At 36.1% G+C, this 72,089-nt stretch overlaps 1 protein-coding gene across 1 annotated transcript; it reads right to left on the reverse strand.

Moving 5' to 3' along the window:
- Positions 1-12,240: 12,240 nt before the first annotated feature.
- On the reverse strand, positions 12,241-48,178 carry rab11fip2 (RAB11 family interacting protein 2 (class I)). The gene is made up of 6 exons (XM_088915884.1): positions 47,037-48,178; positions 29,627-30,021; positions 26,840-27,230; positions 23,394-23,484; positions 18,293-18,513; positions 12,241-12,426 (listed from the first exon to the last, which is right to left on the reverse strand). Exons 1-6 carry the CDS (start codon positions 47,387-47,389, stop codon positions 12,378-12,380), a joined length of 1,500 nt encoding a protein of 499 aa, XP_088772010.1. The 5' UTR covers positions 47,390-48,178; the 3' UTR covers positions 12,241-12,377.
- Positions 48,179-72,089: the final 23,911 nt, after the last annotated feature.

A 72,089-nucleotide genomic window follows, 5' to 3' on the forward strand; every position in this document is an offset into this window, starting at 1 on the left:
TCTCAGAGTATAACAGCCAACAGTTGGCTATCTTCCTGTTCTCTCTGTCCTGGACTCCCTCACAATTAGGTTTCAAATATTCATTTTCATCTTATTTTATATTTGTCTTTTTGGCAAAGAGAAAATGGATGGTAAGTAGAATTGTCATACTCAGATGATAAAAATAACTCAGGGTTTGTACTCTTTGGGAATTATTCCAGTGATTCAGTTCCCTAAAATATACTAAGACAATACAGTATATCCAGATTAACCACTTGACTAATTTAAACTCAAATCTCTTTTAAATTAAGTATTTGCCGCTTTTAGTTTTTGTAGTTTTTGTAAAAAAATGTTTTTTTTTGCAATCTGCAGTAGTCTACTTTTTGAACATGACACTGGTAAATTAAAGAAGGATTTTGTTTTTCCATTCTTTTATTGATCTGTATTAGAAGAGCAAAATCTTCAGAGAATACAAGCTGAAGGCATTTATATTTTCCTCTACAATTTGCACTACCCTTACAAAAAATGTTCATGGCTGCCAAGGTGAAGTCATGGATTGCCTTCTCATGTTACATATGAAAATATCTACTGTAGTTTCAAGTGGATTATGAAAATGGAAATGGTCATTAAAACTCAATATTTGTTTCCCTTTAAAATATCTACAAATGCTGGTTAAAATCACAAATATGATAATAATTCACCTTGAAGTGTATTATCTGAGGTAATGTTGGCCTCTGCAAGATGTTTTAAAACAATCTGGAAATGGAATACTTTTATTAAGAAAAAATCTAGCTGCAACTTGCCCTGCACTTACATAGGATTCTTTGGCATTTTAGCTGATTAGTTGTGGTTATGATAGTGACACCTAATAGATCTTTCATTACGGGAAACTTGTTAAGACATGGCATGAAGCCACAGCACATTCCGGTTCATCATACTTCATCTCAGATTTCCACGACTTTTAACAATGTTTTGATATAAACACAATTAAATTTGTCAGCTGTGATATATGTCAGCCCTGCAGTAAGACAAGGTTTACAATCATTACTGAAACAAGAACTGAGGATTCAATGTTAAGCCCAAGAGCCTGAATGATGTGAATTTATAACGGTGTAATTCTGCTTGAAAAAAAGCAAATTTTACACCTGCATCCTAATAATAATTTGGTCAAATTCACTGAGACCTTAAAAGAAGTATGATTTATTAATTTAACAAATATATGGAAAGCAGAAAGTAGTGTTTCTTACACTTTTTGTTGTGAATAACACACATTGCAGAGAATATACAGTAATGTATTTTTTCACTGACATACAGTATAGATACTACTCTGAAACATTCATAAAACTTAAATATCAACTACAAAAACATTTAAAAACAACATATTTTTAACTTCAGACAACTGCAGCAAGTACAATCATTCAATGTTACATACGGTACCTTTCAATGGACTGCATATCATGACTATAGTTAAGAAAGGTAAATAAAAGCTACATCCTTCTAATCCGCATGTCTCATTTGGACTTAAAGCATCTCATAGTTATTCATATAGAGTTTATTTCTATTTATATTATTAGGATTATTAAGAGACTAGCACTTAAATTGACTCTTTTCTCAAAGTTGTAATTTATTTCTCATTTGCTAAAAGGTAATGCTTCTTGAAATTCTTAAAGCAGGCAATCACATCTTATCCATGACATTGATTACAAACAATGATACTTTGACTTGTGTTTAATGGTGTAAATTACAACAACCAGCAATAGCCAACACTTGTATTCAGCAGACCCAAGACTTCAGGAGCAAAACATGTTGGATGTCTTTTGAGCCACTGCTTCAATTCTGTGGAAGGGGGTTGATACAGTACTGTACATTAGTGATTTAATTATCATAATGTAGTCAAATAGCAATACAATTTATACTTTACAATACAAATTATGGGATATCTTCAGTTCAAATGTGAATGCCAGTGAAAAGCTCTGGAACGGAACCTCTAGAGGCTCAGATTAAAAGGTTTTTATATTGCAGGTATATTGCCATATTTGTGTGCAAGTTTTTGTACCTCTGCTTCTCATGCACAGATCCTAGTTGCCTTTCACTGTGGTTAGTAGCCTTTTAAGACTAAAACCACTAAATCAATTTAGTGAAACCAACTGATTAGTGAAAACCTGAAGACAACCAGCACTCTGGGCATATAAAATAGATACTGTACAAATTCCTCCAGCTTATCTCATTTTGCTGGGTGTTGCATTTACTCTTCACTGTTATTTTGAGACCTGTTCATCCATCCATCTTCTAACCACTTAATCCAATACAGGTTTGCGGAGGAGCAACAGGCGCAGGGCAGGATACACCCTAGGTGGCATGCCAGTCCACCAGAGAGTCCTCTTCAGTCAGGTTCAGGCAAAAGAGTTTATATCCAGTCTCCCTAACAACACCACCAAACACCAGATATAAGAGTTTGTTAATTCCTTTACTCCAATTATAACTGTAACTAATGCAATTTGCACCTATTCTTCATCACGAGACCAAACACTTGGGCAATAGGGCAATAAGAAAATATGGAGATAGTATCAAATAGTGTACGACCCACTTTCAGCAGAAAATTAGTTTTAGAACCTGTTGCTACTGGAATGGTTACCACTTCCTTATAATACAGTACATATTTGATGGATTGTATTTTGCAGGTGTCAATTTGATTATCACCTTAAGATAATGGACTACAAATTTCATGCATTTCTGACTGCTTTTACTGAGTGTTGATGGACCCTAAGTGAAATGCTCCTTGTCTCAAAATATATCCAGTTGCTATTCCCTGTGGAAACTCAGTGAGCTACTTACCTCACAGCATCATGTTAACTGTGTCTCTGTACATGCTGCAGAATATTACAAAAATATTTTGTGTTTCAATAATGAAGGTTTTTAACCTTTCTGGAGAGATTCTCTAAATGGAGCAGAGAATCAATTTTGCCTTAAGGGGCGTGTGTTTACCTTTTGCTCAGAGAAATCAGTTTGCAGATCTCAGCCGTGGCCCTCACTTATATAAACGCCACACGATCAAAATAAATTGGATTTCACTGAAGTGCATTTTGGAAGCACTGAGAGTTATCTCAAAATGTGGCTGCCGGTTCTGTACAAACTTTGCAGACATGAGCATAGTGCCTTATATCGGAAGCAAAGACAGAATAATTACACACACTAGGAAACATTGATAAACAGCTTAATGAAATTAGATATTCCCAGGCTTCATAGCGCATGCCTCACTAGAATGCAGCAAAAATAACTGGAGGCTGATGATTTAAATTACGTAACAATTATTCAGATAAACTTTTCAGCTACATATAAAAGTATACAGTTCACCGGAAGTGATATGTAATGATGAATGAGTAAATTATCACTAATGAAGGTTTATTTACTAATTCATTTTCCCACCCACATCACTGTATAAGAGCATGTAAGTGATATGAGGGTGGAATTCAAACTTTCTGACACCAAAAGGCTTTACCGTTTGTGCTTGGAGAGCCACTCATATTTCATAGCCTGCGAGGAACTAGCATTAGGCACGTGCCATGCAAGAGATACAATTAAACAGGTCATTCATTGATTAGATTAACTCATTTGTTTCTACACCCACAGTATGGCAGCCCAGCTCATTGCGAACTCAACCTGTTGCCAGACAATGTCAGCTACTACAATAGACACGCTGGAGACAGTCTTGCAACATCACCGAAAAAAATTGCGATTCCATTTTTTGTGTCTGTCTTTTCATGGGGTTCTTGTACAGGAAAGTAAAGCATCTGCTGCAATCTGAGAACATAAGGAAGGACTGAAAACAAAGCCGGTTTCACTTGTTTCCAAGGGTGAAGCTGTCGATATTTAACATTTAATGATATACTCTGCCACTACAAGGCACAGATTGCAAGCCATGAACAGAACCTGGATGCTTTCTACTTTTACTCATTTTAAGTCTTCCTTTTCAGCAAAGCCTGTTTTATTTTGCAATCTTGGTGTAAGATAGCTGTGTTACATGTGTGCTTGTACTGATTGCCTAATTTGGAAGCTGCTGTTTTGCCGTTTGTTTCCAACCCTGGTTGGTGACTTGGAATCTCTGTGGTCCACCCCGTCATACACTTCTTTTACCAATAATACATTTCTTTAAGTTTTGTCTTCACGTAAATGAAAAAAAAAATGCAATTGTCAGCTGAGCATGTGTCAAGGCTGGGAGACGAGTCAAACAAACATTTGGCCAACAAAGACTTCTCATGTTTCCCTGCGTGACATCTGGCCATTGTCCACCAGACCTGGGACGCGTGGCAGCAATAACTCGCAGACAATTGCAACAATAAAGTCAATTCAAAGCCCTCCCCTGTAAGTGCCGCATCTGACACCTGATTTGTTTAAGGCACTTTGCAATTGATTAGTTTACTGTCCAAAGAAAGAAATTACCTTCAGACAAGCTTGGGACAGGGAGTCAACTTGACATCTGGCTCACGTTCAGGTACTTTGTCCCTCACAGCTGCCCCATATATTTTTAAAGCACCTCATCCATCTGGTAAATTTCACTTCTTCAGAAGTTTCTTTTAATTGCTGCTAGCACTCTATAAATAGGCGCTCTGACATTGATCCTTTCCAAGTAGCTTGTTTTTTAATGTCACCAGTGAACTTTCTTCCACGACTCTGGCACACGTCTGTTTAAAGGGAAAAGTGTGCGTCCCACTGGGTATATTAAACAAGTGCTTATTGTTCTGTTTTTGTTATGAAACTGATGTGTCATATTTCACTGTAATCCCTTTGTAGCTCTTCATCACATTACGCGAGTATCTACTTCAAAAAATGCCTTTAAAAATGTAAAAACAATTGTAAAAGCTTTTTGAGGCCACGTGCCATACTGCATCTAAGATATCTCATCCATGGAGTGAGTCTGGACATTTCCTAATCATTCTTAATTATTAATCATCATGCTATGAAAGAGTTTCTGTCACTTACTATCTGAAAGAGAAGGCCCACCATTTACAGTAGTTACACATCTACCACCAGAATAATTAATATAATCGGGCTGGCACGACATGGCATTTTGAATTATATACAACCCTTTAAAGGTATCTGTTTTCAAGTTGTTTAATAATCCCCCTCTATGAATTGACTTCATTAGTCTGTTTTCCTCCCACTGATGTGTGGTGAGCATACTGACGCATCATCCAGTTGGAGGCTGCAAATTGCTGGTGGTGGAGAGGAGTCTTCATTACCTGTAAAGTGCTTTGAGTGGAGTGTCCAGAATATCACTATGTAAGTCTATATGAGTTTAAGGATATTATTATACTGTATGTTTTACCTCAAACATAAAGATTGAAGGGTAAAATCACTTGAAAAGGCATTGAATTATTTAAAGGGTGCAGTACAGGGAATTCATTATCCAATGCTACTGATGAATCAGGTATTATCTATTCTGATCAACTAAAAAATATTTTCTTAGTATATTTTACCTTGGTAATATAATATAATATATCAAGCACTGTGTATTATATCTAGAATAGGTATATTTTGGTTCAATGCTTCATTTTGGGGATAAGGGTTAATGTTGTGAGCCATTTGAAAATTATGATAAAGAATTATGACATCATCATGTCAATTGTTGAGATCTTAAAACAAGAAATGGCTGGTTATGAAAATAAGAAAATTGAATGGTTATTAATACTGTTGTAATAATTGTCATGCTTGTATCAGTGTGTAATTATAAGATAATGCTACACTTAAATTAATCAGAGGACAAATATATTTAAATTAATTCAAGGATAAATATATTTAAAATACACTAGGTGTCATCAATCCAAGTAAATCAAATGCAATTTATCAAATACAAGCGTTTAGAGTTCAAATTTAAAACGTAAAATAAAATGTCTCTCTAAATACAGTAAGCTGTAGTCAAAATTCTGCCAGCCCAGCTCAAAATGAAGGAAATGTTTCATCCGTCCGTTCCTTCTACTGCTCATTATATAGTGTAAGTGCTTTCTCTATGTGACAGTGACCTGAAAACCGCACAATATAAAATAATTCTCATCTAGATTGGGCAAGAGGAGACTGCATGTGTGCATGCTTTTGTTGTAACAATTCTGCTGGTGCTTCAAAAAAGAGCAACATACAAATTTGGCATAGGAAAAAAACTCAATGGAAAACGTTTATGATCTATGGTCAGTTCTGGTAACATCATATCAACAGTACTCCTCAGGAATCATCTTCTGTTTGTGAAAAGATATGTCCTCCCTCCCTGATAGATCTTCCCTTTTGAATTTAATATTAGTTTACTTTCTGGAGGATTGTCATCAAAACTTACAAAAGCTCAAGTAAGTATTTGCACATTATAAAAATAATTGCTGGAAGCACAACAGATTTAAAGAAGGATTTTCAAAGCTTTTTTGCTAAGGAGTAGAATTTCCTCTTAATTTGCTGAAAGTAATTACAAAAATGTTTAGATGTCAATTAAGCTGGTGACAAAATAGGTATGGTAAACAATAGCAGAATTGATTCAATTCGTTTAAACATAATTAAGGATTCTAAAATGGGATATATGTGATTGAGGAAATGGAATAGTGGAGCAAATTTCGCAATAGAGCAAAATGCTTTGATACATGTTGTCTTGAGTTTTTATTTGTTGCTTTGTTGACAGTTGCATAATTCATAAACCTTTCATGTGAATGGCTTTACATAATTTAGAAATTATTTAAATCCAATGGCTATTTAATTTCTTTAACAGGTAAAAATAATCAACAGAACTGTTTTTTTACATGTGTTTAGAGTCAAGAATGCTATTGCTTCTTTCATGTTTCAAAAAAGGTCGCTGCGAGGAAAATATATTCTACAGTGAACATCTCTGGAGCATTCATATGGTGATTTAAAAGCAAGGAAGTACAGTTTAACTGAAATAAAACCTCCCTGTTTTGACCATCTCATTTTGTGCTCTTTTAACTTAAATGCATCCATTTTTTAACATTCACATGGCATGCTGCCACATCCAGGGCACTGAGTATCGTCTCAGTTTTATTTTTGAGCCGGGCAGTTTGTAACGGAAAACTCCATCTGCATTTATAAAAAGAAGCAGTGCTCTGTACTCATACTTTCCACAAGATTAAAAGAGATGCTGGATTTACTGAATATATGATCATTCTCTTTTTCCAAAAGCTTAAATACAAACCCTCTGCCTTAGCAGTGGCTAAATAATAGCATCAGAAAGTGAAAAATGAATAGCCTGCTTCTTTGATGGAAGGATAGCAAGCAGCAAAGATGCAAAGCATTGTCAGAAGCAATTTGGATTCTCTCCACTCCAAATATTTCAGGCCATAGAGTTTACTGGGCCTGGTCATATGGTTTGATTTATCATGATCCAGGAAAGAAAGCACACTGAGTCATTAGTAAACTCTGGGTTAGCTAAGCTCTGTTCGATTTCATTGTGAGTAAAAGCGTTAGTATCTTTTCAAAATGACAGATACTTGAGTGATGAGCACCATTTAAGTTCTAGGTTCCTGGCCAACCAGGGGTCTTGTTTTAACCTGTTATTTCAAGAGGTATAATGATATCCCTCAACAAAGCCATGCAGTAGTAAACAACACGAGTACTGCTTGTCTCGAAAGATTTCACACGGGCTCCTTTTTAACATAAGCAAATTAGGGAGAATTTAACAAGCAACCTTGTCACCAGTAATTATCTGAAGATGCCTTTTTCTTTGCAAGCCAGGCATGGGAATTTCTTCCCAACAATTCCAAAAACAGCACCAGAAAAGAAGCATTCTCTGCTGTGAACAAGCATTGCTGGTTATAGCAGCATCGCTGATGATTGAAAAAAGCAAGGAAACAGTCTTTTTAAGTAAAAAGACTTGATTAGGAGATCTGGGCTTTATTTTAAAATGACCCCAAACACCCCCATCTTTTTCAGAAATCAATTAAATATTTATAGTAATTTATTTAAGAAAATTAAAATAATAAATCACAAAACATTTGGAGTTTACCATTTGATATTTAGTTTTTCTCCCTGACAATGGATTTTTTTTGTGTCATACAAAATTACTCAGCCCCTTCCAATGATATTCCATTTGGTTGAATTCCAAATACATTTTGATGTGGGTATTTTTAATCGGGCAGTTTTTTAATTCATTTTTAATTCAAACTGAACACTTTTCTCGGTGAAATAGGTTACATATGAGAAAAAAAATCCTAAACTAAAATATGTTCATGTTAGATGTACATTACCTTAGCTCTGGTAAAACTAAATTAGCTAAAGTGCACAGCATTGCTTTAACAACTCCCACCATCAGTTGAATGGCTCAGTTTCAGCCGAGTTTTGATTAAAAATCATATGCATAATCTGTAATTAGAAACCATTAGAAGGGGCTGAATAATTTTGTAAGGTACAAAAAAATTCCATTGCCCTGTAAAAAACAAAATCAGCTGGTAAACTCCAAATATTTTGTGACGTGAAGGGGGTGAATACTTTTACAAGGCTCTGAATATGCACTGTCTGTTGCAGTACTTGTGAGGGCTTCTAAAATTATTTGCTTTAGCGCATACATACATTACACATCCTATGACTTCTAATGGTATGTTTTTACATTGGGACCCTAGACACAAATAAAAGTGCTAACGACTAGAAAAGGAATATCTATGTTGTGCGTGTGGGAGGGGATATGCATTTCACTGCATTTTCATGTTCTCAATCAATTTTTAAATTGACTGCACACTGTATATTTGTTTTGACAGAGGAGTAAAACTGAGAACACTTCTGACCAAAGTCTGTTCATTTTCAGAGATTTCCTCCTCGTCTCAGTTTGGACAGTACATCTGTGCCAGTTTTTTCTATCTCCAATGTCCAAGATATTATAGCACCTTTTTAAAAATACAGATGCAAACTTTTAGTTTTACACAAATACTGCAGTAGGGTAACAAGATTAAGCAGTATAGTCAGCATCACTGTCAAGTACTGCAATTGACCTTTAATAAAAAAAATGAAAAATTCACAAGGATCAATTGCACTCATGTAGCACAATTACCTATACCAGGGTCTATGAATACTTACTGTAGTCTAGATCACTATAAAACTAGTATAGAACACTATAGAACTCCACTGCAGAACAAAATGCAACTCTTACAGCTTCACAAGAGTAGTTTTCTGCATTAATGTTTAGAAAAGGCATATCACTATCAAACCTATGGAGGAACTTGAAATGAAGACACGACAAGAGGAAGTACAATAAACAGGTCTTGAGTTCTGTGTTCTTCATTAAGTACAGTGTTTATTTTAAAGAGCAATACAATCATTTTTGTTGTGTATTACTATCATTATTGCATAAATCATACCTTTAACATTTCTTTATACTGTAGGTATCACCCATTCCTTAAATATTCTGTAAGTAAAGTTTCAATATCTCTGAGAATCTTCTTCAATTTTTTTCAATACTTCCATGCTGCATGCTAAGTATTTGACCGTACTGAATTTTGCATTTTGAAAACAAAAAAACAGACCCTTCAAAATCCCGTATGTTCCATTATGGAAAAAAAAACAATTGCATTTATTAATTGCTGAACTACTTTCTTTCAGTTCTCCAAAATAACTTTCAAGCAAATCTGGTGAAAAAGTTGGATGTACAGTAGCCGACTATCTGAGTGTCAGACAGCTGGTGATGCCATGAAAAAAACCCCATCAGGTCTTCTTTAGAAGACACTTTACACACCAACCATTTGTAACGAAGAATGTATTCCACTGAGAACTTTGTTCATTTGTTTTCTTGAAATAACAGATATTTATAGTATCATATGATATTTATTTATTTTCTTCTAATCCACAGTTGTTATAATAGTGTAAAATACTATGTTCAAAAGTCGTTCTTCATTCTCATAACATGGATACTGTACAGTTTTTATATCTTGATGATTTTTGCACACCAGTGAAGTTGGCAGCGATAACTGCAGCAAAAGAACGAATGACCAAAACTGTCTCTGGGTGACCACTCTTTTATGAAGTCAGTATTGTCATTCTTAAGAACATCAGAATCCCATAATATTTCCACTGCTTTATTTCTACTTATTTTATCCTTTGCACACTCCCAAAGACTTCACTTGGCATATCAACTTTTCTCACAATTTTGGTACGACAGAACGCCTGTCTGCTTTGGATAGCTGGAATTCTTCAGAGATAATGAAATGAGAAACACCTGAAGCAGAAAATGAAGCAAAAAATATCTTTGGAAAGAATCTTTAGTGACAAGATATGGACAAAGAACTACAGCATAGCTGCTAAATCAGGAGTTGTTGCTCCTAAACCCTCTGTGTAATACATGAAGCTGGAGAGCCTTTATGAACACATACTGTACATGCTTTGCAGACAAACACATGAGTATAGCAATACATTTGATCCTGTTTATTAAAACACTGGATTCCACTGGGAAGTTATATGGGAAGTGTGCCTGTATGGTGCCCTGTAGTTGTACAAAAGGAACAAAAGGAGCAGTTTACATCCCTTTTCTATTATTTTCTGTCAGCTTGGATAAGACATGAAATAAAGTAGTTTTAATTAATCATTTCCAAAGTCACTTTATTGTGACCTTTACTTTCCTACCCTTCACTGTGACCCTTCTACTTTACATCCCACGGCCCTTTTAAAATGTACTAATTTGTAGTTAATCGTGAGATCAAACTCAACTTTTTACCAGAAATCAACAGAGCATTCCAACTTTAATTAGTTGGGAGGTGATTTTTTCCATCTAAAAATACCTTTTTAGAACTATTTATTTATACTATTTTACAGTATTTCCATTATTTATTTCAGAAAGCAAGCATAGCATCAAAGAAACTACTGCTGATAAAATCTAAAACATGGAAGAGAGGTGGTAAGATGGCAAGTGATATTTCTGGAGTACAGCTACACAACTAATTTTACTTTACTTTGAGTTAGGAGTCTTGTGCATTCACATACACCAAACATATACCAACTCCCCATTATGAAAATGTTTTTACCCAGAGTAAGAAAATACTTCTCAGTCACAATCCACAACAGGACAAACCCTTCAGGACACTGTGTCAGAAATTCAGGAATACTGTACACGCTAGGCACTCCGCAAGGAGTAAGTTACAGATAAAACCAGTAACTGTTGTTAAGTTTGGGTGGTTATTTGGATCTATCTGTCAAACACTTAGCTGAATATCCGGTGTTTTATTTCTGAATGATTAGTCAGAACTTAACCATTGACTGTAGATGTAACCTGTGAGCAAATACTCTAGTTAAGGTGTGATATCATCATAGGCAATTGAAATGCATTTATAAAAATGCTACAGTATCAGTTAAATGTAAGAATATAGTTATAACTTTATTACTTTTTTTTTACTCTCATGCCCTAATATGTACAGCAGAAGCATTATCACCATGTAGCTAGATCTGATAAGATCTCACAAGCTAAGCAACTTTAGGCCTAGTTAGAGAGATCTTCTATGAAAGGAGGTGGCAACAGGTTGTTGCTGTAAGTAGTGTTGTTAAACCAGTAGGTGGTACCCCTCTCACTGTACTAGACTTCCTAAACCAATTTCTTTGTATGGTGACTGGGGACACTGTACTGTAGGAAGTCCTGTCACTTGGATGAGACATTAAGCTGTGATTATGTGGTTATGGAAGATTCTATGAGATTGCTTGTAACAGCAGAGGTGTCAGCCCTTATGTCCTGGCTAAATTCCACTCTGGGGTTGTGTAATATCACTTTCCTACAGTAACTCCCTTAATTAAATTAGTAAGGTTATTTCTAATTTCACCTGCCCTGCCTGCAGTGCGCAGTGGCTGTCGCATGTCAACCAAGTGGGTGCTGTACTTCAGTGGTGGATGAAGTATGTGGAAAATGCTCTGGGACTCTCTAGAATGAAAATCACCATACAAAAGCAAGGATTTATTAGATTATTAATTTGCACACTTCATACAGAAGGGTAAATACTTTTTTTTGACTACATAACTACAGAATGCTATGAAAAATATTTCAAACACAAGATATTAAAGTACCATTTCCAGTTGCATTAAGTGTGAAGCAGTTATACATTATATACCTGTAAGTGCAAGTGGAAAAAGTCCGACAGGGAACTACATGTCAGATGCCTCTGAGACTTCAATAGCAAAATCACTAACGGCTAACATCTTGGAACAAACAACTATAGATTTGCTCAAATTGTATGAAAAACATCCTAGGATGCAACCTACAGCACACACTAGACTTTACACAGAACTACTGATGTTACTTGAAGATGGGAAAATGAAGAAAGAAAGCGAGAGGTGGTACTGTACTCTACGTGATTACGGGCTGCTTTTATCTCATTAAATTAGGCAGTTGTGGACATACTTGCCCAAGCAATGTGATACAATCTGGTGTCATGTTTAACTTCTTATTCGTTTTTTCCCATTCTTCTCAGCCTGACCAGTCGGACAGCTTTTCTAAAAAAAAAAACAACAAGTCTGTTTTTATCTCCTTCAAAAGCTGAGGAAACATCTAGTAATGCCACACTCACTACTCACTACTGAACAGCAGTGGATCACAATTCTGCGACAGGAAGCAGATCATTCAACAAAAGAAAACAAATTGAATATATATAGTACATGTTAAAAAAAATGCATAGGTCTTGGAAATGCTAATAAGGAAAACTTGATTTTGTCAAGTAAAATGAAAGTCTACAAAATGACTTCAATCCAGTTATTTGAAAAACTGTAATCAAGTCAGTTGCACCTTTCTCACAATCTTCACTATCTTTAGGCCCAACTACAGTCTCATTTTCTTTTAGGTTTTGAATTTTCCCTAATACACAGTTAAATTGTAATGACAATAATCACAATTTATAGTTTGAGAAAGGCATATGTATCCTCTTACCAATCACCACAAAATAGTTACTTTAATTTGTGTGTACATACATCTTACTTTACCACACATTTACTGTGATAAGACAAAACATAGAAAAAATATATAGTAATATTGTTAAAGAACAAAAGAACTCAGATTTCAATCTAGGAATAGACAAAGTGTCAGAAATATATTACTATATACAGAGAAAGAAATATATGTACGAATGTTTATCTTGCTGTACCTAATATAAGAATCTCAGGAATTTAACAGTAGTATGTTATGACTGAATTCAGCCTCTCTTTTAGCCCAAAAGTATAAACTGCTTGAAGGATCTTTTAGTCCGCGTTTTCAAGAAGCAGGAAGTCAACAGCTTGCTTCACTGGCAAAGTCTGAGAGACTGCCTGCTTTATTTAATTGATATACAGTATAAGCATTTTCAACATGTTATGTCAACTTCACAGGTTAAAATTTATGACCGCAAAATGGAGACATGTTGCCGTTACATGCGATCCAATTAAACCTTCAAACCACCAATGTTTGCCAGTAGCACTTTTTGTGGTTACATTTTTTAAACCTATTTTCCAAGGACTTAAAAGAGCAAATAATTTCTTCTCTACTTTTTGGAAAGGAAGCATGACTAAAACAGCATTCTATTTCACTCTGACTTCACTACACTTCTTGAGAGATAAGTTTTTTAATTGCATGCGGAGATGCATTTCCTCTATTGCTTTTTCAGTAATAAGGAACTCTATAATTTGCTGTGTTTTGTGTAGTTTCAATAGATTAAAAGATACTAGTGATATATATTGGACAACCCATACTGGGCACCTTATCTGGAGTGAATTACAGATCCCCTTCAAATCAATTTTGCTAGTGTGTGAAGTCCAGATTCAAATTCTTATTTTCAAAATAGAAGATTTTACTTTTTGTTTAAATACAGCTGTTTTAACAATAGTTTTTTCCTTCTATTTGTAAAGCACCAAATGCTATACGGGGAAGAACTTTGTTGAAAGTAGTTAACAAAAAAGATGAGGAAATCAGTGCATGTTTTATTTTTATTTTCTAAGCACCAGGAAAGCTCGCTCAATCATGAGTGAATTGTCAAACATATAGACTCTGGTAATGTACAGTATGATGGGCCAGAAGAATAAAACAAACCTAGCAAGCAAATACTCAGTCTTGTAAAACAACTGTCTCATGGCAGATTAAACATGATATCAAAGGCCAATGTTGTTTTCAACAGACCTGCCTAATTTAATGGTAAATATTTCAAGACAAAACGCACTTCTTTCCCCACTTCTATTCCATAATAATGCAGACCTTGTCCACTGTAAATTATTGTAAATGTTTTAGTGATATGTACTTGTATTTTTTTTCTCTTTCTTTTTAATGTTTCAAATGGGAACTTTCTCTGTGCATCAGTAATGATATGCTTGTGTTTTAGATTTTGAGGGAGATTACATGCACCTGCACTTCAGACAGGAACAGAGAGATAATGCTATTATATACAATTAGTGTCACCCATAGGCCTTGCATTGTGTGGCCTGGGAAATGGACTCCACTGGGTTAAAACAGAAACAAACTCTGGGAATTCAAGTAACCTCTAGATATACAACGAGTGTCTTGTGAGAATGTTATGCTAATGAGAGATAATACATTGTTTTTTCAAGTAGCTCTACTGACAGTGTTATAAACTTTAATAAACATCTGTTTTTCCTGTTAACATCTGCTGTTTGTCAAGGTGTTTTTCATTCTGATGGCTTTGGTGAGAAAAAGTAAACCACAATATTTTTTAGTGTATTAAAAAACACATTCCACTATGTTGGCCAACAATATCTGTGCATAAAAGTATGAGTTAGAAATAGCAAGATAATACAATTTATGGTTTTAAGATATTAAAAATGTAAATGAAAAATAATAGATTATATAGTGCTGGAAGACTCAGATATGATTGAGTTTTCAAGTAAATACATGATATTTTCACAATAACCAAAGTGCATCAATGAAAAGATAGTCTCCTTAACCCTAAAAAAAGAAGAAAAATCCACTTTTCCTGTTGAGGAAAGCGGCTTGATAAAATTCTATTTCTAAGCTTAAAAAACTTCGAACTGTTGAAATATTCTGCATCAGTACACTTGCAAAGTAACTTTACCATTTACTGTACCTATACAGTTCCCAGCATTCAAGTTAAAATAAATTGTTACTTTATGTGGACACATCTGGGGGCGCTCCATTAAGTCACTTACAGTTAGTTACTGTAAGTAACATTTGTTTTCATTTATTTCTTGCCAACCCCCTCAATTTCCTATTCTCTCACCTGTACAAAAACCTCACTCGTCCCCTCTGTTCATCTCCCTTTCCTCTGCACTTTTCTGATGAAAATGAAAACCCACACTTCCACAGAACTTAACCACAGAACTCTCTACAACACAGAGACCAAGTGAAGATGGGTATGTGGGATATTGCAAGATCCCAAGACAGGATTTCAGCTCATCCAGTCACGGCTTTGTCTTGTCATTTGCTAATTGGAGGTTTCAGGTTTACTTGTAAGAAGAACTTTAGCAAATGTGCCCAAGACTTCGGAGCTTGCCGAAGACAGCTGAAGCACATACCCATGGGCAGAACGTGTGCACGTTAACCCACACACAGTTCACATTGCAAAGTTATTGGATCACAAAGATGTTAAATTTGGAACCTTCATCGAGCTTAATTTTAATATTGTAAAGCAAAATATAGTAAGTAAATGCAAAACACCGCACTAGATAAAATGTACACCTTGTTGTTACCTCATTTAAGACTTATACCTACCTACAGTACCTCTGTACCTTATGTAAGTATTTCTCAGGACGTAATATAAGATTAATTACTTCTTATTTGATAGATGTGAAGTTCCTAGAGCTCTGCTACTGATCAGCACTGGCTCTAATAAGAAACTAGCCATCAAGAATATTCAAGCGTAAATAAAGTAAGGATATATATTTAAAATTTTTTAATTCTTTGAACAAACATGTATTGGAAATATATTGTTTCTAAATTACACATCACTGAATGTCACCTTACAACATTGTGGGGTGTGATTAAAAGTAATACTTTAAACTTGCACTCTGTGGAAGGACATTAAGTCAACACTGCACCAGTGTAACACGCAATTTAAACCAGCCATCCTGCTTCAACACTGACATGAAACTAAAAAGGTTATCTACATTAGGCTAAAGCTTCAAAAGTAGTGGTGTACAGAGCTGTATGTCCTGCTTGGCAAGGTGCATAACATTTTTTAATTTCCCCACTTTTATGTAATAAGTATAAACCAAAACCTGTAACTACTGAATTACCCTCTATCAGTCTCATTTAATTTCTCAATTAAACATCAGTGAAATTATATGTTTTTCTTTCAAACTACTTAATTAAAAAATACTCTGCACTCTTAAAAACAAAACTTAATGATGTGTCAATTTTCCAGTACCTGCCACAATCCATTAACGTAATAGAGCTGGAGTACCTCAATAATGATTTAAGACAGTGTCACTGTCTCATGTAACAGATTTAACTCTTAAGCTCTTATTTCTAAAAGTACCACACAGTAAGGGCACATAATAGTTATATTAAAATACATTATAGTTTAAAACAGCTAATTTTAAGCAATTGTTGCCTAAAAAGTAATTTCAAGCAGCTTTTTTTTTTTCTTGCTTGGTATTTGCAATGGAAGGTGCAACATCAACACTTCAATTGAGAGCCCCATTGAAAAAGCCAGGTAGTGTCTTATCTCAACCAAAGGCTGAGAAGGGAGGTAGCTCAAACATTTCTCAATCTCAATCTGTTTCTTTACACTAACATGGAGTACTTTGGAACAAGTAAAGGTTTATTCCATGCTTAAAAGAAAAAGATGCAATGTTTTGGGTGTGGAGCCTTCTTCAGGTGTGAAGAAGCTAAAGAAGGCTCTATAGCCAAAACATTATCTCTTTTCTTTTTGGTATGGAATAAACTTTTACCTGTTCCTTTGCAGCCTACACACGCTGACATACAGTAGCTACCTACATGGAGTACTTATTTATACAGTCTTTTATTTTTACTTTCTCAATGTTCAGAAAGAGTGATATTAAGAAAAGTACCCTGTAAATGGGATTTCACCAGGTATGTTGTCTTTTCTGCTAATCAAGGCTTTTATTATATAAACACTTAATAGTACCCTTAGCCAATCGACAAAAGTAAACAAAAACTTTTCTGAATCCTGTTTGTAAACTGTAAACTGTTTCAAAAATACATTGGCTGTTTTCTAACCCTTTCTTCTGTTCCTCTTTTTGTTGGCTGTGAATGCAGATCACATAAAAAACCTTGTAGCAAAATGTAAGAATTCTGGTAAATTTATGTCAAAATGTGTAAGACTAAGCACAACATTCTAAAGTGTTAACTATGGGTATTAGTTAACACAACTAAAAGACATACACACTGACACATGGTCTCTGATTATTACTGCCTTGGCTTTTTAAAGGCTACTTAACACTGCAAACATTTTTAAATGATATATCAGTTTTAGTATAAACAGCATGTAAGTATACTGGTAGTGTTCAAAAGCCCTAGTTTTTTCAACACTGATTTATTTTAAAGTACAGAAAGTGGACTCTAAGAACCTACTCACGAAAATAATCTTTGTGACTTGCCTCTTTTGTGTGCTTATTTAAATTAAAAAAAATAAAGGAATGCATCAGTGGCTGAAACAAACAACGATATGGAGTTGCTCCACACCAGTCCTGGTTTTCCTATTAAACAGCAGATAAATTTTCATGGATATAAAAGCAAGATTATTTTTAACCATTTATAATTGTCGGAATTTTAAATCAGTGAAGCTATTTAAAAATCTCACAGTTTTAATTGCAAAAACTAATTCAAATCATTCATTGTTCACAATGAGAGGCGACACTGCCCTGCTCTGAAAAGTAATGTACGGTGATTAGTGACATCAGAATTCAGTCCTCTAATCTCCTTACAATGTATACTGTAAGTATAGATTTGAAATATATTGGCTGCTAATACTTTTCCGTACCATGGGAGAACAGACTGCTTTGTCAGCGATTACCACTTTAAACTGCTTGAGATCTCCAAAGGTCAGATTTCTAAGACTTCCTCTGGGTAACTATGATTTACAAAGAATTAAAGCTGTCATTTCACACACTCCTCACAGGAAACACTACTATCATCGACAGTGATGACAATGAAAGGACAGCAGTTAAAACCAACTGTATGTTAAGAAAAGATGCAATTGCCTGTTTCATGATGGTGATACTCATGGCTCCTAATGCAAGAGTTCCTTTATAAACCTTTTTGCCTTGTACATTGGTTTGCAAATGGCGTGACCACCAAGTAGATTGAACTTTTTTTTTTGTCTTGAATCAAACAAAAACTCATACAATGGTTCGGTATATTACACCCTTTGAAACCTAGCTTTTGTACTGCTGATTTCTTTACTTTTTGGAGAATTTCCCTGCTTTTTTGGTGGGCTCATAGGGCTTGCGCAGAATGCTGGGAGTTTCCTCCATGACCCTAACAAGCAGGTCATCGATATAGTCCTCCAGCTCCCGGATGTGGGCATCTTTTTTCTTCACTACTTCCTTCTGCTTGATTAGCTCCTGGACCACCTCCTCAAAAGACAGGTTTCTGTATGAGTGTACACTGGCTGGGGTTTCTTCCTGCAGTTTGAAGACAAAAACAGATGTATCTGTTAGATTCTTCAATAAGTGTTAAGATTCCTAAACACACTAATGGAGCACATCCTGTATTTGGCCCTATAGAAAGCAGATTATGGCAGATTTGTAAACAGGAAAAATATTCAAATCAATATCTTATACAAACAGTTGCAGATAATTATCTTGGTGAATTTAAGCAGTTACAGTATAAATTAGACTCTTACATTAGTAGAAAGTAATATGTCTCCCATAAGAAAAAGAATACCTATAACAATACAGTGATGCACACAACATCTTAAAAGTTGGACCAATATTGGACCATATGTAAGATATGACTTTCTGAAGTTCTCCCTGTGAAAGGTGGAAATCTGCACAGGTCAGGAATGTGACTACATTTTTTTTTCCAGTGTGTTCATGTTAAAGAGATGGTTCTCTTTATTTTCAAAACAGTATTCAAGCAGTCTGGCTCATGAAATCCTCTACCATTTAATTTGTCATTTAAATCTTAGAATACAATTGCACAAAACAGTACCACCCCATAAATGACCTGACCTTCAAGCAATGAACAGACACGTACTGCTATTAAGACTGTATACTTCAGATTTATTTTTTTCCCAAGGGAAAGGGATGATGAAGTTCTCACTCCCAAACTTACTGGACTGATAAAAAAATAAAATAAAGATCATTATTCTTTATTTAGAGGAACATCTGGGAGCAATATTCTGTACAAAAGAAACCTTTCAGAACTCATTAGGAAGGACAAGAGAGTTTAGAACTGCTTAAAACATTTTAATTAGATAGAGTTATCATTCCTGTTGAGAACATACTCCAGTTAACTTGCATTGTTACTTTATTTCAATCTGTAATACAACTATATGGCGTAAACAGATTATGCTCTAATACAAGGACATTAAAGCAATCACCTAAAACATAAACACAGAACAGCAGTAGCAACAACAAGTTAAATAACATAGAGCTTAAAAAGGTCAGACAAGCAGGACGGGAGAGGGAGATTTGGTGAGGGAATTTCTCATAACTATGGATATATTCCTTTGTCAGTTAAGAGGGGGACTATTATTCTAGCTATTGCCTAGACATATCTGTGCAGAAGGCTCAAAGAGATGGATGTGTTGACTAACTCCTGACACAAAAAGGTTCACAAAACCCAATTTACCTTGCCATCATCTTCACCAAGTTAGGGGATTTTTCAAAACAAAAACAAAAAGGAAGACAAGAATAATTCAAAGCCAATGGCACATCGGTGTTGTACATCTTAAAGTGCTAAAAGCTTTCTGCATGGAGAGCAATCAAAAGTTTTTTCTGTTATACATCCATTCAACGAGCTTTGGAAAATTACTTCCAGAAGCTTCTATGTAAATTTTGATAGCATGAATAATTTCAGATCTGCTTCGAGATGACAAACAACAGACTATATGATTCAAACATGCATCAAGTACCACAAAGGAAAACATATTTTGGATATTCTTTTCCACAAATGAAAAAAAACAATTGTCACATATAACATTCTGAGTTGCATAAGAGCTACTGAGCAAACATTCACCTGAATGAAAAGTGTAATGCATATGATATAGTTGAGGACAGAATAACAAAGTCATATTAAATAAATTGACAAAGAGGTTCCCAACGTATTTGCAAAAGTTGAACTAAATATTCGCCATACAGTAAAACATGCAATATTAACTGGTTTCTTATAAAAAGGATCTATGCAAAAGAGAGAAAAAGGAGAGGGAGAAGAAGAGATAAGGTGAACACTTGGCATTCTCCAGTTGTCTCATTATTGCTCTAATGAGGAACTTTGCTCTGGGAATATTAGACCAGCTACTTTCACATCTCCTGCCATCCTCCCTCCAGTGCTTAATTAGGCCTTTAAGCACTCAGGCTGCCTTTTCAGCTGGCCATTGCTTTGCACACTGTAACAGATGTTGGCACTGACTCACAGGAGGCCCTCAGAAGACCTGGAGATTATGACCTTTATCCAGACTAAAAGTCACTTCAGGGGCTAATAATGAGAAGATACAAGTAAAATTGTCTATATCATCTGCATCATTTACACTCTGTCAGGGGAGTTTTTCCCTTAGAAAAGAATACTAATGGTGTAAATAGCAATTATTTTGAAGTTTAAAAAACTAACACCTTTAGCATAACAATAATTGCCATTAAAGATACTTAGTGTTACAGACGCAATGAAGCACAAAAGCAATTTATTTTTTTTTCTTTCTCTTTTCCACTTTTAAATTCTTAAATAAGGCAATTTACACGTCACATTTCACCAACGAGCTCCAATTATGAAGAAGTGCGGGATAATAAATCCCATGACCTGGAGGAGTACAATAATAACTTTACACAGTCTGTAATTATGAGCAGATCAAAGACAATGGCCATTGTTTTCAACTGTTAATTAGATAATGGCGCACTTATAGCAGAATGTCAAAGATGATTCAGCTAGGGGATCCAGCAATCAATTTCTGATGTTTAACAAGCCAAAGAAAGTATCCAATTAAAAGTGAGCAGTGTTTTAAACAGCTGTTTTGCTTAAGTGATTAAAAAACATAATAATGTACTTTATCTGGCATCTGAAGCTCTTGTTTGTGGCTGTAAAAGGCATCTCACAACATCATTCTAGACAGCTTTAATTAGTCGTGGAAGATTTTCATTGCTTCCTACAAAAGAGGGCAATGAAAATTCTCTGATTTTATGCTCCGTTTTCTGCTGGAAACATGAGGCCTGGGAAAGTTGTTTTGATCAGATCCAAGTGCATCCAGCATAGGATTTGTCTGATGTTTTTCTCTGGATGTATCCTTTGTCAACTGCATTTTTTAAGAAGCATTCCAAATCCTTATAGCTTGAAACATAAATTAATTGTCTCTGACGATCAGTTTTCCAAATCCTCAGCTTCTTAAAATAGGTGCAGCTGCTTATTTTGCACGGCTGTAGGTTACTGTTACTGTAGGTTTTTAAAGGTGTATTGGTTTTAATTGCAAATTATCAGACTTTTTCCACACTTACAAATAAGAGGATAATTGCCTGATGCAAATGAAGGTCTGGGATTTTCACATTCTTTCTGTTCAGTGTAAAGTGCAAAGTCAAATTTAGTCAGGAATGAGTGGTCATGTACTGATGCTATTTTTTAGAAATGTTTGTGCCAAGAAAAGACTCAAAAAATATTTCTCGACAGTATGCATGTTATCAAAGAACTGATACTGAATTGATGCAAGAATTTAGTGTGAGCACTTTAAAAGGAAACTACAATACTATTTTTTATATTCTGGGGTTGGAAAGAGTTGGCATTGATGTGTGCATTTCAAATTACAACAAAAGTAAAATGTACACAGTAACGTGCAAAACCTCCAATTTACATCACAAAATAGACTAAATTTCCAGATTAGTGCAGCGCCATATTCTGCAATTCAGAACGAGGCAAAAAAACTTCTGGTGAAGCAGCCTCATTACATTGTAAACAAGCAGACTTATAAAAACATCTCTTTCAGTCCAATAGAAATACTTGCTAACAAATACTACTTACTAATTACTAACTCTGCATGAAGATCATGTTGGAACATTTTTCAAAATGCCTTCTGCACAACCTGCACTTATTCGCTCATACGTCACATTACATTAGTCATTACAGCGACTAGTGAGCAGGAATTTGTGCGAACTCTCACTCTTAATTATGGCGAGACCAGGGGTTTGCGACAACATGGTGACTTACAGACTTTCACAAAGTTCACGCTTTTGTGCTGAATTCGATATTTGTCATTTTCTTTCTATACTGTCGATTAATTTATTTTGTTACCAAGAATTAATAACAGGTCTGAGAACTAATTTCTCAGTTCCCTTTTAAATGATCCTTGCTAGGAAACCCTTCATTTATTGTGAAAACTGAAGCAAAACTATTTTTTTGAAAAAGACTGCAGCAATAGGAACTATTTTAAACCTCACCTTAAAAATGGCAAAAATATAACAACACTGTGCAGGATGTATAATGAACGTTAAGCACACAGAACTGTCAGATGATGACGTGCAAGGCCAAAAACCTGGTCATCTATAACCCTGGTACCTGATATCCTAGCCTGATACCCTGACATTTACTATTGTCCAATAAGAAGGCTTGATTTAGAAAAGAAAAGATAACCAGTTACTGTACATTATATCCAATTTACAGGGTTCCAAAGTGGCTCTTCTGAAGTCTAGGCTTGGAAAGTAGGATGGGCCCTGAAGCCTAGAGCTTACCAGTCCTTTTCCATATAAGCCTCAAGTAAATTGTGAAAAGGAGATAAAATAGTGGCAAAACAAACAAACAGAGGAGAGCTGGCTATGGGGTACTCACAGCTGGTAGACAAATGGTTTTCTGTTTTACTTTTATGCTAATCATTGTAAGGCATAATTAGAATTTAACAGTAACATTGGCTATTAAACTGTTTTTATGTTCTATTTACAGTAAATGGTCAGACTTGTTTCATGTCACCAGAAAGTGGGAGGAGACATGCCAAAAAGGTCATTTTTATACAGTTTTTCCACTGTTACTGTAGAATGCACACTGTGATTCTGGGCTGTATATGTTACATTTAAACAACTCTCACCCTTAACAGCACAGTATTCTAGAGCTGAGGCATTAAATGAACTACTAAACAAAACATCATATACAAAAATAGAAAGTTTGTTGAGTTTAAAGTAAAAACAAAAGTAAAGAAAAGTGTAATGTCCTTTTGGTGTGATACATTACATAGTTTACATCCTCAGGGTTATTTAGGGGCAAAAAATGGATGTAACTGCAGGACACAGCAATTCCAAAATAATTATTATCTTAATAAATCAGTTCATTTGTACCCATGAAATTACATGTACTCCATTTACTTTCTTACTTTTTTTTTGGCTTGATTTTCTTTCTTGTTCGGTGACGTGTGTTTGTTTGGACTGATGTCTTCACTGCTCATAGGCTTCTTTAAATTGGAGCTGCATAAAAAATAAATGAAATAAATTACACAGAATTTACAAACAAAACATGTTTGGGAATTTGTAAGATACATTTACGCATTCGCTCTTTATTGGCGAAAATCCTCAGCAGCTCTAATTGTGGTGCATCTATTGCTATACAGTATGTGGCATTGCATGATTAAGGGAAAAGAGATGCTTGTGAAAATCGAAAGTTACAACAACTTTCATAATGCTGAAATAATGCTGAACTTAGACAGTTTCACAGCTTCTTCTAGCTGCTGTGATGTCTCTCAGTCCCACATAGGTGGATATGCCAATCCAAGTTTCCCTTAATAGGAACAAACCAAAGAAATCTAATACCAAAATGATCTGGGGCACAGTTTTTCTTTACTCCTCCCTCTATTGATCTTGGTGCACTAATTCAGACTCATTAACATGAATTCAATTCATTTCAATTTCAATTTCATTCCTACTGCCTGAGAGGGAACATAAGTTTGGAACTTATTTCTCTTAATAACAATAACCCACTGTAGAAAGCGAGATATTATCATCACTATTTCTATTAGCAATGCTTAATTTTACTTCATTTAACTGTGGTGATTTCCTGCCGTTGCACTTAAACCCTCATATATCAGTGCTCTCTGGTTTTACTATTATAAAATAGGCCCTTTCATTCTTACATGCAAAGAAAAAACCTGATCCAGATTCTAGGTCAGCCTGTTCTTGGCAAGAAATCATTTAAACTGTGTTTCCCAGAGTGCTCTTTCTTTAGCTTTTTCTACAGTTTCACATGCATATATCATGAACACTCAAAATCCTTCCTCTCCACAGGTGAAAAGACATGCACCGTATAGGAATGGCCAAACTCAAGCCAGCTCATGAGCAAGCTCAAACGAAACAAGAGGGAGTTCGGGTTACAAGGAAGGTCACAGCTGCAGAAGCTAAAAGAGAAGGTGGTCCATGAAGCAGGTCCTGGCAAATTCTCATTATCCCAGGCGGTAACAATGATCTGAGAGGCAGTGGCCTACTCCCTGTAGAAGGCAGTTCAATGAGAGACCTCTTTCATCATGCATTGTGTGAACTCTGAAGACAGGAGACCTCCCTCTCAGTTCACCTCTTAATGTTTGCATTGATGTGTCAAAGATGTGACGGACTGCCTCATTCATGGGTCAAGCCTTTTCTTTTCTTTTATTCTATTTGATCTCCCGCAGAGGGAAAAAATGAGTTAAGTGAACTGGATCAAATTAGCTCTGGAGAAAACCGAGAACGTTTCCACTCAAGGAAGTGTGGCGACAATTTGTAATGTCTTTTCAATGGAAAAAGTGCCATTCCCATGTCAGACAAGCTATTGGATACACTTGTGTGACACAGAGCTTTCCGTGCTCATGAGAATATGAGGGCAGGTAGCTCATAGCTTGGGGGCAGGGAAAAAGATCCCATCTCATAACATCTTGGGTACCATACTATTTAAAGAAGTGATTAACAGCTAGTATGAATGTACACATGCTTGCTTTAAGATCACAACGTATACATTTATTTTGAAGATGTTTTACAATATTCTTTATCCTTTGGAATCAAATATGAAAAATACCCATAGTAAATTGTATGTTTACAAAAATGTTTGCAGCTCCGAGTAAGTCGGTCCAAATGACAGAATCGTGCAATAAATGGTGAGGAAAGTTGTTTCACTGTGTGTCCTGTAATCATTATAGTTAGCAAGTGTTAGAAACACTGATTTTCAATCTAGAACTTTAATCAGAAAAACAGCCCTGATTAAAAGCCAGCCACTTGCTTATTAATGGAATGCCATGACATTATGAAACACAAACATGTGTGAAGAGAAAGGGCAGTATCTGCCATTCTTATCTGAGCAAGAAAGATTAGTCATACACGGACATGCCGAGTTCTCTAGCTCAAGCTAATATTCCAATAAAACAGTAAAAAGACAATCTTCAGAAAAACCAGTAAAGCAGCCAAATTTCTTCTCAATAATTTAATTCAATAATTCCTTTTTATGGTTTTGCTATAACTTGAAGTTTCTTGTAGCTATACAGTACACGAGCTAAGTTAATTCCTTTAAAATGTACCAAATAGCAAATACAAGAGTAACCATGGAGTACATTTTCCTTATTCCGATTCAGTTTTGATTTAGGCATTATTTATAATTTATGCATGAAAAGATTAGTTCTAAAGTCAGTCCATGTAATCTCTGAAGGAAGGGTTCTTTATATGAGATACAGTCAGAACAGGCCAAAAAGCCAATGGTAGGTCTTTCACAATCAATAATTGTTACAGGAGGGAAAAACAGAAGGAAACCTACAGTACAGTTCATTGCCATAACTAATACTGTATATGTTTCTAATATCAGAGTGTTTTTACATACAAGTGTTAGTTTCTCACAGAACACAAAAAAATGTAAGCCTTCAGTCTAGTATTAAGCTTTTCCACAAATGGTATTCAACAGCACATTTGCTACCTTGCTTTTTAGTCAACCTCAGCATTAACCTATGTGGTTTCCAAATCATCTCCAACATCTATCTCCATGTCTGATGACATTGAGAAGAACTCATTAATTGACTGGCCTGTATCTCTGTGGATCTTGTTAATTACCTTACGTCTTCCTCAGAGGGCCTTGTTAATATGCCCAGTCTCTCCAAAGCGCTGCTAATGGCACCTTCATTCAGATAAACAGGGCTCTCCGGTAGCGCCTGTCAAGTACTGTAAATTGAGAAATTTTCACATGGTGCCATTGTTGAAATAAGGGCTTCAGTGACCTTTCCAAAGAGGAGAGGCCATCTGATTTACAGTGCATGATGTGGTTCATAAGCATGCGGAGGGGAAGTCTAAATTAGGGTCTTTCCACCTCTGCCCTACACTTCTAAAGATTTCCGGATTTCTTAATTCTGTCCTCCACATAAGATAACACACTGACTGGCAGGTCACACTATACTCTTTCTCTGTTACTGTAGTTTTTGGTTAATACAGTGCATATTTCGTTATATAAAAACAAGATTAAATATGCCAGAGTAAAATCTAAAAGTTGGCATATTCAGGGACATCTTTTGATGAATATAGTTATGATAAAAAAATCCTTTCCCTTTTTACATGCAAGATATTCAGTAACCTGTACAGGTTATCTACAAGAATGTTTTGATCTGATTTATCAGCTGCTCTACTTTGTTATTTAACTCTCTAAGGAATGCAGGATACAACTTACCAAATTAATTTGCTGTGTCTTCACAGTATAGTAATGCACACAACGTGTCGGCTACTTTCTTATATGTACAATAGCAGCATTCACACTGTGTCACTCAGAAAAAAATGGAAATGGGAGCAATAATGCCTTTTTCAGACAATAGTACACAAACAGTACCTTATCTTTGAAGCTGTGTTGCTAATCTTATAGTTGAAGGTGAAGGGGTTGGTATCACTTTGCAGATCGTCACTGAAAGGATTCGGAGAGCGCAGGTCAGTAGAGCTGCCAGACCTAGCTCCATTGCTCATCTTTTTGCCATCTTTCTTCCCCGTAACTCTCTCCAGGAGGCTGACTTTCTCCTTCTTCTCCTTTTTCTCTGGCTTGTCCCAGTACGTAAGCTGTTCACTCTCGAAGGGGTTTCGGTTCCGTGGGAGGGTGGCGTATTTCTGAGGCAACGAGTCAGAGATGTCTGCAAAGGGGTCGCTCTGGCCACCCTCGCTCTCACTTTGACTTGGCAGGTTGGAGGGCACCTCACTCTGAGACCTCCGATGAGGTGAGCCACCACTGCCTGTGAAGGGCGAGTCAATTAAATCCATCTTAGTTAACATCACACAGACCTATACTAACAATCTGGTAAGTCAATAATGAGCACCCTTAAATGATAGTAAGGAGGAATTAGGATTTTCTATGGCCAATATTATTAGCCTATTTTTTTCTCATATCAGCTGGTACCAATACTAATACCATTACTTTCCACTATACAATTATCAAAATTTATGGGCGATATTTCCTTTTTGCATTTGTAGGAAAAAATATTACTTGTTATGATAGCTCAGTTATTCAAAGTAGTCCCTTTCTCCATGGCCCAGAAGTAGACCGGTGTCCCAGCCAGAGCAGGAGCTGTACTGCGCTGTTAGTCTCTCCGTGTGCTTCAGGAAGGGATATTGATTTCCACAACCTTAACCTTCGCTAGTACAAGAGATGGATTTAGTTCAGAAAACTAATATAAATGGTGGTGCAGTGGTTAGCATTGCTGTCTTGCAGCGCTAGGCCCTGGGTTCAGTTCCTGGGGAGCCATCTGCAAAGAGTTTGTACGTTCTCCCTGTGTTTTAGGGGGGTTCCTCCCCCTGTCAAATGACATACTGGTAGATTAAAAGGCTTCTGGAAAAACTGGCCCATGTGTGAGTGTGTGTGTGTCTTCATGTCTATCTGCCCTGTGATGGTCCAGTATAGGGTATATCCTGCCTTGCGCCCATTGCTTGCCAGGATAGGCTCCAGCTACCCTGTGACCCTGTACTGGACAAAGCATGTGGAAAATGGATGGATGCATGGAAGTAATAAAAAGAATAGTCATCCATTTTATAAAACATTTTGCGATTGTGCTTACAGAAAAGGTGAAATAGAAACACACCTTCACGTCTTAATTAATGCTTAAGAAGTTATCAACTAAATGATAAACATGTCAATGTCATTAAGTTCACCACAACAGAATCAGCACAAACATTTGTAACTTCTTCTGCAAAATTCAACCTAACAAATTTGCCACACAACTGAGCTTCAGCTTTGAAACGGAAATCAAATGCAGCAACAAGCAGGGTAGTTTAAGACAGAAGGCAGAAAAGAAACGGTTGTGGTTTGTTGTGTACTAAAAGTAGTATTCATAATAATAAAACAGCATTGTGATTTTTTTAGCAGCACTAAAGTAATAAAATGGGTGGCCAGCCATAAACCTTCTGCTGAGTAGAGTATAAAGAGGCTCCAGACACTCAAGGAAACAATGAATCCAGAGTCTTCTAAAACCGAAAACAACTGATTATACTGAGATATGAATTCCATTAAATGGTTTATAATTTATTTTGCCCTGGCTTCCTTAAAATCTTATTTCTGGTGTTTGAAGCAATGATAGACGCTTTAGTGAGGGTCCTCTAGTTCTGCCCCTTTCTTCTCTTTAGTTCCTGTATTTAATAGGTTGATATAGCTTGAGGTAGTGTATTAGATATGTTGTGTTGAAATCTTTATCAATATAGTTCAGGTGGGTAGCTGCGTCAGCATGCGTAGGCTGCAAAGGAACGAGTGATAGGTTTATTCCATGCTGAAAAGAGAAGAAAGAAAACAACGTTTCGGCAGTGGAGCCTTTTTCAGGTGTCTTTATCAATATTGTTGTTTTCATATGGAATCTGTATAGTGTGATTGTTTAGTCTGCAAATCAGCTATCCAGTTATTTCCATAAACTTTAAAATACTCTAGAACACATTTTTTTAGATGTGTTAATCAGCTTACATCAGCTGCTTACGTGCACATCTCACTATTTATGCATCTTTATGTATCACAATGTTCAGGAAGCAATAATATCAGTGCATATTAGTAGGTAAAAGAAACGGACACTAGCAGGTAATTCTTTCCTAATATTGGTACCAGGTCAAAAGCCATTGACATTTGGCACACCCTTAATGGCAGGGAGACCCATCAAGCAATAAGATTCACTTCACCAATAAACCAACAAACTGTAGTGCTGCACTCCAGTGGACCAGTTTCTGTAATTGGATCATTGCTCTAATTTTTGGATTCTTATTTATATAGAACACTTCTCACTATTAATTCATAAAAACCTCAAATGTAACTTTCCTTCTTCTTTATTTTTGTTGTTTGCAATGTTTTAACGATGGGTTTTTCTTCATTTGATGAGCGAAGACACACGCAATGTTGTAACTACATCTACCCGAGAGTAAGACAGACATAAAAATATTTGAATTGCTTTAAACATCTTTGATAGGTTTGATTTAACCGACATGATCCACTAAGCATGAATATACTATATAAAAACATAGTTGTCAAGTTAGACACTGAAACAGTGAAAGCAGCAAATTCTGCACAAATACAGTAATAACCAAGGTGAAAGAAAAACGTTGGAAGAAGTAAGCAAAACTTGTAAGAAGTAAAAGCTAAACTGATTCGGGCACTCACCACTCTCCTCGATTGAATTCATGGAATCCAGCTTAGGCCGGAAATGGGAGCCGATGAGATCAGACATGGAATGGGCCGCGGAAAGCTTCTGTGGTCCCAGGAGCAGCGTACGTTTAGGTTTGGTTTTGAAGTGCCGATCCCTTTCGGAGAGCTGGGAGTCGGTGTCACAGTGGGGGGATCGCGGAAGGATGGCAGAGGAGGTGTCGGAGAGCATCCCGTCGTGCTTCCTGCCCTTCACCTTGTCTTTGAGCTTAGAGAAAGGCGAGCGGGGCTTGTCTTTCATGGAGAGATCGAACATGCTGGCCGTCATGTTGTTCCTCATGAACTGGATGCTGACCTGGATCTGCCCCCGATCTTTCCTCTTCTTTCCAGGCCTGGACTCCAAACTATACCAGCTGAAAATACAAAAGTGAGGAAAGTATGTCAAAGAAAGAAATGAATAGCCGAATAAGCATGTTTTACATACAGTACAGTACTGCAAATGTATGGCTCATGAAATCCAGTTTAGGGCTACAATCATGCAAGTTCATTTGTGAATGACACTTACAAAGCACAGCTAAGGAAACAAATAAACACATTGAGAATTTAGTACAAAAGCAGTACTTATTAATAAATATAAGCATGGGAAATAGGGAATAACAAGCTCGATTTCAAAACTTCATTAGTCAGTTTTCCCTTTAACCTTGAATACCAGCCAGTATACTTTAACTTCTATCATGAGGTGGGAATACTCTTCCATTTATCCTCTTTCATTGGTTGTTGCTTGACTTTAACCTTCGCTTTCAACTCTTGCCACGTGTTTTCTATTGGGATGAGGTCAGGTGGTCACTCAGTTTCCTAATCTCCTTCTTCTGAAGAAATTCCTTCACAGCTAAAATTGATATATCCATCTACAGAAATAGAGATCCTTTCAACATGGTGTCATTTTAACTCCCATTTTTCGCGATAAAACCTCCTGTACATTATGCCATCCATAAAAAAGCTGCCAAAAAACAGATGTTGCTGTATAAAGCCCTTTAATAAATTTTACTGAGAGAGCAGATGACTACCTCCAAAACAATTCTAAACAACTACAAATGAAAAAATACTACATTTGCTATTTAAGTTTACAAGTCTTGTTTATCTCTGAATACAAGGAAGAAGGACTGCTTAAATTAGAAAAAATATATGTTATACGGTAATGCTGAATGGCTCCATATTTCTCCTGAAGCTGCCAAATTGCTTTCTGATGTTACTTCCAATGTGTTGGCAAGGCTAAGCATTTTTAAAATATTTAAAAATTCAAGGAATGGTACCTGAAGTTAAGAAGTGACCCGTCAGAAAACAGAAATTGTGAATAAAAAAGAAAACATTGAAAGAAAAAATCTTTTAAAATGTGGGTTTTTATGTTGATAGAAAGTGGGACTATGTAAGTCTTACAGATCTGTGAGTCACCTGTAAGGTACTTCTAAGCTAGTGCCCCCTTTTCGTCTTATCTAAAAGAGGTATATTTTCCAGTTGTCAGGCCCTTTCCATTTTACCGTTAAGTACTATTTTAATCATTTTGACCTTCAGATGTATGCCAAAGATACTGAGAGAGGTGAAACTTAAATGCCAGTTCCCTGAAACACAAGACAGAAAATACTGAAATGATGTATGTTAAGAAATGTGACGTACAATCATTAAGAGAGTAGGCCAATTTATATAATATTCTTATAAGACATTCACTGCTGCCTTAAATCTGGTTTTGACTGATCCTTCCTTTGGTCTTTGCCTAAGTAAAGGGTAGCTGCTTTTGTTCTAAACCCTTTTCACAGGTTTGAGGTAACAAAATAAGGTTGAGTTTATTCATTTTATACTAAAAGCACTAACACTGCATGGCATTCCATCTCATATGTTAGTGAAGTGGATTGCATTACATTTAAAAACAGGACACTGTAATATTTATACCAATGACCATGAAACAATCTGGTCAGTTAAAATTGTTTGGATATGCTTAAGGCTATTATACAGCATGGAGTTAATAACCATTTCAGACTCACGTCCCCACTGAAAATCCAACAATTGGAGATGGGACTAAAGATCCAGTCTTACTGCTTAACACTCATCGCATCGGGAAAACTGCTCTGTCCACTTCTGTGTCACTTCCAAAAGATCTCTTACAGCGGAACCAGTGAGTCTGCTGCCTTTTGTTCTAGCAGAGCTCTAAATCACCACTGCTGATCGATGGATTTAATTGACCTTCTTGCTTGTTTACATTTTTAGTTAACTTGTTTCTGCACTAATGTCTGACTTTCAAAAATTCCCAGCTTCAAGGTTACGTGATTAATTTATCACAAACTGGTCCTGTCTTAAACACTACCACAGTGAGCTTTTTATCCTTCTGCAGAGGTCACATTTCAGGTAACATGCCTGAATAAAGTCACTTCTGAAAATCAGAAAATCGTACAGCATTGACACCAACTACAAATCCCATTTGACCTTTCAAAACATGAAGGCAAATTTAAAAAATAGGCCCCAGACAGAATACTAAAATAAATTAGCCTGTGATTAAGAAATCAGCTGGAACAAAATCTAAAAGACAAACCACGGTTGTGAACCATTGCTACAAACTCCTTTTATGTGAGGGGTAGTGCTATCTTTAGCCTTGAACATTTCATATACTGAAGAGGTTGCAGTGGGGAGCTGTGTTAGCCTGAATGCTGCAAAAGAACAAGTAGAGGTTATTTACACACTGAACACAGCACAACCGTTTACTGTGACCCACCTGAAGACTCCAAAGCTGAGAATTTTGAAGTCTCTTTCTACTTCTCAGTGTAGAACTAACCTTGTCTAGTTTTAAACATGCACCACTCAAATGTTTCATTTACTTGCAACATAACTTTGTGAAATATGTGATTAACTGTAACATTATGCACTTGTGGTCTAAATAATAACTGTGGACTATGAGGCAATTTATTTCACATTCAGGTTCTACATATTAATAGAACGTTCCACCATAAGGTCTGTGCAGACCTTTACAGTTGTCATATTGTTGGATTTCTTGCTTGCGTTTGAGGATTTAAGATTTGCCAAGCCAGACTGCCGTAACGTTGTGATTTTGTTGGTTTGGAAGACAATCATATGCTGCCAAAAACCACAACAAAGTAATGAGAAAGTGTTATGTGGTAGGAATGCTGAGTGTCAGATAGTTGAGACGTGCGGCTGAAAGACAGGTGAGGTACATTTCCACTACACCACTGTTACAAAACTGTATGACCATTACCAGCTGAAAGGCAATGCTGGGGACCACCCACACTCTGGTCAGAGTAGAGTTACCCTCTCGTATGTATGAGGTGAAGAAAGTAAGATAGTTGAGGGTAGAAAGATGTACTATTAATGGACACCCCTTTCTGTTATCAGAGGATGGAAACAGAGAGTTTTCTCACTTAGGTTATAAATTCAACAATGGTTTGCATTTTCCCCAAAGTTCTACATAACATCAAATGTGTCTGTCATGTCAATGTCAACACTATTCACACATTCATGAAGCTTGAAGGTGCTTATAGTATCAGAATAGGTCCAGTGCTTTTCTCAGTAACCTGACAAGGCAAAAACTGAACACTTTCAGAACAAATCCGAATGCTGACTGAAAAGTCATCCATTTCCACAGAACCTTTGCCAATTTAAGTCTCTAGGCCCTTCTTGTCCAGGACTGGAACAAGATACCCTGGGCATGCATTCAGGCACTCAATCAACAAGGAAGTACTGTTTTCCTGGTACAGTATTTTGAGTATTACTGTAATCACTGTACTGATTTACAAAAACAAGATTTAGTACATGTGAGTGGTTTCCTTTAAAGATGAGTCACAATGCATATGATGCAAACAAAAATAAACAGAAAACGACAGGGCATTTAAACTTCCTTTTTACATTCATATGGATTTCATACTAAAATGTATTTTTTTCCAGTGCATTTAGCACTAATTAAGGTCTTTAAGGGCATACCCTGCTAATGATAAGAACCATCTTTGAACTAAACAAAAAGAAAGAAACAACAATTCTTTAGGGAGACTTTAAATTTGACAAATTAAGAGTTACAAAAGTAAAGTCATTATTTATCCTGACTGACAATCAATCCTGAAGATAACCCAGGATGATTTTTTGGTGGTTGTTTTGTTGCAATAAACAGGGAGATTGAGTGCACAGGAAAGCTCCCAGAAATGTGTCTGAACCATGATGAAACTGGGCTTTCACTCCCGGCTCATTATACTTGATTGACATTTTTTTTCTCAGCATAATTTAACTGATCTCACTGTGTCAGACAATGTCAACTAAAGATTCCTACGAAGCCATTATTTGCTGAACCTCAATGGCTTGGCATCAGTTTAGACCCCTTCATCATTGGGTTGGATTATACAGTATGTAAATAAACTTAATAATCAACCAAAATCTTCTGAATCAACAACCAGAAATCAAAGAGAAAAAAAACACAAAATGGAAAAGATATCCCCTATACCTACTAAGAAGGTAATATACTAGGTACTGTATTAAGAAATTAAACAGCATGAAGAGAACTTCGGAACTTTGAGAAAGTTAATGTCAGTGACAGACGTAGCTTTAACCTTAAAAACAAGCTGTTCGATCCAGCTTACAGTAAATTTTGGAAGGGCTTGAACTCATTTTCCCCAGAAAAGTAATATCTTCTGCTGTACAACCCCTATAGAAAGACTTTATATTCAAGCTTGGCTGTAGCTCATAAAATTACACTCAAGAATCCAAGATAATATACTGTTTTCCGCTTTTCACCGTTTCTTTCCCCCTAAAGACATCTCACCGGATAAAGCTGATTTACTGCTCAATACAGCATACAACAGTAGATCATGTGCATAGCTCATGATAGGGCCATTCTCATCTCCAAGGCTCTGTTAGATTTCTAAACAGCACTTACAAAGGTGTTGACAACATCTCCTGCTGTTCAGGACCCAAACTATCTCCAAAGAGACACTTTGACAAGGGGCTATGGGAACACAGTACGCATCCTGGTGTTTAAGTAGAGAAGCTCATAAAAAAACTGTCAAAAACAAATGGTGTTGAAGCAATAAAAAACTAAAGGCACTTCTGAAAAAGTTTAGAGCTGACTTAACATATTCACTTAAGATGATCTGTAAAAATCAGCAGATAAAATTCCTGTTTTGGCAAGACTCCAGCTGAATTCAAACCACCCATATGGGAAAATATCACTATATCACAAGAGATGGTGAAAAAAATAAATGGAAAATGCCCTGTGCCAGGAAGAGCAAGGAACCTTGTTTACCCATTTTATGGTAAATTAAAGGCAGGTCCTGCATTAGATGGATAAAAATATTTCAGACTTGTACAATTGTTCTGTGCTAAATATTTATGTTATGTTTCTTGTAACATGTAAGTGTTAGGAAAGAGTGTAAGTTCTTAGGCCTTTGCCACTGCTACAATTCATGGATACCATTGCAAAGGCTACACTTTATTTTTCTGTTAAAAATAAGCTAGAGAACAAGTTGACAATTATCTCATATACTGTAATCATTATACATATATGTTGAGGGCTCAAAATTCTGAAATCTGTCACGTACTTTCAAGATTAAAATCAACCAGAATGGTTATCCAAAAAGGGAACATTTGTGAGGTTAAGTAGAGTATGTAAATACTTTAGTCCATGCAACAGCTTTTAATAAGTACATAGAGACGTTAGTATTGGCACCTCCCATCTAATCTCAGTCATCTTCACATGGATTCTTTATTCATTTGGAAGAAGTCAGCATTCAGTACAGTTTAATATGAGCTGATACATAAATATAGTTTAATAAACAATATTTATTACAGGAAATTACCATCTCATACTCGCTTATCTATGAATATACACAAGACAAAGAGACATGGTAGCTGTTGGGAACTATCCTCACCAACATATCAAGTACCCTCAGTGAGCACTAATATGGCATCTCCTGCATGGCCCCAGGGTGCCTGACATCATCCAATGAAGAGACAGGCTCCTAGTTCAGGCATATGAGCACTCAGCTGATGTTATTCATGTCAGGACAAATGATACTGGCATCATGCTTTCTGAATGAAACAAATGCAAAGACTTCAGAACCAAACTTTAGAGCAAGACCATATCGGTGGTTTTCACAGTGCTCCTGCCTGCACCAAGCACACTGGAAATGTTAATCTGAAAGAACAAGGCAGTGAATATGGTGTGCTGAAGAAGGATTAAGCTTTCTCGGACCTTTGTATGGCAAACACTTTCTAAACTGTCACGATGGGATATACCCAAACAAAATGGGCAACAGTGGGCTTGAAATAAGGGTCTATAAAGAAATTCTACAACACTGGCATGGAAGGGGGAAAGCTCTAGAAGAAAATAAGCAAGAGAGATACATTAGTAATAGAGTAAAACTCAGAACCCAAGATAAAAACAAACTGTCAGAGGATTAGGCAATTAAGTATTACCTAAGTATAAAGTACATAATTTGTAAGGTACTGTATAGTGCATCATTTTCACATCAAGTATAGATAAAATGTAACAACAAAACTAGTATACCTTTGTTATGTAATGTAGAGCAAATTACTGTAATATAGGGATTATCTCAAACCATAAAATACTAAGACAACATCTTTATGAACTATATGAATTAAATATAAATTGAATTCCTACAAACCTTTTTTTATAAATATGGTATTCATTCCATAAAATCAGAAATCAAGCCCTCAACATTTCAAACAATGTTACTCCTTGTTACAATTACACATCTCCAGTGCATTTGAAAGAATTGTCCTTTTACAGTAAATTAGCTTAGTTTTTCATTAAATTTGTTTTTTGTTCTCCATTTACACCTCCCTGGTGACCATGTACCGGACTTTCAACTTAATTCCTTACCCAAAGTGTGTCACAATGACCTGTAAACACATCCATACTAAAATATACAGTATATGAGTTACCATGCACAATCACATTCACATGCTCTGAATGCTGCTGGGATCTATATTGATCTCTCAGAAAAACATGTTTAATATGATCCACTCTGCAAAGACTTTTCCTACTGCAGCTGTGTATCCAACACACAGAAGGTACTTTGTTGTTATTGTGTGTGTTTCTATATTCAGGATGGCAATTACCTGAATCATTCCTGATAAAGTAGGGCTGGTAATGGCTTAAAATGTTGTTTATAACAATTTACTTGTTTAAGACTGTTGTTTTTTCCAGAATTGGAGTGTACGTTCTAAAATTAAATTATTTCTTAAGCACTGCTCCTTCAATCAGAACAACTGAAAATGCCAACAACAGGTCTACTATGCCATGAAGAGCATACAGGACATCTTAAGAAACACAAGCTTTAAAAAATGGCTGCCTATTACATGGGGGTCTGGATGGGGGCATACAATCTGAGATTCTTTGTGTGACCCCCGCCAAAGCAGTTACTAGGGAATTATGTATATCCCTTCTATAATATGCGTACTCAGGCAGGGAAAAGGTTTCAAATGAACTTGCCCACAGAGTGCTGTGACCTGAAATTGGTGTGTCACCACAGACGCCTGCATTGTCCTTGTTTGCTAACATTATATAAATAAAACATAAGGCAATATCTTCAACTGAGAGCTTCTCACCAGGGAAAGGAGTAGAGTGACATAGGAACTGAAGGTTTCCCTTTCTTTTTTTAAGAATTTAGGTTGTACAAAAAATAAATGTAACAATCAGAACATGTTACATTGAAACCATTTCACAGTTATTTCTTGAAATGAAATTGAGAAACATTATGCAAAAATAACTGAATGTAAAATTGCCATAGTACAGCTGAAGAGCCAACAAACTGTTACCCAGATCACCAGACTTACTGTATTCGACACCAAAACAATTTTATTCTATATATTTATAACTCCTTGTATAAAGCTGCATCTTTTCTCCAGTTTTAAATTATATTACACACGTTTACATTCTGTGCTCCAATCCTGGTAGCTTAGCTGAATTTAAAGTTAGACATGAGAGTGAATTTGGTATCAAAAAAAAAGAAGAGGCTATGTATTTAAAAGGTAGAAAAAATGAGAGAATTAGAAGCAGTAACATGCTCAAGAGTTGATGTGCTTTTATCTGCATTTCAACAACAGATCTCTAAGAACCCCGTCTTTATTCAGACTGAACAACCTGCAGATATATTTCTTGATGTAACATGCTTTCTTCTAACAACTCAGGTGCAGTGTATTACAACAGCCCTTTATAAACCATCTTATAATTCATTTAATGTATTCTTCTCTAAAATAAAAAAAAAACACTTAAAAGATGTTTGGAAGCAATTCATCATAAAAACTGTAGAATCTGTACTGGCACTATTTTTAAGGCCTACAAAATATAGAATTGATATGTTTTGTTTTTACTGTAAATGAGGGAAAAAAAGGTTTTGTGTGTTTGTATTACCACAGTACTGTAATATCCATACATCCATTTTCTTCAAATTCGGGGTTGTGGGGGAGCCGGAGCCTATCCCAGCAAGCAACAGGCGCAAGATAAGGTGCACGTTCATCATCGGGCAGACACATAGACACAGACAAGTGCACTGGGCCAATTTTCCCCATACGCTAATTAGCATACGTGTATGTTTTTTGGGCTGTGGGATCCAACCGGAGCACCCAGAGGCAACAGGATAACACCCCAGGTTCAGAATTGAACCCAGGGCCCAGGACTGTAATAACAGTTCAAGTAATATGCTGCGAAAATAATTACAAAGACCTATATTTTAAAAGATACTGCAGAATGAAACTACAAATATAACCAGTTTGTCTTAGAAATTCAACATTACGGAAACCGCTCTCATAGAAAATCTTTGATGGTGTACCGCAGCAGATTCGGCAAACCTCAGGGTTCTGGATCCATATTCTTGAAGTTTTTTTTTTGTATCCAGATAAAAACTTGATAAAGGCTTGTGCAGTGGTGATGCCCAGAACAGTGCACTCCAGTGCAGATGAAGAGTTCATATGGCACTCCTTATGTTTACTGCAACAACAAACTAGAAGGAAGTGAAGTCTCAGAAGCCCTTTTGTGTGTGAGCTCCACATTGTGAAAAAATAATGAAGAGGAAATGGAGTGTGACAAAAAGATGGTGGAAAGAAAAAATAAACAGTCGATCTTTTGCAAAACTTTAAAACAAAAATGTTCCATTTTTCTTTAACACCAGCTTCAATGACATGTTTAGCTTTCTTTCTCGAGCGACGAAACCTGTTTTTGCTCATATTGTGGAAGACGCCCTTTTTTGCTCAGTTGTTTATTTTCATCTGGTCATATACTGTATCTTCAGATAAGAACAGATGAAGACACCTTTTCTAAGTAGCACTTTTTACTTAGAAAATTTGAATTAAATGAGAAAACTTGAAGTAGACCACCAAAAGGTAACAGAAAATACCAATGTAGTCTGTCAGAAAAAAGTGCTTCCGTTGTGTTAATTTAGGTGCCACTCAGAGTCACTTCACAACACATGTCTGACTCACAAACACTGTCATCCTCAGTAAGTTCTGCCAGTCTTCAATGTGTAAGGCCCAGCTTAAATAAAGTTATTATTGTCCTACTCAGGAGGAAAGCAGGTCTGAAACAGTAAACCATACTTCATATTAGGCTCCCTACAGTAAATGGCAGGTAGAGTAGGTCTTACAGCAAGAAGTGCCTTAAACACATCCCACAGTGCAGCACACAATTACTGAATGACAGAGGCAACAGTGGAACATTTGTACCTCACAGCAAGACATTATTTCTACCCCTGCTGGTGCTCTGCTGTGGTCTAACCAGTTTTATCATCTATTTCTGGGTGTGTTAACACAGAAAAGGTTAAGACAGATCAGCAGCCACTTTGTGCAGTATAGACTCTGTAAAAATGTTACAGAGTGTTAACATGGTAATAACAGTTGCACCCAGATTTAACAGCACTAGGACCACTTTTTTCAAAAGTCATATCTTCCAACACCTAAAACATATTTTACTTACTCAAATTTGCCACCCCAGTTGTGGAAAATTGTGGTTTACTAAGCCCTACTGTAAGCATTTATAAATGTTACTCAGTCTTCTAAGACGAAACAAGATCCAAAAGAACAGCAATTATAAATAAACCTTATAAGCAGTACTAGGAATACATAACTTTGTTATGAGCCATACACATACTTTGCACAGAAAGCTGATGTCTATGCATAATGAATGCTAAGCAAAGATGTAATAACGCTTAGTGAATACAAATCATTCAGTAACAAATATGCCTCTGGAATTATTACTGGAGGTTTTAATCACTTGTGCTCCAATGACAAATATCACAATGGAGACCTGGCACAGTCATGTATAACAAACAGGTACTGCATAATGCAGAATGCATGTGTGCAAATGCTTTCAGAGTAGGCTTGATAAATAAATGTGCCATGTGAACCTTTAGGAGTGAATGTTAAAACAAATACAGTCGCTAACTAATAAAAGGTGAGCTTGTGAGCTCTGCTTCCAGTTCACTCTCAAAATTTCCCAATTTCTGTTTGAATTTCTGTTTCTTCCTCTTCCAATGTTTTCCTATTGACCCCCATTCCTCTTTTTATTGAATTTTCACTATACTTAAATGAAACCTTAAGTTTTGACTGAAAGGATGTCATTTGGTTTAATAAAAAAAACGTACATTGTGGGAATCTCCCTACATCATTTCTCTGAGTCATTGACTTTGTTCTCACATGAACATGTAAGACTGCTCTCCGCCCACACACACACACACACACTTCTTTCTCATAGAGATGTGTGTATTTGCACTACGGAAGAAATACGAGTTTTCTTATGAAATGTTTACAGCTTGGTCAGGTTGAGCTCCATGAGCCAGGCAACGCGAGTTTGAGCCTCTATCATGCATAACTGCCACAGTGTCTCAGGGGGTAGGGTTTTGATTAGTCAGCTAGGGCTTCTTTTTTTCCAACGAAACCGTTGCGACTTCCTGAGACCTTGCAGATTTGCCTTGATGTCAGTGAGGGGATACGCCTCTCCTCCAAATCGGAGCTGAACCTTCAATATGTCGCTGCTGAGCTCGCAACATGTCAGAAGACGATTGGTTTTGTGGCCAGGTGGGTCAGAGGAGCTTGTCTGTACCTCTACACTCTTCTTGAGTGGGTACGGTGGTTGTCATTGGGAACTGAGATGCAATGGTGATTATTTTTTCAATTAAAAAAAAGTACATTATAAATATATTACAAATAATATAGTTTTAGTGCCATTAGCTTCAAAGATGAAGAAACTTTGTACTTTGGCTGAAATTTGCTGGCAGAAACTTCCTTAGAAACAGAACTGCTACTGCATACTTTCTCAGTGGAGACTTCAGGCAAACTCAGGAACAAATATCTGCTTTAACAAACACCTTTTTTCTAGTATTTAAACATTAGTCCAATTTTCCTTTCCATTTCATGTCCTTTAGAAAAATTCTCCCACTGGAACTGCAGAGGCAAGCTCATTTTATACAAAAACATTTTTTTCCCCCCAATGGCAAGCATGACCTAGAAAAATACCACGGCTTTCCAGTTTCTGTACTGAATTTCCCCAGTGCCTATGTGAAATACTGGTTGCATTTGTCTTCGCAGACATGGCTATAATGAATCTATCTTTATGCACAAAAGAGCCCTTCTGAAGTCTAACACCAACTTCAGGCAAACATCTGGATTCTGATAGGTAAGGGCCTTAGTCTTCTAATTCCTCAGTCTTGGAGGGCAAGACACAAGCTTTAACCCCCTGCAGACATCAGTCCAGATATCAGAGCTATGCCTCCTAACCTGCACAGCTTGTCGAATGAAAGCAATGGCACTTGGCTGACATGCACAGCAGAGTGTCATGGAGGAGAGTGGGCAGAGCTCTCAAGGAAAGCTCCCATGACACTCGGCAGCGACCTGCCCAACGCTGTCTGGCCCTTACCTTTCATTGCACTAATGCAAACAACAGCAAAAGGAAAGCACTGATTTTGTACTATTCAATCCACCCAGAGAGCAGCTGACTATTCATATCTACACTCTGTCCCCCTGAAAACAAAAACAGATGCCATCTCCTTTCTTTAACTAAATTCCGGAGGTTCTGTATGGACAGAGGAAGCACACGCTGTACTGTTCAGTACTCTTTAATTACTACTTTAAAATGAAGAAGAATCTTACTTAAAACCCAGTTAAGTACAATATCCTCTAGGATGATGCACACAAGCTAAAATCTAAATTTAATCTAAGATCTCTCAAACCATGTAACGTCTACATTACCAGCTGCTTGGACACAAGAGCCAATACTAAACATCTGGGAAACTTAACACCTCTGTAGTTATAAGAATATGAGGACAACCACTAGAGTATTTATGAGAGCTGTACTGTACTGAAAGGGGGTGTGCTTATAAAATACAGTACATGCTTGTTTTAACACTATAGTATGTTCAAACTTTCTTTCAAATAATAACACTTTCCACTTAGAATAATTCTCATAATTATCTGTGTTCCCAACTCATTAATCATGAAACTAAAAAGACATCACAATGTTGTCGAGAACATGGCCAAATAGGTGAAATATTCTTTGCACAGAAAGTGTTTGTGTGGTGGTTGCCATCACAACTATAAACTTGTATTACTGTAGATTCCAATTCTACTTGTATGAAATGTAGAAACTAAAAGAAGCTCAGCTCAGGTTGTAGTGCTCCTAAGACACCTTTCCTGATCTGTACTAACAATTAATTTCCACAGTATCAGTCCTACTATTTCCTACACATTGTTCTTTTAGCTGTTTGAAAGCAAACAACTAGAATACTTCCGTATCAAGACACCTCACAGCCAATGGTAGCACAATACAAGCCAATGATAGATATCTACTATCTACTGTCTACTCTCTACTGTCTTAGCTAGGTCCATCAGCTTCATTTATGTTTCATCAGAATTTTCGTTAGAAATACAGTAGTATACAAAATTGGATTTGTGATCCATATTACACTGAAAAAAAGGTTGTCCCTCACAATGATTTTAAAGCACTTTCAACTGTGCATCACCACTCTTAAGACCATTTAATTGCAGCATTAGGCGTGGTTCGTTTTTAAGCATTCTCTACATTCACAAAGGTACAATAGCATTGCTCTTTTGCCAGGTCTGTACATGTTAACCATAGTAGAATTGTAGAAATTATAATGATGTCATTTTCTAAAGAAAAAGTATCAGTAAAGGAAAAGAACATTATTGGTCTTGAATGCTGTGTCACCTTTACAGTTTTACTTCTAAACTAGGTGTTCCATATTTTATGCTCTCCTATATGAAATTTCTGCAAGAGTTCTCCTAAATGTATTTAAAATACAGAAAATTTTAATACAAAGGGTATTAAAAGGTTAAAATAATTCTGTTTACAACAGCACTAATAATATGCTAATACACTGTTTATATACAGTTATAGGAGAGACCTGAGCGAAAGTTTAACCCACACAGTAAATTATCACTGATACTTGCTAACAAAGCTCTCCACAGATTTGATCACTGTTGTATCTGCATGAAGTACACATAGGTACACCTAAGAATTATGCATATCAAACTTAGGTTTATTCACTTGGAAGGTGATGTGGGCTTTCTGGATATGAAGTAAAGCATACCAGCAATCACAGTTCAAATCAGACTGCCTCCCTTTAAGCAGAACACTACAGACATCCATTGGCCAGTCAGGAAAAAAGTACACAATACAGTACAACTGTATTCTACAAAAATTTTTTTGTTTGTTTTTTGATATCAATCGGCAAAACTCTTTCATTTGGCCAAAGAACTGCGGCTCTTGAACACCTAGATGAAGAAGCAGCCATTCATACCAGATTGTCCTCTTGTGTCTTACGTTAGTGCCCATGCTATGAAATAACTCCATTTCCCTTTTTAAATGAACTTTGCTCATTCGTTTCAATACTCAAAACCACAACAAACAAAAGCACACAGTACAAGTTGAGAGGTGAAGATAGCGCAGTGCTCATTGTGATCAAGAGCTGCAACATAGCACAATTTAAAGTATCAACAGGCAAACTGCTACTTCAGAACAAACCATTATCATGCCTTAACATTTTACAATACAGTTTAAATTTAGCTCCTAAGGCACTTCGGGAACAAAAGTAATGACCAAAGGCATGACCAAAACCACTCATGGCATGAAAGCTTCCTCATACTGTGCATTTCTGCCAGCACATCTTTCTTCTAAATATAACCCTTGAAAATCAATGCCAATAGAGCCTACTGACAAAGCTGTGACAGATTCTCCATTAATAAATAAATCAAAACCTTTGTACTTTACATAAAAAGACCTGGACCTTGCAGTGCCATTTTTTTCAATATATGAATCTACTTGAAGATGCTGTAGATCTAGTTAAGGTGAATAAAACACTGCTTTTTCAAGGACTCGGCTAACAGATTTTCATCTGGGTGTAGCCTATGAGTGGGAAAACTGGTCCAACTAGAACAATACAGGAAGCTGCTGAATTTAAATGGTATGAATTTAGAAATATGTCTTCTATTATTTTGGTGTACTGTATAACCACAGCTCCTTTTCAAAACTCCTTTTTACAGTTAATCTCATCATTCATTTTGGTGGATTTAGTCAAATATACATGTGGTTTTGTTTCTTTAATATAAAAAAAGAATGAATTTATTACAGTGAAGGTTTGGTCAGATCCACCAGTGTGAGGCTGGCCAGTACCTGAATGGGAGACCTCCTGGGAAAGCTAAGGTTGCTGCTGGAAGAGGTGTTAGTGGGACCAGTAGGGGGTGCTCACCCTATGGTCTGTGTGGGTCCTAATGCCCCAGAATATTGACAGGGACCTATAAAAGGCGACGTCCTTCGACGTCCTGACTCTCTGTGGTCATTTCTCGAAAAGAACAGGGGTGTAACATTGGACTTTACCAATCACGGCCTCCTAATAATCCCCATCTATGAATTGTCTTCATCACTCTGTTCTCCTCCCCACTGATAGCTGATGTGTGGTGAGTGTACTGGCGCACTATGGCTGCTGTCGCATCATCCAGGAGGGGCTACACTTTGGAGGTGGTGGAGGGGAGTCTCCATTACCTGTAAAGCGCTGGTGGAGTGTCCAGAAAAGCGCTATATAAGTGTAAGCAATTATTATTATAGAATTATTGATTTGTGCTGCAAAGAAGCAAGTTTTACAAATATAAACTCCCACAGTATGGAATGTTACTGTGATGCCTACAGAATTAGGATAATTTAAACCATCTATTGATCATGACATTAAAGCAATTTAAATCCTGACTACACAATGAGGAAACTGTTAGTCTTTCAGGAAGACTCAGCAAGTTTAGAAATGAGGCATAGACACAACTGCTGGTGTTGCTGCTTTCACGGTGACACACTATAAAAAAGTGGAGACTACAAACTGGATTAATAGGTCCTTCTACATTTACAATATTACATGTCTTTCCTCATACACGTTTCAAATTCTTCTCTTATCTGCAAGGCTTTGTTAGTTTAGATAAATAATCTCAAGTCCCTGGTCCTGGAAAGCTCCAAACCAGTTAGTATTACATAGGTCACACTGAACTTTTTTTAAAAATAGCAACAGTTCTAAGTGGTTGATCAATTTAACAAATACATTATTCAGATAATCAGCGCTGATCCTCGAGGGCTGAATTGGAACCATTCAGTGGAAATGGAACTGTTCAACTGTTCCAAAGGAACTCTAAACTATTTATAATAATTAATAATAAGAATTGCTTATACTTATATAGGGCTTTTCTGGACACTCCACTCAATGAGCTTTACAGGTAATGGGGACTCCCCTCCACCACCACCAATGTGCAGCCCCACCTGGATGATGCGACGGCAGCCATAGTGCGCCAGAACGCCCACCACACATCAGCCATTTAATCCGAGAATCAACTTTCTATTTTATGGAGTTAAACCCATGGTAAATAAAGCTTTAGTTTAAAAAACTGAATACTAGAGGCACCATCATATTTATTCTCAGAATATCAATACTGAATGAAAATTGGATAAACTCAGTCTTGTGAATACACACAATGTGATCATTATAAAGTGGTTAGTAAAACCACCAGCAGATGGAAATGTATTAGTGAACATCAGTGGAGGTCTGTTACATGATTCTTCTAAGGGAGCTGTTTAATAGTGTGTTGACCTTAAATAATAGTTTAGTTGCTAACACAAAAATCTAAGGGCAAAAATGTATTTTTTAGTTTGTAGAGAGGTTGTTTGGTGGTGTAAAATTAACACTGTACCAGTGGATCTTATAAATCTGTTTGCATTCTTGAATACAGTTAGTAACATTTGTCTTCACAACTGATAAAGGATTCACAACTGAAGTTGCAGAGAGATGTTATTGTAGAATACTAATGCAATACCGGTTTTAGCCTACATCAGAGAGAGCACTCTTCTCCTTCAAATAATCTTAAGGGGATAAAAAAAAAGTTTTGTTAAAGCAAAAGTTTACTTACAGTAAACAGCAATGGACAATACGAAACAGCATGCATTACAGTAAGAAATAGTACAGTAAGTAGAGATTCTGAATCAGGGGATCACACTGCATGAGACGTAACAAGGTTACTTGAAAATGAGCATTGCTGAAGCGGAGGTCAAATGAAATTATTTCTCACAGTAAATTCAAGCAGGGGAGTAGCTGATATGAAATCGGGTCATGCTTTCTTAGATCACCACTCAAAATTCTAATTGGGTGATCTGAAGCAGGCAAGTCTGCAGTTCCTGGAATGAGAGGTCCCAACAGACAGTTCTCCTGCAAGCAAGGTGAAAAGCCTTCCTCCCCCACACAGGAAGAAGAATAACCTTCACTTCACTTAGCTATAGTACAAACACTGAGTACACACACACTGTGGGGCTATAACCGGTACGCATATTAAGGCTGTTCATACAACTGTGGCACTAAATTCAGAAATAAAATGTTAAGAGTAAAGACTAATAAACCAAATAAAGATTCACCTGGCTTTTGACTCAAGAGTACAGAATGAACTACTAATGGAATTTAGGCCTGAAAGAGAAGCTCGAGAATTAATAATTGTGCTTTTGACAACTGAAAACACATCTCCCGGATAAATATAAAACACACTAACAATCTGCTTAGACACTCCAACAGTGAAATAAATGAAAATCAAATGCCAATACATAGACAATTCTATGAATGAAAATGTATTTTCATTAACTCGTACTGCACTTATTCGATTTTTCATGAAACTGGATTTCCATAAGCCTCCTGTCTGTCTCAAAGCTTTAAGAACTTGACAGGATGGTTGGATGGGTTTCAAAGACAACATTTTAATTTATTCTTGTCAACTACTATACCATTCTCTGGAAATCTGGTTGTCCTCAATTAAGTTATGCACCTGTATTTCATTTCGGAGAAAAAACAAACAAACAAATGCTTGTGTACAAAGTAGTGGCAGCACTTACTCAGTTTTTCTTCGTTCCTTGTTGTCAAAGATTTCATTGAGGTTGATGGCCTTCTGTCCCAAGAATTTATCCATCCCCACAAGGGACCTATGCATTACTATGAGATGCAGCTCATAGATTTCTGGGTTGCCTTCAAGAAGCAAACCAGGGAGCTCAAAGGAAGCTTCTTCTTTCCATACTGGATTAAGAGTCTTCTCAGCCACAGATGTAGAGTACTTCTCTTTGCCCAGCTGGATGATGGTGTAAGCATCATTAGAGCCATTTTTACCTTTGGGTATTAAGTCTTTGGCTAGTAGTACAGTGGCTTGTACATGGGTTGGAAACCACTTTTGGGACTGTTCTGCGAGTGACATTGTTCAATTTTAAAAAAAAATCTATTTAATTTTATTTAAGAGTCAACTGCTTGATAATGATGGCACAAAAAGGTAAAAAAAACTAAATTAAAACATTATAAATGGTTCGTTACAATGCATATCGATAAAAGATTATATAATCCATACTCAACAACTGTACGAAGCCATTGGAACGTGAATCAGATATAACTAGGCTCTAACTTTCAAAATGCCAGTGTGTACAGTGTCATTTCTTATTAAGCACTCTCACGTAACAGATCTATGCTATACTCTTGACATAAAAAAGAAAAGTTGGAAAACTGTTTCTCCAGCAGTCGACAGTATATTTCACATCTGGCCCAATCACAAGATTATCTCAGAAATCCGTGCCTTTGTAAGTATATTCTGGTTTGGGAGGACATTTAAAACGAAGAATAAATCTAGAATTAAATGTAGATATAAACAAATGCTTGGAGTAAATGTTTAAACGACATCCTTACACTCTGACAGCGAAATCACACATAAAATAAATCACATTCATCTTTTAGTAAGACATGTATAATTAATACATTTGCCATCCAGATTTTGCACCGACAAAAAATAAAACAACCCCGTTCCTGTTACCTCCAAATCATTTTTTCACAGATCTGAACATATTGTCCGGTTATCGTAACACAGCTGTACGCAATTATTACGTCTTGTTGTTTGGCATCCTCAGTATAAATCATTTCAGGTCATTGTGCAATGTGATCTTCCGCACAAACCAGTGGTGACTTCCTAGTTCTCCATGTTGATTTCTGTTTGATGCAGTCAGAGGTGAGAGTTCACGCTCCTCCTCGGTTTCCAGGGAAACTAGAAAGTTTCAGGAACTAAGCCATCGCTGCATCTGTGTTCATCTGAGTGCGGGGTGGGAAAAAAAAGAAAAGCCGATAAACAGCGTTTCCTAAACTGCAATTGTGGCAGTGATAAACTATTGATTGATAAGTTATGCATTGTACTTATTGTATTGTACTTACCACATTGTATTTGTGGTAGTATTTCTTGATAAAAATGAATGAATAAAAATGTGCAGGAAGAAAAAAAACTGCGGATGTTAAAAAGTACCGAAACCCTTCAATGCAAACAAATGCAAGCAATTTCAAACTATTTAATTACACTGGAAATGTTTTATTACATTAAGCCAAAAGATTATTAATAGATTAACATTCTAAAACTATAACAAATTAACCTTATTGTTGAAATCGGCGGGAAATAGGCAATACGTATAACGTATACAAAAACTTAAGTACTCAGAAAAGGGAAAGACATTTTAAATTAGACTAAAAACAGAGCAACTTTCTTGTGCATTGACTTGTTAGATCTGTCCCTCATTTGCATAGCTATTAAAACATTTACCAAATGAATGCTTTCAGTTACACCACAAGCCTTTCCTCTTTGTTGTACTGTAACCATGCAAACAGTAGAAGTAATACCATTCTGTCATGACATACTGAAGCAGCAAGTGTGGGCAGTCTGTTAACCTGACGTCTCTTTCTGTGCCAGTAGCTGTGTTGTGAAGATGGCAAGATATCATCATTTTTGGTCTTTTGAACTCAGTGATTTTCAAAACATCATGACTTTGCAATATGGTGCACATTTTGTATTGCTTAAAAATATGTAAAAATATTGTGATCCATTTTGAAAAAAATGGGCAAATGTGTGCAATTTGGCCAGAAACCCACAGACTGCTGTTTGAGAGCAGGTGTTTTTCGTCAGATGATATAATTGCCACTGTACAAGTGTCTCAATGGTGCAGTGCATGTCATAATCTGGGTTTCCATAAATTGTGTCTTAGATGGATGTACAAATGCATAAATGGACACAAATAAAACAAGTTAAAAACCAAGGCCATTCACTCCATCTAGCTCTTTTAGTAGCTTTTAGCTAGTTAACCGAATGGATAAAGACTATTTGTCAAATACAGCCATCAGATGGAAGCCAGAAAATGCAGGAACCAAAATGCAAAATCCAGAACAGCAAAGCGGGGGACAATCTCCAGTGATTTAGAAAGGGCTGAAGTAGAAGGAAAGGAACTGGAGACTATAACAGTCGAGAGACAAAGATGGAGGAAGTTGGTGGTCCAATGTGCGGGTGTGCACTAAAGAGATTTAAGACTTAATATCTGACATGGGTCTCATCCAATCATTTCCTGGAAGATGTTAGGGTATTGGCTTCAAAAGCATAAATTGGTAATTGGTACACTTTTCATTCATTTATATTTATATTAAAAGGGTACACTTTTAAGACTTAAAATGCTTTAAGACTTGTTAAGGTTAAGATTTCAAAAGTTCAGTTCTTTTAGTTAGTGAAAGATATTCTTTTAAGTCCAGTAAATTGCCTACAAAACTGGACACAATATTTTAACAAGGTCTTACAACTATATACTACTATAATTTGAACATTTCTTGATTTCAACTCTAAGCCTTTCACTATAAACACTTTATATTTTGGTAATTGCTTTCAGACATAGTCTAGAACAGTGTGGTTCTCAATCCTAGTTCTCGAGTACCCCGGTGTCTGCCCTTATTTACCTGTGCTAACCAATTCTTGTAACTGATCTACTTGTTGATTTAACTTTTTTCTGTTTCAGAACTACCCTAGTTAAAGTTAAATTTCATACTTTACAACATTTTCCACGCAAAGAATTTTATGCAGTCTCTCATCAACTTGGTAATTAACAATTTGCTCCATTATTTCTGATTAAATTGCTCTTTATAGTCATCAATTGATGGTGAACATACATAAGTGGGAATGATATTTTATCACATACTGTAACTCCTTCTGCTTTTGGTCTGATTGATTATATTTCAGCTAGCACACCTGAATCATGGCAGTCTTGAAACTAATTAGCACGGGGTTCATATGGATTACAAATCCATATATAAAATATATATTACAAAACATAATAAGAAATGAAAATAATAAAAGACTTCAAACAGAAATTTGAAATAAATTAACCTGTCATTACGAGCTCAAGTGAAGCAAAAGTCAGAAGACACAGGCGTTTCCTGGGACCATGGTCAAGAAGTAGTGTACTAGGGAATCTTGAATTAGAGGCCTCAGTTCAGAAAAGAAAGCATGAATGGGGAAGAAATAAGCAGTGGTGATTAAGAGACAGTTGGAACAAAAAAACAGTAGACACAGGGTTCCTTCAAGGCTAGGACTGAGAATGAGTGGCCTAGAAAATATACAGCAGGATAAACATTATCATTGATATATGATAAACATCAAACATGTCCTTTTCATAGGTGGCCTTTCCCAATTTGTAACTGCAAATATATATTTTTTGTTAACTGCACTTATATATACAGTATATACTGTAGGTTTCTCCAAGGAAGAGATTTATTTTTGTTCTTTTATCAACATTTTTGAATCCGAAAGCAGAACTCATCGATCCAGTATAATGTCACCAACATAAAAAAACATTCAAAGGATAGCCAAGTGTCAGGAGAGGTAAGATGATCTTATCATCAGTAACATTATGCAATTCTGACAAGCACATACCCTTACTGTACCATGCAATTCTTTATTGAGCAGCTCACATTTCTCAATGCAGTGTGAACATTTATCCCTATTCTGAATACATTTCAGCTTTTGACCAAAGGGGACATAAGACTGGCACGTGTACATTATGGTTGTCAGGTTCAAGAAATTATTTCAGTTCAATTCAATTCAATTCAAAATACTTTATTCATCTCAGGAGGGCAATTTAATTCAGTTTGTTTTGTTGAAAAGAGCACATTGTTTGTCTGTCCTAATGTACATTGTTTGTTCTGGTGTCATTATTCTAAGCTGATGTTCCAGTCACTGGTTTATAATTTGCACTTTTCTTAAATTATTCTTGAGAATATCCGAGTTTTATATTAAATGCCATCCGATTCATAATACAAATCGGCAAATTAAATTGCTTTCAAAGAAGATCTTCTGTCAATTACTTTATTTTGTAATTCATCATATCGATTGCCTTTGGAGTGTTACAGTACATGAACACTAAAAGTTGCTGTGGCTGAGCGAGTGTCTCCCCAAGCCAAGATTTTGATTGTGAATGCATTGTTTATTGGACTGATATAGCATGATTAAAAGAATACTTTTTAATATTACAACATTTCAAGCACGTCCATCTAAATGGTGCATAAATCCAATACAATGTGAATATTCCTAAATAAAAAACACATGTTGTGTTTAAAAGGACCACAGTGAGCTTTGAAACAGAGCAGGATTAATAAAGCAATGTAAAGCAGAACTCATTTACTCAGTACATTTTTGGGGTAAATTTAAAAATATAAACTTTTTTCATTAACAAAATCATCATGCTTTTTGTGTTTTAATCTGGATTGCCTAAACAGTGTGAAAAATAATGTTTTATAATGCTATAAACCATTTTAGTGTTTTTACATTATATAAGGAATATGGGTGTGTGAATTTAAACAATCCAGGTCATCATAATTGGCCTTCCTGGTCCAACACTGATGCTCAGGTATTTGTGTTAGGTGTTAGACATACTGTACGCGACTATGTAGAAAACTAGCACATGGATTCATGTAGTGGGTGACCTGACTATCAAAGGACCTTTGTTATTTTCATTGTAACTACAGTAATATTCTACTCCTATAAGAATCATTAGATCCCAATATATGCAACTTCCATGATTTCTGGCTGTCTAAATGCATTATTGAGATAAATCATGAATGAGTGGCCTTTTCACTATTTTTACTTTCTGAAATTACAATTTACATATATAAGGGAAGATAAATGAAACTTATCTTATAATGTTTTAATTTGATGTCTCTGGATATTTCTTATAATTGGGTGAAAGTAATAGTAATTTCAGTTCAATTCAGTTTTGCTAAGATCTGGTTTATACATTATCAAGCAACCTTACAAGGTGTTTTCATTAAGACCATCAATAATGAATCCAACAATTGTTGCCACTCTGTTCTAATGTGGCGTAAAAAAATATTATGTAGTATCTGAAACAGTAAAAACATTACTGGAGAACACTATGGAAGAGATTTTGGACTGGAATTAATTCCCTAGTTCCCTGACATTCTATATCTTGTACAGTACCAGGACTGAAACTAGAAACATCTGGATTTCCAGGCTGCTCTTCTGCTGTTCATTGTGAAGATAAACGGAATACGGAATATATATACCCGCAAGTCATTTGTGTGTGAGTTTGTTTCACATTACAACACAGAAAACTGGACACAGTAGGTGGTCTTGTTTTGAAAACTCATTACTTTTCTTCCTTAGTCATGACATTGATCTGGTGCCTTTTGTAGCCTGCCAGAATCTCTTATGCACCAGAATCATTTGCATAAGATGAAATGTTGAGTGTAATTTGTCTCTGAATTCTATATGTTTGGTATTTTCACATGGTTGAACATTTGACTATTTTTGTCTTCAATCATGGAGATCAGCAAGCCTTTTGTCTGTTTTGCTGAAATTAGACATTACCACATTATCAGTTTGCTTGTAGAATTACTGGAAACCATTAGAATTATCAGACTAAAATTAGTTTTCAGTCTCATTAAACAGGTCTTTAAGTAGGGCTCTACTTTGTTTTGTTGCACTCTTTAGCCACTGCACTGTGTTTTACAATGATCAAATTATTTTAGAATTATTGAGCAAGAGAATATGAGTATTGCTCCAGTCACATTGCCATTGACAAAAGGGGTGACTATTGAAGAGTATGAGAATAAATGATCAATTAAACAAATATCCGTTTTAAAAATTGAATTGCAAGGACTGTTCTTGCAAGACATACTGTATAAGAATGTGTGCAATATAAATGTTATAGCATAAATGTAAATACATAGCTTTATTAGATGTTATTCCAGTCCTAAGGCCTCTCTAAGCATGCATTGCTGATACATAAAAAGTATCAATTTGGCTTTTACTGACAAATCACTCAATTTTAGCAAAAAAGAAGCGAAAATGTTAATGCTTATGTTTTATCCTATTATTTTTCACAGCATGTGTAGGACTGTTTTGTATAAATTGCTATTTTATTGTTGAAAAATTCCTGTGGATAATACTTGACTTTTAACAAACCAAATATTCCAGACGTAGATGCGAATTTACAGTTCTAGTTACTCCAAATAGAAATAAGGGGCATTTCAGTACTAGAACAACACAAAGAAATGAGAGCGTACTCAACAAGTAGTTCACAAAGCTACAATATGGAAGCTTATAGTTTATTACCTTTTAATTTGTTGATACAATATTCCAGAATTGTCGTTTGAGGTATTGAGGTGTTGTAGGGCTGCATTTCCTCTGGACAAGACAGAATTAAAGTTTGTTAGTTGCTAATATTGTTTGACATGTTGTACATCCATATTTTCTGTGCTAGCACTTTACTGAATGTGTGTACAGTTCACACAAAGCATGCTGTGCATTAGGTGGGGCTAATCTTCAACAGCCCAGGTTGCCACAAAGAGTTATCTGAATCACTGATGTACACCCAAAATCTGAAGTTATATGCCAGTGACTCACAGCTGTGGTTGCGTTTATCTGGTTATAGTATACTGTAATATATTTTTAGACAGTCCTTAACTTAAGAAATCTTGAATTTTGAGATTGAAAGGTTGCACAGTACATTTATGCACAAAACCTTTACAAATACTATACAAATTTTGACCTTGCCTATCAATTTAAAAACCTTGTTCTTCATCCTTTAAGTTTCGAAAAGTCTCCCAGTCAGAGAGACCACAGATTAAGCATATTGCAGAGTGGAATATCCCTGAGTATGGAGCCCACAGCACACTTAGTTAAATAATTATAGGATTTGCCTTTTAACCAAGGCACCATATTTCTCCCTTCAACTAGAAATGTGCTTGGAGCACAGATGTTATCACCTTCATCACTGAAGCACAGTGAGTAAAAGGTGCAGTGGTCTACTTCTGCTAGTACTTGCAAGAGGTAGAGTATAGAACTTTAGGTATCCCCTACTGGTGTCATCAATGTTTGTTGTCAGGGGCTGCAGGGTATAGATAAGGTGTACATTTGAATATATATAGTTATACATGACACCCCACTTCACAAGTATTTCTTAACCAAACACATTTGCTTCCAAGACACTTATCACCCTGGCATGGCTATACAATATGTATATCCCCAGCTACAGGAACATAGCAAATACATCCATCATATTAAAATGCTCTTAATCTATTGAGCCAGTATTCACTAATTAAAAAAGCCATAAGTTGTGATATACTGTACAAAGCACTTTTTTTAAATGTGTCAGATTCAATAAAGGTGCTGTGACAAGTAACAACATTTTGACAAGTACCTTCAAGACTGCTGGTAAACATTTTATTGCAGCTCATTTTATGATGGAGCATCACCAGGTTATGATGAAATTTGCCCAGCAAGTCATGAATGACAGCTGTTTAAACACCAGCATCTCTTTCATAGTTATTCAGTGAGGTGTGACTTATAATCAGAAATCTTTTTTTTTTCAACATGGCCCATGTGGCCACCACTAAGAAACCTAACTATGTAACATAAAATTTCAGTTAGACATTTTCAGAATGAAAGTGTATGTCCATAAAACACAAGGGCTAAAAACATCTATCTGTGTCATGTTAATCCTTTTCAAAAGTTATTCCTTCAGCTATGTTGCATTAATTATTAATCATTGTAAAGAATTTTTCTTATTACAGCTTTTCTGCGTGGACATCTTTCAATATATGCCACTTGCCCAACTAATTTATTCACTTTTAAGAGATAATTCAGCTGGAATTATATACATATATAAATTATTTTTGTGCATGATTAAAATATATCATGTGCAAAATATATTTTTTTGTTTGATATTCCTATATACAGAAATTGATTCTATTAAATACATTTGACCCAAGTTAATACACAGGATAGTGCATATTTTGAAAAGCTTATACAAGAGTTCAATAACTTTTGTATCTGACTGTGTCTTTAAGTATATATTATACACTCTAACAGCAAAAAACATTATGATTAGGTATATACCTACTGAAGTATCAGCTTGCCTATTTAAAAAAACAGAATGGAGGTCACAAGGCCATTGTTTAATTTAACAATTTGTATACCACACTTATATATTGCACTTTAAGACCTTAATAATAGGCTTATCTTTAGCACAGGATTAAAACATAAAAGGCTTCACATTCCAAAGTCATCTGTATCCATTTATTGCTTATTCCTGATAGAACATATATAAAAACACTGTCCCATATATTGTCATAAATCTCTATATATAACGTATGACTAAACTCTCCAAAGGAACAAAAATAAAGCCCATAAAATGTCAAAAACGGAAAGAAAAAGTATTGCATAGCAGCAGGAGACCTGCTGAGGAGTCTTATCCATTGTCTTAACCTGTAACATTTCAGAAGGGCTTCTCACTGAATCTGTGCATATGCTTTTGGTTTATACTTTATCTGTAACGCAGTACAGGTGGTATTACATTAACTGAACACTTTTAACATCTCTGGAAAACACAGGGGCCAAAGAAAGTCCATCATTTGTCAAAATATCTATTAAAAGATTGCAAAATTATCTCAGCATTATTTTTAAATTGCTCTTCAGCCATTTCTGAATGTTTAAGTGTCTACATGTGTACAGATCACAGCTGAAATTTCATAAAGAAATCAGTGCAATCATTGCACTTAAACTCTTTCAAATACATTTCCAATTTGCTTTGACAATTAATCATACAGAACATTGCAAGTGTAAAAAAACAAAAAATAACTAAAATAAGGGAATTAGACAACTACATAGGTTATACCGTGGTTTCTCTAAACATTTTTACATAATCTAATAAAACTAATATTTATAATTAGTAAATGTATTTACTATTTATTTGTTATTAGTAAACTGTAAATGCTTTTAACCCTGGAGTGTAAATGGTTCTTTAAATACATAAACTTATTTACTGATAGATCTTTGTCAAAAGACTAGAATAAGCTGATACAGTATACATAAAGTTAATGTTTTAAATTTAGTTTTAGGAGGTAACTTTTGTCTGAATTCTGTGATGTTTTTTGAGCAACCTGATCCCACATTGACACTCAATGAACCACTCTATTAGGCAGTCCTACTAAACGTGGAATGAGAGACAATCATCCTAACTACAGCTTCAGCTACTATACATGAGGTATTTAGTTAGTGGTGTAATCTTAGTGAAGATAGACCAGATTGGCAAACTCCTAAAACATTTGTGAAAGAGCTGGAGTATGTCTCCACTGGCACCTGAGGCTGCACCATTGGTATGATTTCAAGGTAGGAAAGACCCCCGTTCTGAAGTTTGTATCCATGGCCAGTGAAGCTGAGACTGACCACATCTACCTGGTACGTTTCCACCTCTTCCAGCAGCCCCATCTCCTCCCCTGCAATAGAAGTGACAATGCATGTCCCAAAAGCTGGTCTCCATTGCTGCAGTCCAGTCCTTCATAACCCATCCCTCTTTTAACCATACTGGCACCTGACCCTCACCCTTCACCCTGCAGGTGGCGAGCCCAAAATGGCAGGTCCACTCAGCCATTTCAGGATACATATGTGTCCTGGTGACAGGGAACTCGCCAGCAAACACCACTTGATCTTGACATTCCTGGTCTTGGTGAAGTTCTCCTGATCTCTCTTGGAACCATCATGAGAGTCTTTGAGTGGATCGTTTTTTGTCTGGGACCTTGCTTCATACCTTTTCTCTAAAGTGGATCCCTCTACGAGCACTAGGCTCCAGACAAAAATAGCAATAGAGTTCAGCAGGACATGTAAATACTGTACTTCTAGCACTAAAAGCCTTGGAGAGCTCCAATATATTTTACAAAAGTGTCTTAAGGCATTAACAAACTATGCTTGCATTTAAAAATTCCTACTTCTTGACTTTAATAACCCACAGCAAAATTTTACAGTTTTAACTTGTAAAAAATGTATTTCTGCTATTTTTATTGGAAACTGGAGTAAAAAAATTGAAACATACAGATGGAATTTTTCCTCTTTAAATTCTAAATGTCAAGTTAAATTCAGTACTCATAAAAGTGTGGCTTTTTAATTAGCTTGTTCAGAAGGAAAAAATATATTGCATCATGTTTTTAATGCAATTTTGTTCCCAAATAAAGAAATGAATTAAAGTCATAAAATCTTCCTGCAACACAAGGACTCCCCTTTTAAGTGAAGATCGAAATATGAATTATGTAGCTCACAGTTTACACCACTGTATACTAACACTGAGTCTGAGTCTTATCTAATTGTTTGGTACAGCAAACAAAAGATACTGCTGGAAAAACAAAGGTTTTCCATATGAAAATCAGCCTTTGGAGGAAATCGTATGACTAATTTAAATCCAGCATTTATATAAAAACTAAAATATTTCTATAATAAATACAAAATCAAGATATTACATATAAATGCCCATTATTGTGAGACAGCCTAAACAGTTAAATTTGTTCATTATTGATTTTTATTACATTATCATTATTATTATTAATATTGTTGTGATGTTATGTCAAGAAACAGAAAATTGCACCACAGAAGCCCTTCTAGTTAAGATGTCAAGGGAAAAGCCTGGCTTCAAAACAAATTTTGAGATAAAAGGGTTTTAAAAGGCCATATTGCATTGTGTGTGCACTTTGTTCGAAGTCTGGAACAGAAGCCTATGTGAATAAGTAAGCAGTCCAGATGCTATGAAATTGACATCAGCAAAGTGAGGTCATTGCTGGAGGGAGCTAAAGAACAGGTGTCCTTCCTGAACTAGTTTAAGGAAATCTAGAGGTCTACAACATAGTACAGCCCACATGTGCTTCCCCTAGAGGGATTTCACATCAAATTCAGGATGTAAATGAACCCTTTTTAAAAGTGTTGAAAGGATATATGATGGTGGTAGTATGTGTGTGTGGGGGGGGTAGTTTAGAGGTATGTTAATGAAAAGTGCTAAAGAATAAATGTATACGTGCCATTCAGGTGTGGCGATGATGTAATAGAAGGAATATCAGATGCACTGCAGTGATTTCCAGAGAGGAAGGAAGTTCATCTGCTGTTATAAAAATAATATACCAATAAAACATTTTTCTGCCGAAGTGGTCATGGGAGTTTAAAAGCAAATAACATGCTAATTATCATCATTTATCAGAAGTTAATTTGAGTATAGGAAAGGAGTATCTTGATTAGAGGACATCATACAACATTTTAACCTTTTAGCCAGGAAACTGTTTTATAATCAGTAAAGATAAAAGCCTTTGTTGTGAGCTGCAGTTGTAGTAAGGAGGGTCCAACATGTTAATAAAGCATGCTAATACACATGCAACATGCTAAGCCAAACCTGTAAAGTTCTGTACTAATATTGGTTATTTGGGCTCCGTGTTCTAGGGTCCACAATGTACTTGCTTTTAGCCCTAGTTACAGTGATGGGTATTAATTAAAACTCCATTTAATTCAGTTAGAATTACCCCATATGATGATTTTTTTACAAAAAAAGTTAGCTTAAGTATAGAAAAAAACTCGTCAGGAAGGCTGTATCACACTGAAATGACAGTTTTAAAATATTAAATTAATATTTTCATAAGATGTCCATTTACAAAAATATGAATGTAAAAGTATATTTGCTTTCTAACAAATTGGTACTTTGTGCCAATCTGGGAAGAATCTGGAATGTCTGATCACTCCATTCAATAAAAGATGTACTGTATGCATAATAAATGCTGAAAAGAGTATTTTATAAGGAGAAACCTTAAAATTAACAGACTAAAATTATTTAAAATACATTATCAATGTTTTATACATATCAACTGATCATAATAATGTGCTGGCACGTATGGTAGTTTGTGGGTAAAAGCGATACATTTTCAGTTGTCAGACATGAACTGCAAATTAATCATCAGTATTTTCTGTCATACTATAGTAATACCTAAGTATTGTGATACTTCTAGTTGTATATCAAATTTAAAGCTGTTGATACTTGGGAAGCATTGAAATTACTTCTACAAATTACTGAGTGCAGAACAAAAAAAAAATGTACAGGGACACTAACAGCTGTGCTTATCCCATTCAGTGTGTGCACCAATCATGGATCGCAAAAACAAGTTCAGACAGTTTGGCTTATTTTTAAACAATTTCCTTCTACAGTTATTTCTACTAACAAACACTGCTAATGAATGGCAAATTGATGGTAATGTTGCATTCTAACATTTTGGGAAACTATAAGATTATTGATACTTTTAAGCTTGATAAAGTAGTCAAAAAGTTTTTGACAATTATCACCCCATACCCAATATGGTAATGACTTAAGAGATTACATTTTTAAGTGCAAGGCAATTCTAGTTTTCTGGATAGCCTGAGTCCACTACACCTACTGTATAAGACTAGGTTCTGGTACTGTATAAATGTAACTACATTTAATCCCCAAACCAAAGTAAGGCACATTGCACCTTTTTACAAAATTCGAATTTCTACAACGAGATTTAGAGTTGATATACCCAAGCTGTTGAGGATACTTGTCTTTTTGACTTTAGTGCGGTATTTACTGTATATTCAACACCTTTTATGGTGAAGTAATCCTAAATTTGTTTGAAGAAGTCTTCCCTAATGTAGTCTGACAACAGCTATTTTGATCATTAAAAATCCACTCACAATTTAGAAGGAGCAGAGACTATTTTAATAACCTTTGCAGACTCCAACCATTCAAAATGTGTGTTGAAAATTATAATTAACCACTGTACTGTACATTGAAATCAAGCATTATGTTGTATTTGTCTTCCCCTTATATATATATATATTTAGACAACTTAATGGTATTTGGGTCAAGAAGGTTTCTTAAAAATTACTCTCCTAATCTACCCACTGGAACATAAATCTTTTTCCAGGAATCCACTTCCATTCTCTGTTGTGGTAGGTCCTTCAGTCCCCTTAGGAGATCCAACATCCAACATCTTTGTAACCTTACTGAAACCCTTTACCAGCGAAGGCCCACATATTTGTCTTACTACAGACATAAAACTACATCTGAATTACTGTTGGCTTCTAACCTGTGAGGTTTGGAGAAAATAAAGTAAATATTAACAATAGGAATTTGATGGATTTATATCTTAGCACTTCAAGTAGTGTTAAAAGGAATAAATTAGTGAGTTGGGTGAAGGACAGGATTGATTTACTCTTTACTCTGACTGCAATTCTGACTTTCCAGGTGTTCACCTTTTGATTTGGCTGTAGGCAGAAATTTTCCCAAGCACACACTTTGTTTTTAATATAGTTTTTGGCAGCGACTGTGGCAAAATCTTAATGCTTACAGCAGCAGAGAGAGAGGTTAGATTGCAGAATTCTGGCAAGGTAGAACAATATGGCCTTTCTTGATATAGATTTTTATTGAGTGCTGGCTCACGGGAGAGTGCATTAAAATAAGAATTTTACAACACGAATAAAAGAAAGCAGAGGCAGCAAACATGAAGACTACACTTGATAACGGGAAATACATTTCCCCGTGGAAACATTAGAGGTTCTTGTTTTATGTGGTAGCAGAAGCACATTAAAGCTCTAACCAAAACTGTAACTCTATCCAGTGCTCGTGTTCTTAAAACAAATATCCATTTTTATTGAAATGTAAGTCTAGTTGTTTGAAGACATGAAAAAAAAATCTCCAACACTTTCAAATTTAAAGCCTTATTTTTTTTCTAAACAACCATAACAGTTGTTCCAGGTTAGAGTGGGATTTGTGAATCTCAGTCAAAACTTGAGATTCACAAATCAAATAACCTCTCACCTGAAACTGAGTTAAACAGATCTGAAAGACTGCTTTATTGTTGAATAAATGTTGTGATGTTTATAATGAACTACAATATAAAATTGCCTGAACAGCTAATTGACACAAATGAAATGAAAATGAATGATTGCAGTATTTATATAATATTTATAATATTTAGGGGAAATTGTGATGTCCACAAATTTTTTTATATTTTTATAGTTTTTCTTTTTTGGGTATCACTAATTTGTTGACTGACAAAAATGTATATTTTAAAACGCCAATGTACGATCACAGTGGCTTCACATTTCACATGGTACCTTACTTAATATCTTAAAATAACATTTAATCAGTAAATAACTGAACAGTAACAATTAGTCCATCTTAATGTAGAGAACCCATGTAATAGCTGTAGCTCTTACAAATGTAACAGATGCTAAAATATTATCTAAGCAAATAATAAGATCAACAACATTAAATGGATTTTGTTGGTAAGAGAATGGCAAGGCTCTGACTAATGTCACTTGTGAAGGCTATCAAACATCACACCTGCCCTGATCTCTCTTCTTCTGAAAGGTTTCATTGTGGAGCTGCCATGATGATGGGTTGTATAAAAAGCCACACGTGTGATTCACCAGTGACTTATCCATCCAGTTTCTAACTGCTTTATTCAGTACATGGTCAGGGATGGAGCTGAAGCCTATCCTAGCAGATATGGCACAATGCGGAATACACCCCAGATGGGATGCCAGTCCATCACCGGGCACAAATGCAAATAGGCCCCCCATTCACAACAGGGCCAGTTTTACAGAAGCCAGTTAACTTCCCAGCATGTCTTTGGGCTGTGGGAGCATGCAGAACTCCTAGAGGAAACCCACACGAACACAGGGAGAGCATACGAACTCCTCACAGATGGCACTCCAGGAATTGAACCCAGGGCCCCAGTGCTGTGAGGCAGCAATGCTAACCACTGTGCTGCCCCTTGTAATAACTTATTTAACTGAATATTTATTCTCTAAGGGAAATTAAGCCTCTAGTGGTATTTTGAAATAGGAAAACTACTTTTTATTCTTTTTACAATATTTGAATTGTTTTTTGCCTTCCTTCTTATGTTTACAGATGTTAAGTGATGGGATCTGCAAACTGGTGGGATCCCATTCCCACCACTTTATTTCAGCCCTGTTTCTCTTCTCTCTGTACCATTGTCCTCAACATTATAAATGAATCCCTGAGCACTGGCGTTGTACCAACGATCCTCAAAACTGATGTCATTACCCCCGTGCCAAAAAAGCTTAACATGGGTCTGGACAATTTAAACAATTTTCACTCCATCTCCAACTTACTCTTTCTTGCAAAAATTCTAGAACATGCTGTCACATTTCAGTTACATTACCACCTCAGGGCAAATAACCTTTTTGAACCCCTCCAATCTGGCTTCTGTCAACTTCACAGCACAGAAACTGCCCTGGTCAAAGTCACTAACGATCTTCTAATAGCTTCTGATTCTGGTTCTCTTTCTATACTCATCCTTCTTGATCTCAGTGCTGCTTTTGACACTGTTGACCATGACATCTTACTTTCTCATCTTGAGACTGTGTTTGGAGTTTCTGACAGTGCTCTCAAATGGTTCAAGTCTTACCTCACTGATCACTGTCACTTTGTCTCTCTTAATGGGTATAGGTCTGAAATTGGTCTTGTAAAATCTAGTGTTCCTCAGGGCTCAATACTGGGCCCCTTGCTTTTCAGCATTTACATGTTTCCACTTGGTCAGCTTTTAAGATCACATGGTTTCAGCTATCATTTCTATGCTGGTGAAACTCAAATCTACATCCATACCAAACCTGACACTGATGTGGCTGTCTCTATTCTATCTAATTGCATCTCTGACATAAAAACTTGGATGACTCAAAATTTCCTTCATCTTAACTCTGACAAGAATGAAGTCATGCTTATTGGCACCCCCCGATCAACTTTGTAAAGCCAATCCTGTAACCCTATCTGAAGATGGTTCTGTACTTGAGCTTCAGTCTAAATTGAAAAACCTTGGGGTGATATTCGATTCTGGCTTAACATTCGACCCACATGTGCAGCATATTATCAAAACATCTTTTTTCACCTCAGAAATATCGCCAGACTACACCCTATATTATCACTTACTGTGGCTGAAAAGCTGATCAACAGCTACTGATTGACTACTGCAGTGGTTCTACTTTTTGGACCAAGTACCACCCCTAATCAAACCAAAGCATCCAAGTACCACCTACAAGTCATCTTCTCATAGGAACCCCAGAAAATCTCAATGACCAACATGAGCGCGCTTGCATGCACACACTCACATACAAATATAATAAATATTATAATAAACTATTATAATAAACTTTATTTGATATAACGCCTTTAAAGGTGGCTTCTCAAAGTGCTTTATAGAATGACAACAGGAACAACAACAATTAAAAATAAAAAATAAAAAAGCACCATTTCAGTGAGAGGGGTGAGCCTGTTTAGTCGAGCAAAGCAGTGAATTCTTTGGTCAAGCCTTGATACAATTCACAACAGATTCTAACAGATTTTAAATCCGCAGACATTTTCTTAACAGCCAGGCCTCGCGATGGATACTGCAGTGCGTCCACTTCATATCTGGAGCAACCTCTCTGATTCGTGCAACTACACCGCTGTGTCGGCCTGTCATCGCTTTAGCACCGTCTGTACAAACTCTGATGCATTTTTTCCTCAGTCGATGCCATTCTCTTTGATACATTAATTCAAAAGCTGAAATATGTGCTCTCCTGTAGTTCCTGTTGGTAGCGGCTTACAGAACAGAAAGTCCTCATGGGACATACCCTCAAACATGTATCTAACGTAAACGAGCGAATTGGCCAAATCAAAGGCATCTACAGACTCGTCTAATTGCAGTGAAAAGCATCTGCTCATCTTAACGCGCTCTATCAGGGTACTTTTGACATCATCTGCCAAATCAATAATTCTACGAGTGACTGTGTCTTTCGAAGGGGGCAGCATGTCGAGCTGTTTAGCAGCTTTTTCTCCACACATAATACGTGTCAGCTCCTTTGCCAACGATAAACAAAGTTCTTCACAAGTAGTGTGGGGCTTACCTGCTTTAGCAACTTGCAAGCTTGCATTTTTCCCCATTTCCATTTCAGAAGTCCATCTCGGAAGTTAAAAGAAGTTTTTATTTCATGAGCATGGGAGCAAAACACAAATACGCTTGGTGTAGTTTTTTCAAATTAACCTAGAACAGTCCTTAAATATTTTTCTGTTATCTATCACACTTTCCTGTGCTCACAAGATTCCCAGTGTTCCAAAACCATGCACATTTTTCTGCCTCCCTATTTGCTGGAGGTAACTTTTTTTTAATACAATTGGTCACTTACGTTCGTAGTACGCATTTCTATGCTTTCCTGTGCTTACAAGGTTGGTTGGCATTGTTCAAAAAAGCACGCACATTCTCCTACCTCCCTATTTGCTGGAGATAACTTTTTTTTAATACAATTGGTCACTTACTGTCGTAGCACACATTCCTATACATTTGTATACACAGTATTACATAGTAGCTCTTGTGTCCACTCAAGTATTAGCGTGCGCTGTATCGTAGTACGTAGGCTGCGTATTCGACACAAACTAATTTTATTAAAATAGAAAATTTGAAAACCTGTCCCAATTTTTCAGTGCACACAACAAATTTCCAGGGTCATATGGCGTACCACCTGGCGGCGCTCGGGTAAGCATACCATTTGAGAACCACTGATCTAGTGTACTTGCTTTGACAGTGGCAATGTTAGTACTAGCTGGGTGTTACCCATTGTACTAGAATCTTCAAGACACTTCAATAGTGACTTATAATAGTTGTAACAATACTGGGACAGATTACAAGATTACAAGAGACCAACATTTACAAATCCTAAGCACAAATCAGAACCACATCAACATACTGTACATTTTCATTGCTCTTCCCCATTGTCTAGAAGACGTGATTATGAACACCCAAGCCTTTTTTCATAGAATTTCTTAAAGCTTGTGTGTTTCCCATTATACATCAACATTTTAAGGTTTTTGCTACCTACATGATATTAAATGTAATTTGCAGGAGTGATTGCACAGTTTTCTTGCTACTTCTTTGATAATTGTTTGATAATCCCCACTTTGGTATCTCTTGTTGGACATCACTTGATTACTATCTCAATCAGATTCTTTCTTTTCAGATTTTTTTTCTTTTTAACATTAATTAGGAAGAACAGTGACCATCATTTTGATTCCCATGGTAATCTGCACATTGGAATAAATCTTCTTTCAGTTAGTTCTTTTAACCTGTCTGTAAATGGCAATCCTCTGAGTATAGGAATAAGTCATACTAGTTAACTGATTCTAGGTGTTACTGATTAAAACGAACAATACAATCTCAATCTGATTTAATTAAATACTTCTGAGATTACTTTAAATTAATCAAGTACATAAGACAGAAATTGCAAACCTTTAACTTTCCTTGGAAACAAAAATAATATTAATAATAACCACATACAGATAAATAATTCATTAAGGATTGCTGTTAGCCCTTCAGTTCATAAATTACAGTGATGGTTATTAATTAAAACTAAATTTAATTCAGTTAGCATTACTCCATATGATTATTTTTTACATAAAAAGTTAGCTTAAGTATGGACAAAACTCTTTAAGGAAGGCTGTATCACACCGAAGTGACAGTTTTAAAATATTAAATTAATATTTTTATAAGATGTCCATTTACAAAAATATGAATGTAAAAGTATATTTGCTTTCTGAGACAAGAGTTAAGCTGAATTACATGCAAATGTAATTCATGTAAAAATATAAAGGGAAACACAAGCATGCATTTAAAAGTCTGGAATATAGAAAGAGGGGGAAAGTATTATGCCTTCCTGCAAAAAAGAAGAATAAAACCATTAAGTCCCTCTTCCATCAAAGAATTAAAGCTAAACCCAATAAGCTTATTATGAAGCACTGTGTAGATGTGCCTTTCTTTAACCTACTCGCATTTTAGTGTGTTCCTGTTTTATGAAAGGTCCCATACTGTTGAGTTTGGTATATTAAGCAGCACATTAACTTCAATTAAAGTATTCAGAAGGCATCACAGCATAATCATTTATGTCAAAATGATATCATGCGAATTTTTCTTTCAGATGGAAAATATATTTTTTAATTAAAATGATCTCAATTATAGTGGAGCTATTGATAAAGTACTAGTTTAAGGCATTGAAAACAAAGATTGTGTATTAAGCAGAGTTTAAATTAATGTATTCATACAGCAGGTGGTTTGTAAGTTTATACTTTGTGTCAGGAAGAATCAGCTTGAAGTTTTTATTCTTAAAAAGATACTGATAGACTGTTAGAGTGTATACATAATGATAGAACAGATAGATGATGATGGAACTGATCATTTTCAAACTGAGTAATACTATCTGCATACTTTTTTTTTACTTTTTATTATAAAATTTGGGAGAAGCAGAGGTAATTATTAGTCTATTATCATCTCTGTATATCTCAGAATACCATCTTGACTCCAGTTTACTGGAACCCTGGAAGGTCATAAATGTTCTTGTCCATCAAATAGCACTTGGTATTCCTAATGTCATTTAGGTTACCTTTCATTGTCAGATAACAGATTAGCCCACAGAGATGTGATCCAGACTCCTTTATTACACCCATGGCACAAAGCAGCTTAATGATAAGAGCTGCCCTTTGTGTTCCGTGTGTACCAAAGGGCAGAAGAGAAGTGAAAGGTTTTCGCTCCAAGAAAACTGTCTTTCTTCAAGGATAAGACCAGAAGATATGTCTGGCTTCCCTGTATCACTAGATTAGAGTGATACATGCATCCACGATGGTTTCCATGAGAAGTATTAATTTAACAGTATCTTACCCATTAGAGATAAAATACAGAAATTAGTAATTTCTGCACAAAAAACAGCTGTGACAATAAGTAATGATGTAAGAACAAGTTGAAACATCCCAACTGTCGTTTTTTTGGAAAAAAAATCACAATCACATCGTAAAAAACACAATACAGTGCCCTCCAAATTTATGTATTGTATATACTAGGCAAAATAAGTACAAAAACTCCCCTAAGGGACTGGATATTGTGTCCTGCACATAAAAAGGTAATCTTAATTTAGTTCCAGAAAACAATTGTCACATTTATTCTCACCCCTGTAGTAAATTCTACTTGAATTGCATTGACAAAGTGTGTGCTATGAGATTCAAGCACTTCTAAAAGGGGGAATTTTGAAATTTCGCAATTTGGATGTATGTTTTGGATCATTCTCATGATGAAATGTCCATTTTTGGACAAGCTTGAGCTTCCTGAGTTTGGCAGAGGAAACCAGATGCTTGGCCAAAATTTCCTGTTACGTATTGGAGTGTATAAATCCCTGTCTTATCAAGGGACCTGTACATATAAACCAACCCCAGAACATGACAGGCATTTTACAACGGTATGATTGTTTTCTCAGTAATGAACTTCACCTTTTTTAAACATAATGGCGTATGCCCAAAAAGCTCAATTTTTGTTTCATACGATTATAAGACCTGCAGATGTACTTTGGCAAATTAGAGTAATCTTTGTGTTTCCGCTTCAGAAAAATCTTCTTCCTCAACCGAGAATGCAGGTGCCATACAGTTAAAAGTAGTTGTGAACAATTGGAATGCTAAAGATACCAGTTTGTGTTGAAAATCTCCAGTTGATACCTTTGGCTTTATAGTGGCTTCCCGAACCACTTGTGGTGACAATATATACTTACCTCTTCTCCCTGGCAAGACTGTCAACATAATATTACCCTTAAATTTCTTAATAATGATACTACCCTGAAAAATTAATTGTAATTAATAATTGCTTACACTTATATAGCGCTTTTCTGGACACTCCACGCAAAGCACTTTACAGGTAATGGGGACTCGCCACCACCAATGTGCAGCCCCACCTGGATGATGCGACGGCAGCCATAGTGCGCCAGAACGCTCACCACACATCAGCTATCAGTGGGGAGGAGAGCAGAGTAATTAAGTCAATTCATAGATGGGGATTATTTGGAAGCCAGATTGTAGAATCAAGTCTTTTCTGACCATCAATCTGCTTGTGGAGGTCAATGATCACTTGCCTGCAGTCTTCAGAGCGCACTTTCACGTTGTTCTCCAGCAGAGCGTGTTGCAGTTTCAGTGGCCAGCAGTCAGGCTTCTGCTCTGCCCTGATCGCTATGGAGACAGCTGCTGCAGAGCACCTGGCTTTAGTAAGAGCTCTCACATTAGCAACTGCTCTTACGGTATTTAAACCCTCTTTAGTTGCTCCTTGGTGATCTGGCATTGACATCTTCACCCCACTCCGGAGCCCCTTTTTGTTCCTGGTTTCCAGTTCCGTTGTGCTCTGCTTTCCAGGACTTCTTCGGTCTGCTGAGTGTGCACCGGAGGTCGGGAGACCGTTGCAGATCCAGATCTCAGCAGATGAATCTCTCGGCCTGGTCACTGACATATCTCTACACTCCGCCCCGATGGCACACCATGGCCAGTTCCCTAGAGAGGAGTGCACTCCTCGATCAGCCCGGAAACAGATGCACCTTGAGGATGACCATCCCATCTGGGAGTTACCTGCCTGGCATCAGTGCCAGACCCCTAAGTCCTCGACTGTGCCTTTGAAGGAAGCACATCTCCAGACTTTGGTGGCTCATCCCCTCCTTCACCATCCTCCTCCTTCCTCCCCAGAGTGCCACCCATCCTCTTTCACCTGGCCTTTACAAATCATGGCCTCCTAATAATCCCCATTTATGAATTGGCTCCATTACTTTGTTCTCCTCCCCCCTGATAGCTGATATGTGGTGAGCATACTGCCACACTGTGGCACTGCGCGGGGGAGTGTCCAGTGTGGAGGTGGAGCCCTGGATTACAGCACATTGCTCAGGTAACATAGATACAAGTTTATTCCCTGCTATGAAGTGAAACTTTGGGTTCAGCTGGAATGAAAAGCACTTTACAATTATTAACTATTATTATCCCTTTGTTGATTTTGTTGCCTATTTTATGCCATCAAAAGTACAGATAATTAAAATTATTTCAGATTTTAATAAAACAGTTTGTAATTTATTTCTTTAGTATTGTCTTAAACACAATTTGGACACATATTTATAAGCACTGTAAATAATTTTACATCAGTATATCAAAACATGAACTGTCGAGAATAAAATATGTATCAGTGAGCATTTATATCTGCAACTTTTGAAGGGAATAATATAAGACGTGAAAAAATACTGATTTTTGAACAGGAAATGAAAAGTGGATAATTAAATATTTTAAAAAATTGCATTAAGATAAACAAGTACAGTATTTCAGTTCTAGTTGAGGCCTATACAAATAAATGATCTGTGTGCAGTCCATGATACTTTGCATTGACTATAGCTTTAATAATTTACTGATACTGATCCTGTGCATCCAATGAAGAAGCTAAAACAAATTTTGAAATATAATAAGAAAATCAGGAAACATCAGAAAACAATCAGGAAAAATTCTCATAAAAATGTAAAACCAATAAAAGGATAAACCTTTTTGGAAGGCAATAGTCAACCATATTAGAGCCATTGGTGGACAAGATCAGAACACACACACGTTACGATTATTCTAACAAGGGACTGTTCGAGCACAGCGATGAAAAAGGCTCAGAGAAGTCCTATACTTAGAAGAGAATAAGCTGAACTGAACTGAGAAGTCAGATAACACATAAAGTGATAAAGTAATTCTAAATTTTCCTTTCCTAATTATATTTCACCTGTCCACCATCTCCCGAACATTTATTTAATTTGTACTAACAAATACAATTTTCACAGTTGCACAATGAAGAATTTCAGGACACAGTTATTGCTACTGTAAAGGGAAAGAATAATCAATTTGAGTATGTGGGCAAATTTTGAGCCCATGATACTCCCATTAAGGTGCACTTTCCCAGTTAATATCAGTTTTTGGTTACAGTGACTGATGCCAGTGTCTGTTATCAAGCAAGACCAAAGCTGAAATGTTTATTTTCTGAAAATGGTTCTATTAGTACTCATATGCTATATTGGAAATTTTAACAAACACTGGAGGTATGCTTCAAGGCATTGTGGAAACCACCAAGCAAAAAGAACCTTATGTAATATCCAGAATTATAAGGAACCGCTGTTCCACAGGATAAATCTTAAATAAGACAGCCTTTTTCTTATCTGTTGATGCCTGTATTAAAATCAGTATGTTTGTAGAATTTTGTAATTCTGGTTTGCATTACATGCAAGTGGATTATCCCACGTTTTATTTATCCCTTATTAATCACCAGTTAAATTTAATCTTTTATTTAAAAAACGTAAGGGATTAACAAAGGAGAAGTAGCTGGGTTTTCTGCTATCCAAGTCAAATATCCGCAGTTCAAAGCCTTCTGCATAGCTTTGTATTCCACCACAGTGAAGAAAGAACGGCAGCAGATCAGGCACAGTCAATAAACATGATGTTTCTGTGACCATTTTGGCAACCAGAAAAGCGAAGCACATTTTTAGTGAAGGTCAAATACATTAGTCAATTTAGGGTCCTTTTGCTCAGTTTTCTATTCACAACCTTCACACATATACTGTATGTTTTCCCATCACTTCCTCCAGTACATCTTATAGGGATATTTTAGTGTAGAGGTACAGTAGGTTAGTGTGTCATTCATTTTCTGTTCATTAAATCCTTTTTGTATCCTATCAGCTTTTACTTTATATTGATTTCCTGCGACTGGTTAGATGGATCTAATCCATGCTGATGGTTCTTAAAAATGCTTGGCTATCCTTCCCTTCAGTATATCTGTTTTCAGAGGAATTCTCTGGACCTTAAGAGGATATTATAGTAAAACAGAAATGTAAACACACATACTCCTTAAGAGCTCTTGCAACAGGCGACAACCAGTGAAACACCAGAAGATTTTAGGGATAGATGTGATGATTAAAATGGTTTGTACTATATGTAGTCTGTATATGTCAGTGTCACTGACCATGTGAAAAAATGATAACCGTGTTGCAGGTCAGAGCTAGACAGGATTGTCTCTTAAAAATGAGAAAGAAAATATTATATATCACTTAGTGCAATGCACTGAAAGTCTTATTAATGCCACATGAAGTAAAGAGCTGTCATTTCCTATCCAATTCTACTTTAGTCTACATGTGCCATTTCATTTTCTGGCATGAGATCCCTAAATTATATAATAACAATTATATTTTTATAATAGCCCTAAATTCGGGTTGAGAAAAATTTCTCATTTGGCTCTCACATTTTTGCATGTGGCCTCAGAGAAACATATGCGGGTAGTCAAACCTATACATTGTTGTGGTATACTGAGAATTTAAGTGGGCGGGAGAAATGAGTTATAATTTATTGCTGGAAACAACAGAGTGGACTGAACCTACGCAGCACTTTCACTGATTAATTTCAACTAGTGATGCCATGCCTATAAATTTGCATTAGAAAAGTCAACATAAAAGCACATAGTAATAATAGATTGAAATGTTGAAAAATTGTTTAACAGAGAGAAACAATTTGGGACAGATGTGTTAATTCCAAGGTCTACAGAAAGGAACGACAAATACACTGCTGCAACTTGAAAAATGAGTGCTGGTAGAGCAGAATGCACGCAGATGTTATTGGCTATAAATTCATGGGTTCTGCATTGTACAGGGGTGCCTTGGGAGTATCTTCAAAAAGACACATTTAGACTATACATAAGAAAAGCAATGCAATTTGTTGAAGATGTGTTTGCCTAATCTTTTATTCAAAAATAAATGGGACAAAAATGTACATTTATTAGTAATTTCAATCTTAATATCTATAATTTCCACCTTGTATTTTAGATATATAATATTCAGCATGTTCTACAAGGTGATCAACTTTCTTCTGAAATTTCTTCTGTCATTAGTTTTACTGTGTTAATGTTTCATT

The sequence above is a fragment of the Atractosteus spatula genome, chromosome 5 (genome assembly GCF_055471065.1).
Source record: "Atractosteus spatula isolate fAtrSpa1 chromosome 5, fAtrSpa1.hap1, whole genome shotgun sequence".
Taxonomy (NCBI): Eukaryota; Metazoa; Chordata; class Actinopteri; order Semionotiformes; family Lepisosteidae; genus Atractosteus; species Atractosteus spatula.

What these genes read in the sequence shown, in the direction of transcription:
- rab11fip2 (XM_088915884.1), bottom strand. Translation starts at nt 47,389, where the DNA reads ATGTCACTCGCAGAACAGTCCCAAAAGTGGTTTCCAACCCATGTACAA. An exon ending in GAATTCAATCGAGGAGAGTG is followed by an intron (nt 27,231 to 29,626) that starts GTGAGTGCCCGA and finishes CGCCCTTCACAG; the next exon opens with GCAGTGGTGGCTCACCTCAT. An exon ending in AAAATCAAGCCAAAAAAAAA is followed by an intron (nt 18,514 to 23,393) that starts GTAAGAAAGTAA and finishes TTCAAACTGCAG; the next exon opens with GAAGAAACCCCAGCCAGTGT.